This window comes from Saccopteryx bilineata, chromosome 7 (assembly GCF_036850765.1).
Source record: "Saccopteryx bilineata isolate mSacBil1 chromosome 7, mSacBil1_pri_phased_curated, whole genome shotgun sequence".
In the NCBI taxonomy this organism is placed as follows: domain Eukaryota; kingdom Metazoa; phylum Chordata; class Mammalia; order Chiroptera; family Emballonuridae; genus Saccopteryx; species Saccopteryx bilineata.
In genome coordinates, this window is record NC_089496.1 from 21,271,649 (window position 1) to 21,343,737 (window position 72,089).

At 40.5% G+C, this 72,089-nt stretch overlaps 2 protein-coding genes across 2 annotated transcripts; both read left to right on the plus strand.

The window, feature by feature from the left end:
• The first annotated feature begins 740 nt into the window (after nucleotides 1-740).
• GTPBP10 (GTP binding protein 10) lies at nucleotides 741-36,688 on the plus strand. Its single transcript, XM_066239542.1, has 10 exons — nucleotides 741-832; nucleotides 4,040-4,233; nucleotides 8,899-8,990; nucleotides 9,795-9,939; nucleotides 20,582-20,655; nucleotides 22,422-22,474; nucleotides 26,009-26,116; nucleotides 27,018-27,095; nucleotides 29,460-29,583; nucleotides 33,171-36,688. The coding sequence occupies exons 1-10, from the start codon at nucleotides 800-802 to the stop codon at nucleotides 33,431-33,433; spliced, it is 1,164 nt and encodes a 387-aa protein (XP_066095639.1). The 5' UTR covers nucleotides 741-799; the 3' UTR covers nucleotides 33,434-36,688.
• Nucleotides 36,689-46,761: 10,073 nt separating this feature from the next.
• On the plus strand, nucleotides 46,762-58,559 carry CLDN12 (claudin 12). The gene is made up of 3 exons (XM_066239290.1): nucleotides 46,762-46,893; nucleotides 48,281-48,370; nucleotides 55,237-58,559. Exon 3 carries the CDS (start codon nucleotides 55,269-55,271, stop codon nucleotides 56,001-56,003), a length of 735 nt encoding a protein of 244 aa, XP_066095387.1. The 5' UTR covers nucleotides 46,762-46,893; nucleotides 48,281-48,370; nucleotides 55,237-55,268; the 3' UTR covers nucleotides 56,004-58,559.
• The last annotated feature ends 13,530 nt before the right edge of the window (nucleotides 58,560-72,089 follow it).

Below are 72,089 nucleotides of genomic sequence, written 5' to 3' on the forward strand. Positions count from 1 at the left end.
AGGCGGCGGGCGGATCCCACCAGACCAGGTTAAGGAAAGGTCATCTCTAATTCTCACAAACGTGCGCTTCAAATGAGAGCTGGATAAAGTCCCTGATCTACATGACTCCAAGAAGTAACCTCTGACAAAACAGTGGCAAGTTTCCTTTCCCGCTGAGTACAATTCAGTTCTTACAGATCTCAGATCCTGGCTGTCTCCTGGAATCCTGGAAGTTTAGAGATCACTCAACTAGTCAATGAACTCAGTTTTCTACGACCCTTCTTTCTCAGCTGAATTCCCGTCGCTTTTACGCGTTTGGTTTTATTGTCGGAGTTTTTTTGTTTTGTTTTTTTTTTGTTTTTGTAAAGACTGAGGTACTTTGTGGTTTTCTCAATTGGCATAAAAATTCCTCCAATGCAGCTCAAGTCAAAATGTTCCCAAACTGTTAATTCCTTAGGCACATACTTTACATCAACTGCCCTTTGTAGAGCATCTGAGACCTATAAGAATTGCGTTATACTCAGTGTTTTCTAAGTAGCTTCTTGGAGTCGTGTACATAAGGCTCTTTATCCAACTTTATTCTCGACATTTTACAGTTTCACGATTCTCTCCCATAAACAGTATGCCTTCCACCGTCCCACGCGAACACCACACAGCGCATGCGCCTGTCCCCGGGCCAGTACACTTGAAGGCGCAGGCGGCTCTGCTCTCCGGTGCGTGCGGAGGAAAACAGCGTCTGCGCCGGCGATGACGTCAAAAGGCCGCGCGGTACTTCAGCGCTTACACCGCCTTGGGGCTTGAATCCTGGCTCGTTGCTGTCATGGTTCGCTGCAGTTCCGTGTCATTCAGAAAGGTCCGTGACCCGAGCCGCTCAGTCCGAGGGCTAGGTTCTTCTAGCCCCACCCGGGGTTCTGGTGATCCTTCTCTTCCTCCCCACTTTTTCTACTTGGGGAACTCTTTTCTGCTTTTCTCTATCATAGTCTTCTCTCCGCCTCTCCATACTCAGGTCGGCCTGTGACGGGGTGTCTACGGCATGATTAGGGCGGTTGGTTGGGGACAGGGTGAGAGTCTTCTGGGGAGTTGTGTGCACGTGGGATGAACAGCTGGGGTACCTGCCTGACTTTAGACGTGCAGTACAGTTTACGTGGAGTGTAGGTTTGACTTCTTTTGACTCGAATGGTGTATTTTACTTTTAAGTAATAGCCATAGTCGGTTTACATATGTATTTTTTCTTGAGTGCACTGCTCTTGAGAGCTTTTCTAAAGACGACTTTTCATCAGTACATGGAAATTTGTAATGATAGGCTTGCCTACTTTCAAGCAATTTAGGTTTTTGTGTAATGTCGGTTTTAGAATCATTTCTGCAAATAATTTGAATTGTTGCTTCAAATTTAAAAACCTCTTTAAGAGTCTTCCTAGTGGTGTTTATTGAAACTAGCCCACATCGTAGTTTGGACATTACCTTATTACTAAGGATGAGATTGAGTTACTCCTTTTAAATTTGGGTTCTAAATCTCAGAATCTGATCAATATAGAGCAGTAAAATGCACAAACTACCCCATTTTTGTGTGTGTGGATACATTACTAAAGGCTTTTTGTGTTACCTACTGCCATGAAAAGTCACTTCCAAACAGTCGTTTGCAAGTGGAATCTAGTTCTTCACTTAGATGTGATGCATTTCTAATCTAGCCTTGCAGAACCAGTTCACCCCAGAGAAAAATACTCTGGTTGGCCCTCAAGGTTATCTTTTATATATTCGTCCCACCCTATTCTCATAAAAAACTGTTTCATGAATACATGTGTATACTTAAGGGAATCTCTCCCTTTTTGTTTTTTGCTAGACCCACCCACTGCAGACCTAGACTGCATCAGAATCACCAAGGGAGCTTTTGCTAAATGTGCTGGCTTGACCTATCCTCATTCTCTCCTCCAGAGTATATTGGAATGGTCAGTGGGGTGTGTGTTTTTCAAAAAGTTTTCCAGATGTTTTTTGATACAACTATCCTAAATGACTAGAGATTTGAAGATTATGAATTTAAGAAATTACTCAGTAAGGAATCTTGACAATTTGAGAGGTAAGACATAGGATCTTTATCTGCAAGAGGATCTTGATCTAGGGAAACAGAAGTAAACATTAAATGTAGCAGAAGCTTTTAAGAAGTGTACTAATAGGCCCTGGCCGGTTGGCTCAGTGGTAGAGCGTCGGCCTGGCGTGCGGAAGTCCCAGGTTCGATTCCCGGCCAGGGCACACAGGAGAGGCGCCCATCTGCTTCTCCACCCCTCCCCCTCTCCTTCCTCTCTGTTGCTCTCTTCCCCTCCCGCTGCTGAGGCTCCATTGGAGCAAAAGATGGCCCGGGCACTGGGGATGGCTCCTTGGCCTCTGCCCCAGGTGCTAGAGTGGCTCTGGTTGCAACAGAGCGATGCCCCGGATGGGCAGAGCATCACCCCCTGGTGGGCATGCCGGGTGGATCCCGGTTGGGCACATGCGGGAGTCTGTCTGACTGCCTCCCCGTTTCCAGCTTCAGAAAAATACAAAAAATACAAAAAAAAAAAAAAAATACAAAAAAGAAGTGTACTAATAGAGATATAATCAAATTGCTAAGAGCCCAGCAAAGTTGAGGGTAGATGTTGAATAGAGGAATTAAGAAAGACATCGGCAAATATGACATTCAAGTGGGTTTATGATAGAAAAGAACAAATGACATAAAAGAGCATGAGCAGAGTGGCACGGAGATTGATATAAAATGTAGTACAGAGCAGGAGAGGAAGAGGCATAGGAGGGTTGAACGAATGGAAATGAAACTAAGGGTAGGTTAAGAGCTTTGAATATAGTACTGAGAATTTTAGACTTGACTTCATAAAGTGCAAAACATAACAAATCATGAATGGTTTATGAGTAAGAGAGAAACATGAGTAGAGATCCATTTTCAGAAAAATAGCTCCGGCAGCAAGATGAAGGATGCATTGAGGAAGGAAGGACTAGACAGTGAAAAGCAGGTAGGAGCTAGTGTAGTGGCTTAGATCTAGGGCAGTTTATGCCAGGAAGGAAAGAGAGTTAGGGTTTTGGGAAAAGAAGCAGGTATAGTCAAAGATTCCCATATGTGGTCTCAATGAGTAGTAAAGCGTGGTTCCATTATTAGAAAGAACATTGGAGGAACAGACTTTAAGGAGAATTTTGGCTTTGTCATATTAACATGTATTTGAGGGGACTATTATCCTTTCAATATCCCCAAACAAGTTACATATTTAAGGGGTTTCAAATCTAAGTTAAATACAGATCTTGTTCTCAGTTGTTTTAGACTTAAACTTATACCTTGGTGATGTCCCCACAGATGACAAAGAGAATATCTCACCTAGGTAATAGTTATTGGCACAGGCTGAGATCATCTAGGGGAGATGGTCTCAATTGAAAAGTGGACTAGTCTCTGAGACCTTGAAGATTGATGGGACAGCAATTGATAACTTGGGGGGAAAAACAGATTTTAAGAGTTAAATGGGGGCCCTGGCCGGTTGGCTCAGTGGTAGAGCATCGGCCTGGCATGCAGAAGTCCCGGGTTCGATTCCCAGCCAGGGCACACAGGAGAAGCGCCCATCTGCTTCTCCACCCCTCCCCCTCTCCTTCCTCTCTCTGTCTCTCCCTTCCCCTCCCGCAGTGAGGCTCCATTGGAGCAAAGATGGACCGGTTGCTGGGGATGGCTCCTTGGCCTCTGCCCCAGGCACTAGGGTGTCTCTGGTCGCGACAGAGCGACGCCCCGGAGGGGCAGAGCATCGCCCCCTGGTGGGCAGAGCGTCGCCCCCTGGTGGGCGTGCGAGGTGGATCCCAGTCGGGCGCATGCATGAGTCTGTCTGACTGTCTCTCCCCGTTTCCAGCTTCAGAAAAATACAAAAAAAAAAAAAAGTTAAATGAGATCAGATGGGGGATGAACTGAGAAAAGACTATAAATTTAGCACACAGGAAGTCATTATTTCTGAGGCATTTGGGTGGCAACAAAGAACGAGAAAAGTTCTAAATTGGTAAGCACATTTGGTATACAAATGTTCTCTTTCTCCCTCTTTTTAAGTTTGGAAACTTCATCGATAAACTAAGACTCTTCACCAGGGGAGGAAGTGGTGGAATGGGTTACCCTCGGTTAGGTGGAGAAGGTGGAAAAGGTGGCGACGTCTGGGTTGTAGCCCATAAAAAAATGACTTTAAAACAACTTAAAGACAGATATCCTCAGAAGCGATTTGTGGCTGGAGAAGGAGCAAACAGTCGGTGAGTGTTTGCTGAATGACTTTGATTTTATGAAAGTATCCCTTCTAGAAGAAAAAAAAGGTTAAAAGATAAATATGTAATTAGTAATTTGAAGTAAATTATATTCTGTATTTGTAACAACAAAAGTCTACATTTGTCTCAATTCTAGTATAGATGAAAGCTAGGCACTAGGAAATGTTTTGGAGCTTTCAAACTCTTTATTCTTTTCTTCTTCAATGCAATATTTACACTTCCTCTGTAGAAAAAGAAAATGTTCCAAATTCCCACTGTTTTCTTGAAACATCCTTGCAAATCTTTAGTTCTCGTTTTTTGGTTTGTTTTTTTTTTTTTTACGATTTTTATTTATTTATTTTAGAGAAGGGGAGAGAGTGGGGGGAGAGAGAGAGAGAGAGAGAGAGAGAGAGAGAGAGAAAGAGAGGAGGAGCAGCAAGCATCAACTCCCCTATGTGCCCTGACCAGGCAAGCCAGGGGTTTTGAGCTATTGACCTCAGCTCTTCAGCTCCTTGCTCTATCCACTGTGCCACCACAGGTCATACAGGAAACCTTTTAAACCTCAACCAAGCACTGCCAGCATCTCATAAGCAGTGCTGAAAATTTAGAACCTGTTTCATAGATACTGGTTTTTTTTCGCTCCATAAGATGCACTTTTCTCCCCCCAAAAGTGGAGGGGAAATGCCTGTGTGTCTTATGAAGCGAAAAATACAGTATTTTATTGAATATTTTAACACTCCATTTGGTTCAGAATATTTTTTTTCTTATTTTCCTCCTTAAAACCCTAGGAGTGTCTTATGGTCAGGTACGTCCTGAGCGAAAAGTACGGTGTATCGTCTGTTTTCCCTTTTGCTTCTAATTCATTCTTCTTTCTATGAGAGCAGAACCTTTCCTTTATCACTAATGCGTGTTATTTTCTGTGCAGCATACTGTGTTGGCCTCAAAATATGAGAATTTTTTCTTTTGTTATAAAGAAGATGAAAAAGTTCTTGATTCATTCATCAGTGGAAGGCCATGATTCCTCAGGCTTTGTGTCCCTCTTTTCTTTTTTGTTCCTCTTTTTCCTTTTTGTTCCCAAGTGTTCTGATATATTCACTTGTCACAATACCAGAGGATGGAATGTGGCACTTACTTGGGTGATGGCTATAAACTCAGGATAGAGACTGGGATAGCACTGTAACACAGACACTCACAACAACAAAAACAACAAATTATCCTGTCCAAAATCTGCAGCATCCCTGCTTGTAAGTGCATTCTTCGGGAAACCACTTACATTTCTTCTGAGCATTTTTGTTTTATACATAGTCTGATTGAAACCATTTTATAGGACAAATTTTGAGAGCCTTCTATTTGTTAGAATTCAATAATTGGAAGTTTTGAGTACAGACTGCTATTTATTTAGATGTTACAGATGGAAAATAACACCAGATTACATCCTAAAGTAAAATTTCTTATTTTCTAATTTCTTTTGAAAAGTATGGTTGCTATAATTCTAGCCTTATTCTGTGTTCCGATCAGTGGTATACTAAAGATGGTCTACAATGTTTAAATGTTAGGAAAGTTTTAAATAGAGCATATTTCTTACTGGGATTATGGGTTGCAATTTTTAGAATAGAGGGGCTGAAGTTTACAAGATTAATAGGAGCCAGCGAGTGAAGGGCAGGAGAAAGCATTACAGGAAAGGTAATATGAACAAAGGCCCAGTGATAGAAGGTAAGTGACAGTATTAGACGCTAAAAGAAGGCCAGTGTGGCTGGCATACAGAAAACACAGAATGTAGACAAAGATGAGATGGGAAAGATAGGTACAGACCAGACTTTAATCCAGACCATTATTTCAGAAATACTGCAGTATTCTCTATTTTATCTCCTCTGTCCAGTCTCCGTCATCACCTTCAATCCATTCTTCCTCCAGTTATTCCTAGAGTGATTTTTCTAAAACACCAACTTATTAATGTCTCTTGCCTATATAAAAGTCCTTCAATGTTCTACCTGACCAGTGGTGGTGCAGTGGATAGAGCATCGACCTGGAACACTTAGGTCCCAAGTTCAAAACCCCAAGGTCACTGGCTTGAGCAAGGGATCACTGGCTCAGCTGGAGCCCCCCAGTCAAGGCACGTATGAAAATCAATCAGTGAACAACTAAAGTGCTACAACTACAAGTTGATACTCATCTCTTGCCCTTCCTCTCTGTCTGTCTCTCCCCCTCTTGCTAAAAACAATAAAATAAAAATAAAAACTCCCTAGCCTGACCTGTGGTGGCGCAGTGGATAAAGCATCGACCTGGAAATGCTGAGGTCGCCAGTTCGAAACCCTGGGCTTGCCTGGTCAAGGCACATATGGGAGTTGATGCTTCCAGCTCCTCCCCCCCTTCTCTCTGTCTCTCTTCTTTCTCTCTCTCTCTCTCTCTCTCTCTCTCTATTTCCCTCTCTCTCTCCTCTCTAAAATGAATAAATAAAAATAAATAAAAATTGAAAAAAAAAAGTTTAAGGCATAAAAAATAAAAACTCCTTTAGGGTTTCCCATCACTCTAGGATAATCTTCAAGCTCTAACGTAGCATATCAGAGTTTTCATGATCTGGACTACAGTGTCTTTAGTTCACATGTCACCGCACTTGTACCAGCATTATGTTAACAACCTATTATTTCTCCAAACAGCTTGTTCCCTTCTAATCCAGTGTGTAATAAAGATACACATATAAATATACATATATATTCAGTTTGCAAACACATCCTTTCTTGAGTGCCTGGCAAGGTCCTATTTCCCTTTCAAGACTTGTTTCAAGCACTATTTCTAAAATATAGGAAACTAAGATTTTAATTTCAGTTATCTAATCGTATCTACTAAAATTCAGACTGCTTTTATTCATGATGAAATTGCCTCTTAGTAAATTAGTTTATGCTTGCTGAACTATGAAAATGATCAAATACTATTTCAACTATTTAAAAAACTATCCAGTTTTCTTTGGAAATTTAAGGGTAAATGTTTTTAATAAAATAATATTTTAATAGGAAGTTCACTAGTAGTAACAAATAAGAATGAAAATTAAATCTACATTCTAAAAATTGCAGCACACATCCTTGTAAGAAGTGTTCTATTTAAATCTTTTAGTGAATTTCTAATTCACCCATTTCTATGGATCCAGTTCATTCATTCAGCTAATGTTAATTGAGTATCTACTATATACTGGTCACTGTACTAAATACCTAGGATACAATGATGATCTAAACTAATATGTTCCCTGTCCTTCTGGAAGTTACTGTAATGTAGTTGGAGAGCAGGCATTAATCAAATACATGGAAAAATGGGGAATTATAACTGTGACAAATCATCTGACTGAGGGACTACACATGTGTGAGTCTGGGAATTCTTACCTAATCATGGCAATCAGGAATAGAATTTTTTTTTTTTTTTATTCCTGAGATTAAAGATTTTAGGGGGGGAGAAAGGGGTAGAAGAAGAGAGAGAGAAGTATCAACTCATTTTTCCATCTGGTTGTTCCATCTAGTTGTATACTCATTGATTGTCTCTTGTATGTGCCCTGACCAGGGATTGAACCTGTGACCTCTGTATACTAGGATGACACTATCTTCTGAGCCACCTGGTCAGAGCAGAAATAAAATGATTTTTAAAATGGTCAACCATCTATAATTCCAAAAATAACCACCATTAATCTTTTTTGGAATTTCCTAGACTTTTCTGTGTCTACACAAATGTGATCATGTGTGAATCACCAGATAGATAGATATAGTTTGGGGTTTCAAAAATGAGAGGACAATATTTTGCAACCTCTTCTTTCAATGAACTTTTTTTTCTGTGCAAGGAGATTGTTCAAAATAGCTATATAATATTATAGTATTGGAAATAATATTATTTGTCATTCATCTATTTAGGTAATAACTGATTTTTTTACTGTTGTAATACAGCACACATCCATGTGTATATAGTAGTTTACATGGTTGTTTAATTATGTTCCTTTGGAATAAATGCCCAGAAGTAGACTTACTAGTTAGAAGTTTGTACCAATTTATTCTCTCTTGGGCAGTTTGAGAGTAGCCAAATGAGTCGCCTATAATTAAAATACTCTTCTTGACTGAGATCAGTTTTTTGAAAGCTTTGTTATTCAATTGATTTTTCAGTTTTGTCTGGTTTATTTGTGTTACGATGATCTCATTTCAGGTGTACAATATATTACGATTTGCAGTGACTTTTGGTGGTCAGCTTGGTCACTTAAATTTAGTGGTCTTTAACCTTTTTACACTATTGGGGACCAGTGAGAATAGGAGAATTACTTTGGGGATTACTAAGGCTGAAATCACCCTGAGCATACATGAATTTGACTAAGATCATTAGGTCTATAATCTTCATACCATATCAGGGTAGTTAACTCTTTCACGGACTGGCACAGAATTTCTGGTGGACCTGTCTGCAGACTGGCAGTTAAAAAACACTGACTTAAATAACTACTTAATATTATATTTTAATAATGATATGGTAGTCTAAAATGCAAATAAATAGAGATAATTTTATTTTTCCTCTAATATTTGGCATTTAATATTTACATTAGAAGAGTTGATTGTTAGTCTTATTTAGAGACCATTATATTTGTTTGAAGCATAAGCCATTTAATTTTATGTTTTTTTCTTATTTTAATTTAGCTTTATTTTTTTGTAGGGTTAATGCACTGAAAGGCTCCAGAGGAAAAGACTGTGAAATTCTTGTACCTGTGGGCATTTCAATAACTGATGAAAATGGTAAAATTATAGGTAAGTGTACTACTATAGATTCTAAAGTTGTCAAAATATAGACATTTTTAAATTGGGAGCTGTGGGGAATAGCTTCTCTAGAGTTTCAGAACTTTTTAAAACATTGTTTCAGCTGCTAATTCATAAAAGAACTTTAAAATTTTATATAGAGGTTGTTCAAAAATAACTGCTAGATTTAACTTTACCTTAATGATAGGAATATTTACTTGCTTTAAAAATCATAATTAGCCTGACCAGGTGGTGGCGCAGTGGATAGAGCATCAAACTGGGGCACAGAGGACCCAGGTTTGAAACCCCGAAGTCACCGGCTTGAGCTCAGTCTCATTCAGCTTGAGTGCAGGCTTACCAGCCTGAGTGTAAGGTTGCTGGCTTGAGCATGGGATCATAGACATGACCCCATAGTTGCTGACTTGAGCTCAAAGGTCGCTGACTTAAAGCCTAAGGTCTCTGGCTTGAAGCCCAAGGTCACTGGCTTGAGCAAGGGGTCATTTGTTCTGCTGTAGCCCCCCAGTCAAAGCATATATAAGAACGCAATCGATGAACTACTAAAGGAGCCGTAATGAAAAATTGATGCTTCTCATCTTCCTGTCTGTCCTTATCTGTCCCTCTTTCTGTCTCTCTCTCTGGCTCTGTGACAAAAAATAAAATAAAATAACAAAAAAACATAACTGTTTACAAAAGTGTTTTTTAGGGTCAAGGTTTTAATAGAAACTTCTGATATCTGTTTCTGAAAGAAAAATGTCATTAATAATTAGCTCTACTTAACTAATCTTGGCTTTACGTATCTTTATCTCTCTTTTTAAGGAGAACTCAATGAAGAGAATGACAGAATCTTGGTAGCTGAAGGAGGTCTTGGTGGAAAACTCCTTACAAATTTCTTACCATTGAAAGGCCAGAAGCGAGTAATTCACCTTGATCTAAAACTTATAGCTGATATAGGCCTAGTAGGGTAAGTATCATTCATATCTTTATTTTTTATGTATTGATTTTAGAGAGAGGAAGGAGAAGAGAGATGTAGGAACATCAGTTTGTTTCTGCATGTGCCCCAACCAGGGTTCAAACCGGCAACCTCCATGCATCGGGGTGACGCTCTAACCAGCTGAGCTATCCAGCCAGGGCTTTATCTTTATTTTTAATTTTATATTTCCAGAGAGATAGTTCATAAATAGGAAATAAGTATAAATGGTAATTGGGGCCAGCATTATTTCTAGTTTATGAAATCTGTGCATTGTTTCTATACTTAGAGAATATGCTGTTAAATGTAGTTATTTTCCTTTTTATTTATTTACTTATTTTTAGAGAGGAAAGAGAGGGAGAAGGGAGGAGTAACAGGAAGCATCTGCTCCCATATGTGCCTTTACCAGGCAAGCCTGGGGTTTCGAACCAGTGACCTCAGCATTCCAGGTCGACCCTTGAGCCACACTGTGCCACTACAGATGAGGCTACATGTAGTTATTTTTACAGTGTCAGCTAGAGTTTTATATTTACTGTTCATTTGTCAAAGATCAAACAATTGAGTAGGCCAGTGAAATGTTAGAAAATGAATAAAGAAAAAGATCAATTAAAGACAGTAGAATAAGGTAAAAGAATGTTACCAGATATTAGGAACAAAATGAGAAATCTGAACCAACCACATTTTTAAAAGTGTATACAAGGAAATAAAAAGGAATAAAATGACTAATATATTCTTACAAATCTTAATAGAAATATCGATGTATCATTAATCTGATGGTTCAGGGCTGATACAGACAATCTCGGCCATCAGACTGACTGTTGAGCACTAAGTTGGATCTTGCTATCATTGTTTTTCTGTTCTTTATGCTCGGCTTAGGCTCTGTCCATTCTCAGTTCTGTAGGCGGCCTTACAGTGTTGTCTTCTTCACCAGCTTCCATGTTTCCGTCAAACAGTGGTATTTAGCTTTGGGTTTGCAGTGTTGGTGCCCTGGAGAGAGAGAGAGATAGCGAGACAGAGAGTGGATAAAGGAAGGGGAAACTGTATCTTGGCATTTGCCCTTTCCTCTCTTCCTGGTCCCCCTACAGCCTTGCACAGTAGTCAGGTGGAAGGCCTAGGAAAAGGGAGGGGAATCTGCTGCCGTATTGAGTACCATTTCACTCCTGCCTTCCCCTCTCAGTGCTGCTTTACCAGACTCTGTCTGAGCCCCTCCCCGCTCCGGGCCTGTCTCAGTCTTAGCAGCAGTGGCGCCGAGGTCACAGAGGCCCCATTCCTGCTGAAGTTGTATCAGGGAAAGATGGGATCCTGGCATTCAAGCTTACCATTTGCATGTAGTTGTTTTTCAATAAAGCATAGATTTAAGATTATGAATCATAGGTTCTATAATAGATATTTTTCAAACATTATTGGTTTAATGGATAGGCTCTTGGTTTATGGATAAGGCTGAGGATTCAGCCATTCACTTTCTCATTTGGTAGGAAAATGAGCTTCAAGTTGCATGGATATACCTTTACAGACTAAGAAGAGCCTTTCAAGGCTCAGTAGTAAAAATGGGGTGGGGTCAGGGGACTCAAATGAGAGAATTTGGGTTAGAATCTCAGGTCCTGGGGAGGTGAGCTGACTGGTCTTGGGTACTTTACACAGTCTCTCATAAGTTTTTGTTTACACATCTTTAATAATGAATGGAGAGTTCTCACCTTTAAAATGTTGGTAAGAGACTGCATTTGCAGCACAACACATGCTTTGGATTTATGAATGCTCAGTGAACAAATGGTAGCTGTTCTCATGATCCTTATACTGCCAACTTCTTAGTCTGCTAGAGTGAGAAGCTAAGCTTTTCAGAAGTGAACTTGAAATTATTGTCGATAATTAATGCATCATAATTTTTTAAAAAGATTTTATTTATTTAGAGAGGGAGAAAAGAGAGAGAGATAAGGGAAGGGAGGAGCAGGAAGCATCAACTTCCATGTGTGCCTCAACCAGGCAAGCCTGGGGTTTCGAACTGGCGATCTCAGTGGTCCAAGTCAACACTTTATCCACTGCACCAACACAGGTCAGGCTCCATCATGACTCTTAAACACAATGTTTAACATGTTTCCTAGTACTTTTAAATTAGGCAACTATTGAAAATTTACTAATGTGAATACCAGCATAAGCAGATGTCCTTTTAACTGGCTTTTGGAATGAACTGAATCTTACTACACTTCAAAACTGATCTTTGCATAGGTTGGATTTTAGCCTCTAAAATTTTCACTGGGTACTTTTTCCTTTTTTTTATTAAGTGAGAAGCAAGGAGGCAGAGAGACAGACTCCTGCATGCACCCCTACTGGGATCCACGCAGCAACCCCTGTCTGGGACTGATGTTCTGCCCATCTGGGGCCACTGCTCCATTGCTTGGCAACTCAGGAGCTATTTTATTTTAGCTTCTGAGTTGAAGCCATGGAGCTATCTTCAGCACCCGGGGCAACCAAGCTCATTCAAGCTATGGCTGCGGAAGGAGAAGAGAGAGAGAAAGGGGAGGGTGAGGAGTGGAAAAGCAGCTGGTTGTTTCTCCTTTGTGCTCTGATCGTAATCAGACCTCGGACTTCCACACGCCAGGCCAGCACTCTACCGCTGAACCAGCTGGCCAGGGCCTTCATTAGGAACTGTTCAAGAAGAGTCTCAAGTTATGTTCTTCAGCCATTAACATCCTTTTTTTTCATACTTTGATCTTTTGAAAGTAGATGTTTGCATTTTCACTGTTATGAAAATAAGATATTGGAAAGAAATCATGATCTATGATAATCATTAATAAAAATGGTTGCAATTTACTTTTCAAATAGTTAAAAAACCTAAGTTTAACAGGATATAGTAAAATACTGTATTTCCAGGAGAAGCAAGTCATTAAGAAATCTCACATAATTTTATTCTAAATTTGTTATAGAAATATTTGTAATGAAAAAAATGGTTAAAGGAGCTCCAATAAGAGCTTATTAATTATTATAGAATTCTAAATTAATATTTGCAAAATATTGTACCATTTTTTTTTCATTTTTTTCTTTTCTGAAGCTTGAAACGGGGAGAGACAGCCGGACAGACTCCCGCATGCGCCTGACCGGGATCTACCCGGCACGCCCACCAGGGGCAACGCTCTGCCCACCAGGGGGCGATGCTCTGCCCCTCTGGGGCGTCGCTCTGCCGAGACCGGAGCCACTCGAACGCCTAGGGCAGAGGCCAAGGAGCCATCCCCAGCACCCGGGCCATCCCTGCTCCAATGGAGCCCCGGCTGCGGGAGGGGAAGAGAGAGACAGAGAGGAAGGGGGGAGGGGATGGAGAAGCAAATGGGCGCCTCCCCATGTGCCCTGGCTGGGAATCGAACCCGGGCCCCCCGCACGCCAGGCCAACGCTCCACCGCTGAGCCAACCGACTAGGACCTGTACCATTATTGAAAATTAAAGTTTGGCAGATTTTTGAAAGAAGAGCTTTCTCTAATTTAAATGACAGCTTTATGAAGGCAGGTACCACATTTTATGAAGGCAGGGATCACATTTGTCTCATTGATTGCTATATTTCTGGTGCTTATGATGTTGCCTGATACAAGTCAATATTCAATACAGTCATCCCTCACCATATCACTGTTCACTTTTCACAGTCTCACTGTGTCGCGGATTTTTAAATTTGAATATTAATTTTGTATGGTGGATTTTTCGCTATATCGCGGGATTTTGTGCTATATAGATATTTATATATATATATATATATAATTTTTTTTTTTTTTGGTATTTTTCTGAAGCTGGAAATGGGGAGAGACAGTCAGACAGACTCCCGCATGCGCCTGACTGGGATCCACCCAGCACGCCCACCAGGGGCAATGCTCTGCCCCTGGGGGGGGGGGTCGCTCTGCCGCGACCAGAGCCACTCTAGCGCCTGGGGCAGAGGCCAAGGAGTCATCCCCAGCGCCCTTATTATTTTAATTATTTTTGCAGTAAAATAAGCATTTTCTAGCCTAAAAAATTAAAAACAATATAAAAATATAAAGAATATTAACTAAAACATTAAAAGAATATCGAATTAAAATAAAAATACATACCACACAGCAGACAAGTAGACAAAGACTCATATGTATGGAAAACGCAGCTACAGCCGCTTTCACGTGATTGAGTTTGCCCACGTGAGACCGTACACAACACACTATTGACTGATGGGTGGGGGGCAGCCAACCAGAGCACTGTGTTCTGTATCCTGGATGCTGATTGGCTCAGCGACTGTAGCATCAGTCTCCTCTGTCTCCTGCGTATAGCATGCGTTCAGCATCTCGCCTTGCCCATTTCACATTGAGGTCTGATCGCTGTGTGTAGTGTTGCTCTGTGGTGTTGTGTTTTTATGAAATTTTCGTAAAAAATTGAATTTATTTTAAGCCCTATGATATCACCCAAATGTTCTGCGCCTTCTAAGTCTTCTGGCACCGAACCCAAGCACCAGAGGGAGATACTTACCATAGCAGGAAAGGTGGAACTCTTTGACACGCTAAAGGAAGGGAGAAGCTACGAGGCTGTAGGCCACCATTACAGGATCAATGAATCTTCAGTTTGTTTCATAAAGAAGAACGAAAAGAATATAAGGACAAAGGCAGCAGTGTCTTAACAAGACTGCGAAGAGGTTGGTAACTTCCCACAATAAGGCCATTGTGAGGATGGAATCTGCATTGGCCTTGTAGATCAGTAACTGCAGGAAGAAGACTATCTTGTTGTATACCAGCATCATCCCCACAAAGGCCAAGAAGCTTTATGAAACTTTTGCTGAAAGCAGTGACGTTCTCGACGGTGACAAGGAGGACAACGATGCAGAAGCAGGACCATCAAGTGCTTCTCCTGCCAGACCAACCCCATTCGGCACCAGCAAAGGCTGGTTTGACAAGTTTCAGAAACTCTTTGGACTTAAGAGTATTTATCTGCGTGGAAAAGCTGCCTCTGCAAATAAAGCCAGAGCCAAGGAGTACATGAACAACACATTCAAAACCATCATCGAGGAAGGGGGTTATAAGCCTGAACAAGTTTTTAATATGGATGAGATGGGCTTATTCTGGAAGCGAATGCCATCTCGCACTTTTATTATGAAGGATGAAGCCAAAGCCTCTGGATTTAAGGCCCGAAAAGATCGTGTAACTTTGATTATGTGTGGTAATGCTGTGGGCTTTATGGTAAAGCCAGGACTTATTTATAAGTCAAAAAACCCAAGGGCCCTGCCCTGGCCAGTTGGCTCAGTGGTAGAGCATCGGCCTGGCGTGCAGAAGTCCCGGGTTCGATTTCCGGCCAGGGCACACAGGAGAAGCGCCCATCTGCTTCTCCACCCCTCCCCCTCTCCTTCCTCTCTGTCTCTCTCTTCCCCTCCCGCAGCGAGGCTCCATTGGAGCAAAGATGGCCCGGGCGCTGGGGATGGCTCCTTGACCTCTGCCCCAGGCGCTAGAGTGGCTCTGGTCGCAACAGAGCAACGCCCCGGATGGGCAGAGCATCGCCCCCTGGTGGGCTTGCCGGGTGGATCCCGGTCGGGCACATGCGGGAATCTGTCTGACTATCTCTCCCCATTTCCAGCTTCAGAAAAATACAACAAACAAAACAAAACAAAAAAGCCCAAGGGCCCTAATAAACAAGAATAAGAATGTGTTGCCTGTGTACTGGATGCACAACCCCAAGGCCTGGATCACGAAACTCCTCACGTTAGATTGCTTCCACCAGTGCTGTATCCCAGAGATCAAGCTTTCTCTGGCAGAGAAAGGCCTCGAGTTCAAAGTGCTTCTGATGATGGACAGTGCTGGACACCACGCTGTCAATCTGTCGAATGATGGCATGCAGATAGAGTTCTTGCTGGCCGAACACCATATCGCTGATTCAGCCCATGGATCAGGATGTTATTCGCGCTTTTAAGGCTCTCTCTACGCGAAACGCCTTGAAAAACCTTGAAGCTATGGATTCAGAGGAAGACTTTTCACAGGTGAACTGGCATGACTACACCATTGCATCATGACTCCTAAATATTCAGAAGGCCATAAAGAAGGTGAAGAGTGAAACTTTAAATGACAGCTGAAACATTTGTGGCCGGAAGTGGTCCGCGATTATAAGGGATTCTCTCCTGATGAAGTCCATCACTCTTCAGTAAATAAGGCTGTCAAAACTATTGGGAGGAGATGGCTTCAATGATATGATTCCTGATGACGTTAATGACCTGATTGATGTCCACTCACAACCATTGACGGACGAAGACCTGACAGAGATGATGAAGTCAGCAAGTGAAGAAGAGGAAGAGGAACAAGAGGAACTAGGGGTTGAAGAAGAGGGGGTTGGCCTAACACTCAAATGCCTCTCAACCATGGTCAGAATGGCCAGAGAACTTCAGCGAGTGGCTCAAGAACGGGACCCCCAGATGCTTTGTTCGTTGCAGTTCTCAAATACAACGGAGGTGGCATGTCAATTTATAAAAACCTTCTTACCCAGAAGAAAAAGCAGCACTAGCAACTCCCCATAACTATATTCCTCACTCGGAAGAAGACACCAGTTAGGCCTATGTCTTTAGGGAAAACTGAACTTAAAGACGAGGACGAAGATACTGCACCACCTGATGAAGCGCCTGATGGGGTGGAGCCTTCAGAAGAGTGTAATGCTCTTCTTGGCTGTGTAGTACATTCATCTCATTGCCATCACCTTCATCTCAGTACTGCACAGCTAATTCATCATCATCTTCATCATTCAAGCTGTAGTATATTCAGTGGTGAGTACCCATATTGAATTTTTTATGTTGTTAAAATTATGTAGGTTTAAGAGCATAAGAATTGTTCATAAGAGTATGGGAAAGGTTAATAACAGTGTGGGAAAGGTTTATAAGAGTGTGGGGAGGGTTTATAAAGCCTTAAAATATATATAAATAAAATCAATATAAGATTGCTACTTTGCACATTTTGCCTATCAGGAGGTTCTGGAACCCAACCCCCATGATAGATGAGGGACCACTGTAGATATTTTTTTGATAAACTTTTTTATTCAGATATAATTGACATATAACATTATATCAGTTTCAGGTGTACAACATGCTGATTCAGTTTTTGTATGTATAACAACATGATCACCACAATAAGTCATCACACAGTTACAATTTTTTTTCTTCTGATGAGAAATTATAACATTTACTGTTAGCAACTTTTAAATATGTATTACAATATTATTATATAGAATTATTTATCATAGTCATTATACTATACATTATATGGCCCATGACTTGTTTATGTTATAACTGAAAGTTTGTATCTTTTGACCTACTTTCCCCATTGTGCCCACTTCTACATCCCCCGCCTCTGGTAACATTAATATGTTCTATCTGTGAGGTCAGTTTTTTTGTTTGTTTTTTTTGGATTCCACATAAAAATGAGATTATATATGTGTTGTTCGTTCCCTGATACGTTACAATTATCACAGTGTCCTCAGGGTCCATCCATGTTGTCACAAATGGCAGTATTTCCTCCTTTCTATAGCAGAATAATATGCCTTCATGTGTGTGTGTGTGTGTGTGTGTGTGTGTGTGTGTGTGTGTGTTTGTATGCCATACACATTCTTTTCCGTTTGTCCATCAGCGGACACTTAGATCGTTTCCATATCTTGGCTACTGTAAGTAATGCTGCAGTACACATAGAGGTATTTGTATCTTTTCAAGTTAGTGTTTTTGTTTTCTTTGGATAACTATCCAGAAGTGGAATTGTTGGACCATCTGGAGTTCTGTTTTTAATTTTTCAAGGAAACTCCATACTGTTTTCCATAATGACTGCACCAATTTACATTTTCATTGTTAGATAAATTTGATGAAAATATCTGAATGAAATTTAGAAATCTTCTCTCTTCTATGAATCTTAGAAACGAACAACCCTCATTTCTAATAGTTTCTTTCATGCATTGTGGGCCTTTCTTGAGGAAAATTTTACGCTGCACCCTTGAAAGGTGTTTACCTTGTATAATTCAGTTGGAAAAGGAAGCCAACCAACTATGGATAGTCTCTCAGAAAAAAACAACAGCTGAACCTGATCAAGGCTTTACATGTAACTACCAATTTATAGACTGTCCAGGGCGAAGAGCATGTTCACTGTTGACCGCTCACGAGTTAACTCGTGTTTGCACTTGCATTAGCTATTTCAGTTTTTGAAACTAAGGGTAACACAGGGTTATTGTACTTGTGACTCTTCACCCTGAGGGTTGAAGTTTGAAAAACAGCACACATTCTATATTCTCGTGCGGACTCCCTTTCTTCCCACCCCTCCAGGCGTGAGACCGCAAAATCGAAAGTACAGGAAACAAAATCACAGTGTCGAGCCGTCTAAACTTGGACTATCATCTAACTGCTCGCAGTTTGAACATACATATCAAGGATATTGTAAAATCTTTGTCGTGTTCAATCCAACTAGAACGTGTAGTGTGTGTTTCAAAAGGAAAGCGCAGCAAAACCAGATATATTTGCACAACATGTTGCGTACCATTACACGTAGGTGATTGCTATACAGTATACCACACCAAAAAAAATTACTAAAATATATAATATGTATAAAACATATATAGCAAATATGTACAAAGTTTCATTTAAATTCACTATATATTAATAAAATATAATGAAGTTTATTTAGATTGTTTCACTTTCATGCTCAATTATGAAAAAATAGCTGGTGACATGAGATAACTTCTGTGTAAAATTGCCGGTAAACAATCTGTTAAAACAGTGGCCCCCAACCTTTGTTGGGCTACGGACCGGTTTAATGTCAGAAAATATTTTCACGGACCGGCCTTTAGGGTGGGACGGATAAATGTATCACGTGACCGAGACAAGCGTCAAGAATGAGTCTTAAACAGATGTAACAGAGGGAATCTGGTCATTTTTAAAAAATTAAACATCGTTCAGACTTAAATATAAATAAAACGGAAATAATGTAAGTTATTTATTCTTTCTCTGCGGACCAGTACCAAATGGCCCACGAACCAGTACTGGTCTGCAGCCCGGGGGTTGGGGACCACTGTGTTAAAATGACCTTATGGGGGTGTCAGAAAAAATCCAGGCTGTGGGAAAGAAACTCTAAGGACAAATGACCCAGTTTTATAAAAAATAAAATTGCAAAGGGAGAAACAAGATGGAGGAAGAACTGTTACCAAAGAAATCTAAAAGACACTATAAACATCAACCAGTTGTAATGTAGGCCTTTTTTGGACCCTATTCAAACAAACCAACCTTTAAAAAAAGTATTAAGAATATATTAATGTTTGTTGAGCTAGGTGATGGCTAAATGGGATTTATTACTCCTCTCTACTTTGGTATAGATTTGAAAATGTCCATATAAAATGTTTTTTTAATTTTTATTAAAACAATTTTATTTATTTATTTATTTATTTGCATTTTTCCGAAGCTGGAAACAGGGAGGCAGTCAGACAGACTCCCGCATGCGACCAGGATCTACCTGGCATGCCCACCCCCAGGGGGCAATGCTCTGCCCCTCTTGGGCGTCGCTCTGTTGCAACCGGAGCCACTCTAGCGCCTGAGGCAGAGGCCACAGAGCCATCCTCAGCGCCCGGGCCATCTTTGCTCCAATGGAGCCTCGGCTGCGGGAGGGGAAGAGAGAGACAGAGAGGAAGGAGAGGGGGAGGGGTGGAGAAGCAGATGAGCGCTTCTCCTGTGTGCCCTGGCCGGGAATCGAACCTGGGACTCCTGCACGCCAGGCCGATGCTCCACCACTGAGCCAACCGGCCAGGGCAAAACAATTTTTTAAAACATTTATTTAGGCCCTGGCTGGTAGGCTCAGTGGTAGAGCATTGGTGAGGCATGTGTATGTCCTGGCTTTGATTTCTGGTCAAGGCACACAGGAGAAATGATCATCTGCTTCTCCATTTCTCCCCCCTCTCCCTTCTCTCTATCTCTCTCACAGCCATGGCTCAGTTGGTTCAAGCACATCGGCCCCAGGCACTGAGGGTGGCTCCTTGGAGCCTCTGCCTTAGGTGCTAAAAATAACTTGGTTGTGACCATGGAGCCAGATGGGCAGAGCATTGGCCCTAGATGGGGGTTGCCAGGTGGATACCAGTCGGAGTGCTTGCAGAAGTCTTTCCCTTGGAAAAAGAAGAAGAAGGGAGAAAAAACACACATTTATTGAATATTTATTGATTTTAGTATGAGAGGAAAGGGGTCAGAGAGAGAGAGACGAACATTGATCAGTTTCTTTATGTGTCCTGACTGGGAATTTGAACTGGCAGCCTCTCCAACCAACTGAGCTATCTGCCCAGGGATAAAATATTTTTTTTTAAACCCACATAACAATATAAGTAATATTTTTCAGTGTTTGGCTAGAGATTGTGGAGCTCAGGTATTTTTATTTTTCTATGTTTTACAAGTTTTTATATAATTTGATTTATTCACAATACTGAAATATTTTCAGTGACCAGCATGAATTTATCTTTACTTATTTCAAAAGTATATTTTGTTCCTCAAGTTTTTAGAAATAAAATTATTTTAAATTTATACTCTGCTTTTAATCCCAGAAATATCCAAGAGGTTTGCTTCTTAAAATGTTAAGAATTCAGAGATAAACAAGTGTTAATAATACTGACATTTGTTGTAATGTATAAATTTATTTTCTCATTTTAGATTCCCAAATGCTGGAAAATCCTCTTTGCTAAGTCAGATTTCTCACGCAAAACCTGAAATTGCAGATTATGCATGTAAGTATAATTGTTTTATATTTTAAGATGTGGTGATGAATTTTTAAAGAGTAATCTTTCTTCTGGAATGAATAAAATAACTCTGAGGGTAGCCTTAGTGTGAAAACTCTTGGCAGAGTATATGCATTTATTTTCCATTAATCTTTGAAAACTGCAGCCTTCAGCAGTGTTTTTAGTACTTGTTACTTTGTTGCATTTACTTTTCTGTTACATAATTTTTTTTTTTGAGAGAGAGGGAGAGAGAGAGAGGGACAAAGACAGATTAAAAGGGAGAGAGATGAGAAGCATCAGTTTTTCCTTGTGGCACCTCAGTTCATGATTGCTTTCTCACATGTGCTTTGATGTGGGGAGGGGCTCCAGACGAGCCAGAGAGCTTCAACTTCAAGCCAGCTAGCAACCTTTGGGCACAAGCCAGCGACCATGGGGTCATGTCTATGATTCCATGCTCAAGGCGGCGACCCTGCGCTCAAGCTGGTGGCCCCGCGCTCAAGCTGGTGGCCCCGCGCTCAAGCTGGTGACCCCAGATTCTAGGTGGATGAGCCTGCGCTGCAGCCTGTGACCTCAGGGTTTTGAACCTGGACCCTCAGCATCCCAGGCTGATGCTCTGTCCACTCATTTATTTGACTTAATTATTTTATGAGCACCTATTCTTTATCAAGAACTGAGGTAAATACTAGAAAGGCAGAGATGAATTCTTTGACTCATTGCTTCACTCATAGGAAGTATATTTTTCTGGGATGTGCAGTAGATTCTAGAATTACGAAGGCTAGTAAGCAAAAACAGATACTATTTTGTCTTTTATTGAGCTTATAGACTAATGGCGGAAGGCACATAGCTGACTGATGAATATAAGGGAATATAATACAGTTCTATGAAAGAGTGTAAATGACTACTTTAGACTTTTTTGTGGAAGTGTGATGTTGGAGCTGAGGTTCAAAGAATAAATAGTAGAGGTGAAGGCTTTTTCAGTCAGAGGAAGTGGCATGTACAGAAAGGCTCTTGGTGGCAGGGAGTGGACTTGTGTCTGAAGAACGTGGTCGGGGAAGGGAATCAGGGAAGGCTGGAGAGAGCGGTAAAGACTGCATCACATCGACCATGTGGGCTCTATTTGATCTTTCTAGCTTAAGAGCAGTTGATGGCCTTTTAAGAAAGGGATAAACTTATTATATTTGCTTTAAAAATATTTCTGCATAAAATCAGAAAATGGATTGGTCTGGGACATAAGTGGATCTGGGAAGAACAATTAGTAGGCTGTTGCAGTAGCAAGATGGTAATGGTAGCTTAAACAAAGAGTAGTGAATGAATGTGATAGGGTATCTGCCATCATTAAACAAAAAAGTGCAGAAGGACATTAGCCTGGAAAATAAAATTAAGCCATTCTAAAATTAGACTCTACTAAAGAAGAGCTTATTTTGGACTAACTGATATAAATTGCATGGCCAGTATTTACTATTTAGTGCAAGGTACTCTGAGAAGGAGAGAGGAAGGAAAGCCAACAGTCAGAGGAAGGAGCCTCGCGCAGGATTGGCGAGGCTTGAGGATAACTGAACGAGACCAGACCAACCCTAGTGACAGACCTGCCCTCTGCCCCGCCCCCGCACACCACACCTCTAGTGACAGAGGAACCTTAAGGCCCACTAATTAGATTAATTGGAATTAAATTGTTCACAGAAAAGAAATATTGTTTATTTTATACATAAAGCTAAGACAGTTGAGAGTACCAGCCTTTATTCTAGCCTTAATTTATTGTTACTTTTTTTGTTTAGTTACAACAATAAAGCCTGAACTTGGAAAGATTATGTATAAAGATTTCAAACAGGTTGGTATTTTTAAAGTAAGACACTTGGTTAGAAGTGAAGGTATTTGCTTTTGGTACTTAGACTTTATATTTAGACTGAATCTGGTGTTAGTGGGGGGAGTTACAAAATTTTTTTTGTAATAAGTGAAATTGTGATCAAATCAATAATGAACTCTATCATAGTAAAATATTGTATAAGAATGTAACTTTTTAAATAAGTATTTCTTTTTAAATATTTTAAAGTTATTGGCATGACATTGGTAAATAAGATATATATGTTTCATGTGTATAATTCTATGATACATCACCTGTTTATTACATTGTGTTCCCATCACCCAGAGTTAAATCTTCTGTCACCGTGTACCCGTATTTCCCCATGTATAAGATGCTCCCATGTGTAAGACACACCTTAATTTCAGGGCCCGAAATTTGAAAAAAATATATTACATAAAGTTATTGAACTCAAGTTTTGTCCATCGTAAATATTTTTTTTTTCTGAAATGAGAAGCTGGGAAGCAGAGAGACAGACTCCCGCATGCGCCTGACCGGGATTCACCCGGCAAGCCCACCAGGGGGCGATGCTCTGCCCATCTGAGACCTTGTTCCATTGCAACTGGAGCCATTCTGGCACCTGAGGCAGAGGCCATGGAGCCATCCTCAGTGCCCAGGCCAACTTTGCTCCACTGGAGGCTTGGCTGCGGGAGGGGAAGAGAGAGACAGAGAGGAAGGAGAGGGGGAGGGGTGGAGAAGCAGATGGGCGCTTCTCCTGTGAACCCAGGACTTCCACACACTGGGCCAATGCTCTACTGCTGAACCAGCCAGCCAGAGCTTCATCATAAAGTTTATACAACTCCTCATCACTGTCAAAACTCCCGTCCATTAGCTTGTCTTCATCTGTGTCTGATGACGAATCACTGTCTTCAACATTGAGCCCAAGAACAAGTGCACAAAAGTGGGAAATGCTGGTAAAAAGGTTTACAGCCACTATATAAGACGCATCCAGTATTTAGACCCCAAATTTTTCCCCAAAAAGTGCATCTTGTACATGGGGAAATACAGTATTTGACCTCCTTTACCCTTTACTACCCCCACCCTCCTTCCTCTGGTAACCACGGTACTGTTGTCTGTGTCTGTGAGTTTCTGTTTGTTTTACTTATTTGTTCATTTGTTGCTTTCAGTTTTATATTCCACATAGATTTCACTCATATGTGAGAATGTAACTTGTTCTTTGAAAGTGTAAGTTCAGTTTGTCATTACAACTTTGATTCTTCTTTATTTCCTTAATCTCTGTTCTCATTTCAAGTCCGTAATTGCTTTTGTATTTGATTTTTTCCATTTTTAAATCATTACTTTTTATATTACAATTGACATACATTTCTATACTTGTTTCAGGTGTACACCCCAGATTAGACACACCATAACTTAATAAGTGATCATCCTGGTAAACCTCACCCATCTGACACCACACATGGTTACTAGAATATTATTCACTATGTTCCCTGTACTTTACATCCCATGACTATTCTGTGACAACCAGTTGGTACTTCTTAATTCTGTCACCTTTTTCTTTTTTTAATTAAAATTTTTTTTAATTTTTTATTATTTTTAATTTTTACGTATTTATTTATTTATTTATTTATTTTTGTATTTATTTATTTTAAGGTAAACCTCTTACCTTTTTCATCCATCCTCTAACCCCTTTCCCTTGGGCAACTGTCAGATAGTTCTCTGTATCTGTGAGTACTTTTCTGTTCTGCATATTTGTTTATTTTGTTTTTTAGATTCAATTGTTGATAGATATGTATTTATTGCTATTTTATTTTTCATGTTTTTCATCCCTTTTTCTTCTTTTTCTTCTTCTTCTTCTTCTTCTTCTTCTTAAAGAAGACCCTTTAACATTTTGTGTAATACTGGTTTGGTGGTGTTGAATTCCTTTAGCTTTTTCTTGTCTGGGAAGCTCTTTATCTGTCCTTCAATTCTAAATGATAGCTTTGCTGGGTAGAGTAACCTTGGTTGTAGGTCCTTACTTTTCATCACTTTGAATATTTCTTGCCAGTCCTTTCAGGCCTGCAAAGTTTCTGTTGAGAAACCAGCTGACAGTCTTATGGGGGCTTCCTTGTCGGTAACTAACTGCTTTTCTCTTGATGCTTTTAAGATTCTCTCTTTGTCTTTTACCTTTTCCTTTTTTATTATGTATCTTGGTGTGGGCCTCCTTGGGTTCATCTTGTTTGGGACTCTGTGCTGCCTGGACTTGTATACCTATTTCCTTCACCAAGTTAGGGAAGTTTTCTGTCATTTTTTCAAATAGGTTTTCAGCCTTGTGCTCTCTTTTTCCTCCTTCTGGCACCTGCATGATGTGAATGCTGACACACTTGAAGTTGTCCAGAAGCTCCTTAGACTATCCTCACTGTTTTTTGGATTGTTTTTCTTTTTGCTCTTCTGATTTGATTTTTTTATTTTTGCTTTCTTATATTTCTAATTGCTGACTAAAATGATAAATACAGAGTAATATTAACATAACAGAAAAAGCTAGAGAAAAAGAGAATATTGTTTGTAATTTTTAAGGGAAATTAGTAAAGAACCTTCAAACAAAATTTCAGGACAAGAGAACTCTATTATACACTGCTTTGTCACATAGCCATATTTCCTTTAAAACACTGAAATCTTTATTCACACGAGTAATACGTGTAGAGCACTGCTTCTTTATCTCTATTGCACATCAGAATTATTTGGGGGCTTAAGAAGAACAATGATGCCCTGGCCAGATAATTTGGTTGGTTAGAGCATCATCCTGAGGTGCATAAGTTGCCAGTTCAATCGCTGGTCCGGGCACACACAGGAACATCGATGTTCCTGTCTCTCCCTCTCTCCCTTCCTCTCTCTCTAAAATCAATAAAATAAACATAAAAAATAACAATGATAAATGAACCCTGTGCCCCAGAGATTTGAAAGCAAATTCCTTAGGGGTAGGGCCTGGGCATCTGCAATTTATAAAACTAATTAGGATGCACAGTGAGGTTTGAAACCATGAGTGTAGAATAATGGATAATAACCCTTATCATCTTCAAAGGAATACAGAAACTCTATATTCTGTACATTTTAAAAATAGTCACTAGTCCTCGTAGAATATGAACAGAAAAGGAACACTTAACTACGTATAGAATTTAAAACTACCGAGTTGTACTAAGTAAATGTCAGCTTAATATCCTTGAATACTTAAGAATTCAGAAGTTGAAATTCTATGGATAGGTCATATTAAACAATGTAATTTATGGCACTCAATAGAATTCTATGATTCGTAATGCTTAAACTAATCCCTAAAGTTCTAGATTGTTAGAATGATAATTAAAAGTGGGACTATAATTTCTGATAACAGCGAATTTGGTTCTTAATACATTTCTTTTATTGTGACTATATCTTGGCTTTGTAAAGATGCAGTGGTAATCAAAAATCAGAAACTGTTTATGTTTGAAAAACTGAAAAATTTTGGATGCAATTGTACTCATGGTTTTCATGTATTTTTCTTTTTTTTTATCAAACCTTCTAACTTATTAGATCTCAGTAGCTGACCTTCCTGGTTTAATAGAAGGAGCACATATGAACAAAGGAATGGGCCACAGGTTCCTCAAGCACATAGAAAGAACTAAACAACTACTTTTTGTTGTAAGTCATATGTATATCAATACACTATTGAAGAGAATGTGAAAAATCAATGAATTCAGTTTTCCTAGAAGTTTTTATTATTAAATTTGAAGATAAAGTGGTGGCATATGTGATTTTACTAAGTCTGTTTAAATTGGGGTCAAAAACAAAGATTAGGTAGATAATCTTTGTTTATAATATTGGGATGGAATTGGCACTATACTATATCAGGCCTAAGTTTGGCCACACTTAATGAAGTTTTAATTCCTTATGATTTTCAACATAGTACTATATCATATACTGGTTTTTTCCTACTTTATTAGTGGTGCTAGAGTTATATTGATCTTAAACAACATGATTTTGAACTGTGTGGTTCCACTTATACGTGGATTTTTTTCCATAAATGCCTGTAGTGTTTTTGATCAGTAGTGTTGGGAGTCTGCCAGTGTAGAAAGCTGACTATATGCATGATCTACACTACACCACTTTATATATGGGATTGAGCATCCACAGATTTTGGTATTCTTGCAGGGGTCCTCGAACTATTTAATACCCCACATATACCAAGGGGCTGTAGTTAAGTTATGGGGGAGGCAAAAATTATATACAGATTTCAACTGTGCGGGTTGGGGTAGATATTGGTTGCCCTAACACCCCTGTTGTTCAAGAGTCATCTGTTTATGAGCGTGCCCATATTAGTATAAACTGTCTTATCTGTACTAGTTTTTCATTTTATAATGGAGGTGATTTTATCAGAGTAATTACAGTTACCTTGACACTTTGATTTCTTTATTTTGAATTTCTAAATTACCAGTAGACTATAGATTGAGATACTATTTTTAGCTTGAGAGAATAAAACATTTTAAACCAAATGTATAGCTAATCTTATAATAAAAGCTGTTTCTTTCCCTCTTTTTTTTAGGTCGATATTTCTGGATTTCAGCTTTCTTATAAAACTCAATACAGATCTGCCTTTGAAACCATAATACTGCTAACAAAAGTAGGTTCTCTGTTTCTCTTTTACTGCTCTTTGCATCTGATCTAATGAATAGGCACATAAGACTGTATGAAATAACAAAAAATAATTACAATAAATATATAATGTATTCCATCTCTACTTTTTAAAGCTTTGATGCTAAAGAATTTTATAAACTTGCTGTTTCCAGTTCTTCAGTATTAACCTGCTTCTCAAACTATTGCAAGCAATAAAACCCTCCTTGTTACATACTTCTCAAACTTTATCTTGCTTGTGAACTTTTAGTCCTACTTCTTAAATTATTTCTCAGTCTACTTTTTATGCTCTTTCCTGTTTATTCTTTAATTAACACTCGGTTTTGTTAAATAGACTGATGACTGCCGAATCTGTATCTGAGACCAGGGTCTTTTGGAGAGGCTGCCTCTAGGACGTCTTTGATTGGATAGCCCATTAACTTCTCAAATGTAATTTGTATAAAACTGAACTTATTTTTTCTTCTAATTCTCCAGCGTCTTTCAGAACTTGACTGAATATGAAAACTGGAAACCTGGGTGGTGGTCTTGATTATATCTTTCTCACCACTTGTATCAAGTCCTGTCAGTCTTATATCCTAATTCTCACTGAAATCCATTTCCTTGTCTTCCTCCATACTGTTACAACCATCAACCCTCTAATTAGAATGCTGTAAGTCCCTCCTTCCTGGTCTTACCTGCAGTCTTGTTTCTCTGCAGTCTATTTATATGTGGTAGCTAGAGTGAGCTTTGTAAAAACCAAGCTGAAGTTTGTTCCCTACATAAAACACTTTGATGATGCCCATTGCTGTTAGGTTAACGTCTAATCTAAACATGGTTTATGAGGTCTGGTAAGGTTGGGCTCCTACCTAGCAGTCTGTCTCTTTTTCCCTTCTGCCCCTCTTACATTCTGTATCTAGCCCTGTGATTTCTCTCTAACACTTCATGATGTTTCTTTCCTCCAAGACTTGTTATATTTTGTTTCCTTTGCCACATTTTGTCTATTGTGAATAATACTGCTGTGAACATTTGTGTTCAGGTTTTTGTATGGAAATGTTTGCATTTTTCTTTTTCTTTTTTTTATGACTGAGACAGAAAGAGGGACAAATAGTGACAGACAGACAGGAAGGAGATGAGAAGCATCAATTCTTCATTGTGGCTCCTTGGTCGCCTTAGTTGTTCATTGATTGCTCTCATATGTGCCTTCATTGGGGGGGGGGGGGCTGCAGCAGCACGAGTGACCCCTTGCTTAAGCCAACGGCCTTGGACTTCAAGCCAGTGACCTTTGGGCTCAAGCCAGCGACCATGGCGTCATGTCAATGATCCCACGCTCAAGCCAGCAACCCCACGCTCAAGCTGGAGAGCCTCTGCTCAAGCCGGATGAGCCCACGCTCAAGCCTGTGACCTCAGGGTTTCAAACCTTGGTCCTCCGCATCCTAGTCCAATGCTCTATCCACTACGCCACTGTCTAGTCAAGCTGTTTGCATTTTTCTTAAGTATATACCTCAGAGTGGAATTACTAGATAATATACTAACTTAACCAGAGGAACTGCTGAACTGTTTTCCAAAGTGGCTGCACCATTTCATAATTTTATTCACAATGTATGAGGGTTCCAATTTTTCCACATTAATGGCAACGCTTGTTATTGTCTGTCTTTTATTTTAGCCTCCCTAGTAGGAATGAAGTGGCATTTCATTATGGTTTTGATTTGTAGTTCTCTAGTGATTGATGATGTTGATTGTCTTTTCACATTTGTATTAGCTATATGTTGTCTTTGGAGAAATGCCTATTCAGATTCTTTGCCCGTTTTTTAAATTGGGATATTTGCCTTTTTATTACTGAGTTGTAAGAAGTTGCTATATATTGAATACAAGTCTCTCATTACATGCATGATTTGCAAGTATTTTCTCCTTTTCTGCAGCTGTCTTTTCACTTTCTTTATATTTTGAAGCATGGAATTTTAAATTTTATTGAAGTTTCAATTTATCTATTTTTTCTGTTGCTTATGCTTCTGGGTGTCATAGCTAAAAAATTATTGCTTAATCCACAGTCATGAAGATTTGCTTCTGTTCACTTTTGAATTTTATCTTTGTGCTTAACAGAAGTCCAGATATTTGTATTTGGCTCACGGCGCAGATCACAGCTGTCTTTAGGATGTTATGTGAGCTAAAATATTTTAACACATGACCTAACTATTAAACATTTTCTGAGTTTTCTTTGTTAATTAATTTTGTGGTTGTTAAGATTTATTGCATTTCAGAGATGTGACTGGGCTATAGGTTAACCAGGCCTTCAATTAAAGAAAGATATTACCAAATAGGTAATCTACATAGATATTTTAATAAAATTATTTTGTTTTTCTGTTTTGATTTAAAGGAGTTGGAGTTGTACAAAGAGGAACTTCAGACAAAACCTGCACTCCTGGCAGTAAATAAAATGGACTTGCCTGATGCCCAGAATAAATTCCATGTTCTGATGAACCAGCTCGAGAACCCAAAGGGTAAAGCCCATTCATTCACTCAAAGCCAATTCAATGGCTCTCTCATATGTGCAGAGTACACTAAGTGATACAGTCATTGGAAAAGAAAACTAACAGTTACTACTATTAAAAAATGTGTTTTTGGCCCTGGCTGGTTGGCTTAGTGGTAGAGCATCGGTCTGACGTGTAGATGTCCTGAGTTCAATTCCCAGTCGGGGCACACAGGAGAAGCACCCATCTGCTTCTCCTCCCCTCCACGCTCACTTCTCTCTCTCTCTCTCCCCCTCCTGCAGCCATGGCTCTGTTGGAACGAGTTGGCCCTAGGTGCGGAGGATGACTCCATAGCTCTGCCTCGGTGGCTAAGAAGAGCTTGGTTACTGAGCAACAGAGCCACGCCCCAGATGGGCAGGGCATCGGCCCCTAGTGGGCTTGCCAGGTGGATCCCTGTTGGGGTGCATTCAGGAGTCTGTCTCTGCCTCCCCTCCTCTCATTGAATAAAAAACAAAACAAAACATGTTTTTAAAGAAAGAACCTATACCATATGAAACATTTTAAACAATATAATGTAATATATACCAAGTTTCAGAATGTGTGATATAGGTGGTAAGTGAGAGGAGACAAAGAAGAAAAAGATAATTTGAGCTGAAAAGGTCAGGCGTTATGAAGAAGTGAAATTGAAAATGGGCCCTTAATGCCTGACTAGGCGGTGGTGCAGTGGATAATGCGTTGGACTGGGATGTGGAGGTCCCAGGTTCAAAACCTCAAGGTCACAGGTTTGACTTTGGGCTCACCAGCTTGGGTGCGGGGTTGCTGGCTTGAGTGGGATTATAGATATGACCCCATGATCCCCAAGGTCGCTGGCTTGAGCAAGGGGTCACTCGCTCTTCTGTAGCCTCCCAGTCAAGGTCCATATGAGAAAGCAATCAGTGAACAACTAAGGAGCTGCAACAAAGAGTTGATGCTTCTCATCTTTCTCTTTTCCTTTCTGTCCCTCTCTCTGTCTCTGTCAAAAAAAGAAGAAAGAAAATGGACCTTTAACAAGTTAATGGGACTTGCATCAGAAGAGGAAAGGCATAAAGTCTTTTTACTTTTAACATATTTCACAGATTGTAGAACTTCATTCTCCTTGTACACCATAAATTTAAAAACAGCTGACAGTTCTAAGAGGCCTGTGTCTTTGTAATGTCAGCTCTGTGGATCTTGGAAGAGAACTAATCTAAAAGGAACTTGAGTACACGTACCTATGTATGTGTAACAGAAAAATAGATGCTATTACTTCAAAAGGATTTATTTGTTTGAAATTTGTTCCTAAATGGACCACTTTGTATAAAGGAACTTAAAGAGACTCTCCACTGCCTTGAGTAGAGAACTTCGCAGAACTCTCTGTACTGTAGTGGTGATGCTTGCATTTTCCTGAGTCTAGAGGAGGACCTTTTCACAGACGAGGAAAGTACGATGGGTGACAGGTGAGAAACAGGTTATTTATTTCTTTATTTATTTATTTTGTGACAGAGAGTCAGAGGGAGGGACAGATAGCGACAGGCAGGCAGACAGACAGACAGGAACAGAGAGATGAGAAGCATCAATCATTAGTTTTTCATTGCGCATTGCAACACCTTAGTTGTTCATTGATTGCTTTCTCATATGTGCCTTGACCACGGGCCTTCAGCAGACCGAGTAACCCCTTGCTGGAGCCAGCGACCTTGGGTTCAAGCTGGTGAGCTTTTGCTCAAACCAGATGAGCCCACGCTCTAGCTGGCGACCTTGGGGTCTCAAACCTGGGTCCTCTGCATCCCAGTCCGATGCTCTATCCACTGCGCCATCGTCTGGTCAGGCTAACATGTTTTTAAATAGTACTAAATTTCTCTGTTTTATCCTAAGGATAAAAATTGGGGGAAATAAATTATTATTAGGACTAGCAGACAGTACCAGAAATTTCTTTCTCCCTTCAATAATATTTCTCCAGTGTAATTTACATGTTGGAGCTGTCCTTGAGTTAATAAGTTGCTTTTGGGATATAAATACCTGCTGGAATTAGTGAATAGTCTTTATTCTTTAATGTCATTTACTTTATGGGGTCATTTGATCTGTTTGCTAGTTGGTCTTGCAGGAAAGGGCATTTTCAGAGGCAGTACCAGAGGAGAGGTTACCTTAAGAGTTTGTGGGTATTTTGGACCATCATAAGACAAAATATAGTCCCCTCATGGATAATTCCTGAATTAACCTCTCTGGACTTGTTGGGGGTACTGAATCTTAGAAACCAAGCTCCATGTTGGCTTGTCCATTGTCTTCAGTCCAGCCTTCCTGGTTCATGTCAGTATTAACCCGTCTCATCAGTCTGCATCCCTCCTCCACTGCCTGATGGTGGGAGAGAAAAACAGTGATGTAACAGCCCTCCCCCTGTGAGGGGATAGAGTAGGCTCATCTGAAGTGATCTTCCCTTGAACTACTCCCACACCTTTTTCATTTTTAGTTTGGCTTCTTATACCAGGGATGATGAGCCAGTACTTTAGGGCAGTTAAAAGCCACCTGTATAGGCGCTGGCAGGGTGGCTTAGTGGATAGAATGTCATCCTGGCAAGCCCAGGTTGCACGTTTGATCCCCAGACAGGGTATATATGAAAAGCAATCAATGAGAGCACAACAAAAAATGAAACAACTTAGTAGAACAACAAGTTGATGCGTGCCCTCCCTCTCTTTTTTTAAAAAAAGATTCTAGACAAGCCTGACCAGGCGGTGGCGCAGTGGATAGAGCGTCAGACTGGGATGTGGAAGGACCCAGGTTCGAGACCCCTAGGTCGCCAGCTTGAGAGTGGGCTCATCTGGCTTGAGCAAAAAAGCTCACCAGCTTGGACCCAAGGTCGCTGGCTCCAGCAAGGGGTTACTCGGTCTGCTGAAGGCCTGCGGTCAGGGCACATATGAGAAAACAATCAATGAGCAACTAAGGTGTTGCAACGCGCAACAAAAAACTAATGATTGATGCTTCTCATCTCTCTCCGTTCCTGTCTGTCTGTCCCTGTCTATCTCTGCCTCTGTAAAAAAACAAACAAACAAAAAAAACCCAAGACTCTAGACAAGCTAGAGTCTCCTACATCACAAATTATTATTTTTTTTAATTTACTGATTTTAGAGAGGATGAGAGAAAGACAGAAACATCAGTCTGCTCCTATATGTGTCCTAACCAGGGATTGAACCCACATCTTTGGAGTATTGGGATGATGCTCTAACCAGCTGAGCTCTCTGGCCAGGGCACAAATGATGTTATTTTTATAGAAAGATTCTTTTGGAGAAATCTATGTTGCCTCACTTTGTTGAAACATCCCCAACCCTCAAAAGCAACTTGCTTCTAAATCGTTTTCTGTCATTCTTTTATTTATACTTAATTTGGTTTAAAATATCTTTATCCACACATATTTACTAAGCATCTATCATGTGCTAAGAACCTTACCATTATCACCAGTAAAAACCAAGCATTCTGAGAGCTTATTAGAGAAGGATAAAAATGAATTAAAAATGCTAAATTTTTAGTTCCTTGGTTCACTTTAACATAGTTTTGACTTACTTTCAAAGACATTGAAAATCAGCATAGTTTTATGCTTTTTGTTTCAGATTTCCTGCATTTATTTGAAAAAAGCATGATTCCAGAGAGAACTATGGAGTTTCAACATATCATCCCCATCTCTGCAGTTACTGGAGAAGGAATTGATGAATTAAAGAACCGTATAAGAAAATCTCTGGATGACTGTGCTGACCAGGAAAATGATGCATATCATAAAAAACAGTTGCTTAAATTACAGATTTCTAATACAATAACTTACAGTGAGCCACTATCAAATAATGCTGTTACTAGTTCCAGAATGGATATAATTTAAATCTATTAAAAATGAAATTGGAATTGTGTTCATTTGAAAGCTTTTCCACAGACATGTACATTTTAGAATGTAGTCCTAACCTTCTGATATATATGCCATCATTTGAGAACCATATCTTTTTAAGTTGTTTTATAGTTAAGTGTATCAACAGTACTTGAGCTAAAATGACAGTTTTATCATTTTATGGCCAACCCGCCTATAGTGAAATCCTCTGATATTCCTGTACTTATGTCTCTGGAGAGGTCTTTTTTTTTTTAATATAAAAGGTTTTCTACAATATTATGAGAATGAGCAACTAGGTAACTAGGTTTGGTTTTTGTTTTTGAGTCTATCGTGTACCTGGTTTAGCTATTATATTATATAACACTTCTCAATTTTAGAAAATCTAAGACCCCTAAATTTGAATGTGTGTTTGGTGATAACAAAGATCACTTATAATATTTTACAGCAGTCAGCAAATAGATGCGTGTGATTCCATCTTCTGGAAAACTTTCTTAAGTATAACCTGCTTTGGACAGAGCAGTGTGTGGCACATCTTCTCGTGTCCTGGTCCGTGTCGATGTCTGTTTTCATATTTTAGTAAAGAGAGGGTAGGAAGTGCAAATTTTAAAACATACCAGTCATCAGTATATTCTTGAGATTGTAATTTCTACCTGAGTTTTAAACATATTTACGAATTAAGACACTTTCTCTTAATAGTTTTATTATAAAATATACATATTCATTGTAAAATATTAAATTTAAACAGTAAGAAAGTCTATAAAGTAAGAAAAGTTCCCACCTTTCTGCATTAGGTCCTCCAGGCCTGTCCCAGACAAGACCACTGTTAGTTTCCTATGGTCTTGCAGAATACTTTTATTTCTATATCTTTTTATCCAAATGAGTTTATATTATATAAACTTTTTACAAGTTTATTTTTTTACAAAATGGTAGCAAGTTAATGAACTTTTAATAATTACTCTTCAGTGCTGCTTTTAAAATATTAGGAATTGTTTTACAATTTAAGGCTTAATGAAGCCTTTACTAAGGCTATAAGTATTAAATAAAAATGATCTAAGGATTTTTGTACTTCCAGGTTCTGATGAGGTGATGGGAGGGACTTTTTACAAGCAGTATTTCACTTTCATTAGTTCTGTTTTCTGTACCACCTCTGACACCCATCCCTAGATCACTGGCTTTTCTTGTATTGTTTCTTCATTGCGCAGGTCTGTGTTTATTGTCTCCCTGTAGCAGGCGCTGTGCAGGGCGTCACAGGTACAGTGTTGAGGAGAACAGATAGGACCTGCTGCCCACGTGCATCTCACATGCGACAGCAGAAACTGCAGGGGATAAGAACAGTGTGATTCCACTCTATAACAAAGGAATGAGTGAGGAAGGATTTGGAATTTGTACATTTGTACTGATCCTAATGACTTTGTTTTATATTGAGTATGAAACACTTATGACTTCATTGTCATTTTTTTCTCCTCGTCTTTACTTCCATTATTTCCTAAATATAAATAAGTAGCAATGTGAGGACAGTTATACCAGGTGAGTTTCAGATGCTCTGACACCATAATCTTATTCTCTGCTGTGGCAATAGATAGTGGATGTGTATTAAGGATGAAGAGGAATTATATCTTACTTGCTTTATCAGAAAGTTAATGAAAATTTTACATTTTTTTCTCGCCAAAAATGAACAAATGTATAGAGTATTTTCCTTTTTTTTTCTTTTTTGACAGAGTCAGAGAGAGGGACAGACAGAAGGGAGAGAGATGAGAAGCATCAGTTCTTCATTGCAGCTCCGTTGTTGTTCAGAAATTGCTTTCTCATATGTGCCTTGACTGAGGAACTATAGCGAGTGACCACCTTGCTCAAGCCAGCGACCTTGGGCTTCAAGCCAGCGATTTTTGGGCTCAAGCCAGCAACCATGGGGTCATTTCTATAATCCCACGCTCAAGCCATTGAACCCTTGCTCAAGCTGGTGAGCCCACGCTCAAGCCGACAACCTTGGGGTTTTGAACCTGGGTCCTTTCTATCCCAGTTTGTCACTCTATCCACTGCACCACCACCTGGTCAGGCCACATGGAGTATTTTCTAAGCTGTTTCACACAAGGTTTGCGAAGTTCAGGTTAAAAACTCAAGAAAGCAAAGATGAGTTCTGTCTTGAAATTTTTAATATCATTAACATACATTTAAAATAATGTTTCAAAGCAAGAGCATATATGGAATTACAAAATGTAGCTTAAAAAATGAAATGAAAATTAGCAATAATATAGATTGCAAACTTTATACAAATGACACCTTATTCCAAATATATGGCAACATTTTGTTTGAAGACGAAATTGTGAATTGAATGTACTGGATATTTTTGAATCATTAAGACTATCCTAAATTTAGTTTATACCTGTCTCTCCTTATGGAATAGACATGAAACAAAACCAAAAAATTTATTTGAGTACATGGTTTGTGCTGATAATCATAAAATCTAACATGGTAATGTTTTCAGACTGGGCACTGGTGAATGCTTCCCATATGTTACCTCTTTCAAATACTACACTGTATTGCTTCCTGGTCATTGATTAATTTGAAATAGGGTGTAGGGTATATGATTGTTTTGGGGTTTTTGAAAACCTTTTTGAAAGTCTAAAATATTTAATAATAAAAAAATGCCTTTTCCTTACAAAAATTTATACCTTGAGAATTAAGCCATTTAGATACTCAAAGTTGACAAGCGTTGACAAGCAACATACTATAGTTTTCAATTCAAAGTTAAACAATATGGAGAAATAAACATCTCGTCTTTTTTCGTTAAAGATGTATTTCACAGAAGCATTTTGTTTCCTATTTTGTGATTGGAGCTTGGTGAGTAGATGAAAAGTATCAGAGGAATCTTTTTAGCTTTGAGTAGGTGTTACATGTCAGCTGAAAGAAAGGCAAAATCAAATAGGTAAAGAAATGAGAAAAGGGGAGAAAGAAGAGAGTGTATGTTGGAAAGTTTTAGTATTTCCCTGTATATGATTCAGAAAAAACAGGTGGGGTTATTGCCTCAGTTGACTATTATATGGATGCAAAAGCCAGGGACAGTTTCATCTACCATTTCTGATCATAACCTATCTTTAATTATAGACAGTTCTAATTTTTGTTTTCTGTTTCTCATTAAATGACAGTTGCTCAATAGTTGTTGGGTACTTGAAAGACTTCAGAGGAAGTAATCACCTCTGTATATATTATGAATGTGTTCATCATAGAAATTAAAGTCCTTTGGGATGCCCAGATACCAAGCTATATGAAATGTTGCTATTATCTGAGTCATGTCCTTTGAAATACTTGGAATTCGATGAACAGGATATTCAGTTTATATTATAACTAATTTTAGAGCAGTATGTGGCAAGGGTTTTTTTAATTTATTCTGTAAAATCTGAGTACATTAGAAGCAGAAAGTGAAGGACAGAATCATTTTTGTTTGTGGCACATATTTCAGTCTTTTGAAATTGACAATATCCTCTGATTAGTGCCTTCATTTTTTTATTTGTTACTAAGCACTATTATTGGTATTATTTCTATGTGTAAGGCAGAGGCAGATTAAGGTTGGTTGAGGCCCAGAAGAAAATATTGGGCCCCTTAAAGAAAAGAGAGAGGGAAAATAAAAATACACATTAACCATATTTTTTAATAAATTAAAAAATATTTTGTACTATTGTTAAAATTGCACGAATGAAACCAAAGTTGGTGTCATTAGAAAAAAAGTGTAAATTTGGGCTTTTGCGGGGCCCTTCAGAATTTGAGGCCCAGGGTGTGCGCTCAGTGCACCTGCCATTAAACCCACCTCTGGTGAAAGGCTTTAAGAAGGCCATTGTGGGGAGGGGCGGCAAGATGGCGCTGGAGTAGGCGGATGTACCAACTTCCACCTCCCAGAACCAAAGTGGATTACAACTTAATTTTAAGGACAATTATCTGGAACAACCAACTTTGGACTAAACTAAGAGGACTCTTTAACCAAGGATCACTGGAGAAGCCACACAGACTGGTAGGAAGAGCAGAAGCGCGGAGAGGGTGGCCCAGCTCCTGCGCAACAGTGTTTAATCCTGAGAGCTGCAGAGAGAATGTTTCATGTCACTCACCTAGATCTGGTGCTTGCCGACAGTCTTTGGAGTTCCTGGGCTTTTAGAAGCATCACCTCAATTTCTGTCTTTAACTTCTCATGTGGCATTCTCCCTGTGTATGATTGTCTCCAAATTTCCCTTTTTATAAGGAAACCAATTATGGAATATGCATCACCCTAATGACACCCTTTTAACTTGATTACCTCTGAAAAGATGCTATCTCCAAATAATGTCACATCCTAAGCTATGTTACTGAGGGAGTTAGGATTTTTTTTTCTTTTTTTTTTTTTTTCAGTGAGAGAGAGACAGGGACAGAAGACAGGAAAAGAGAGATGAGAAGCATCAATTCTTCACTGCGGCACTGTCCATTGATAGCCTTCTCATATGAGCTTTGACTTGGGAGCGGGGGGCTCCAGCCAAGCCATTGACCCCTTGCTCAAGCCATCAATCTGCGGCTTCAGTCCAGTGACCATGGGCTCATGTCCATGATTCCGTGCTCAAGCCAGTGAGCCCATGCTCAAGCCTGTGAGCTCAGGGTTTCAAACCTGGGTCCTCCATGTCCCAGGCCAGCACTCTGTCCACTCTGTCCACTGCACCACTGCCTGGTCAGGCAAGGGAGTTAGGATTTTGACATGAATTTTTGATGGACACATTTAACCCACACCATTTCCTTTTCTCTCTGCACTTTCTACTACACTTCCCAACTTCCCAATCAATAGATGATTTATTATTTTTTATTTGATAGCTTCCTCTAAAAAATAAGCTTATGGGAGATTTTTATTTGTATTTGCTGAATTTCAGGTACAGACTTGGAAATACTGTGGTGAAATATGGCTGTGGATGAAAAAGGGGCCACATACTAAACCTGACAAGTTCAGGGAGGCCCACCTGGCAGGCCATACAAACTCAGAGACCTAAAGTAACCACAGAGGATGGTCTGAGATGAAACTGCCTCACTGAAGGCACGTCACGGTGGTAGTCATCTCTTAGGCCAGTATCTCCCCCGACAAAGGCCAATTATTGACTGAGCTGTCTACTTTCTTTTTGAATTTACTTTTGGAGTGACAGAGTAAACCTTTTTTTCCAGACCTCAGGGCACAATCTCCCACCAAAACAGAAGACCACAGAGCCCCTTATTGTCGTCTTCTCCCAAATATGTCTTTACGTGTGATAAGCGCCAATGTAAAAGAGGTCATGTGTCTGTTCCTCTTACTTTCTATCCAGTCTCGGGATTTTCCTCGTGTTGCTTTCCCCGGCCTCCCTATCCATCTCCAACAGATTTCACGTAGCCCCTTACATCTTCCCCTATGATCGGAAGGCATAAAATAAGTGGTTAAATTGCCATTTTCTTGAGCATTTTTTTAGTCTGTTGAGTTCTTGCTTCCCTGCAATTGTCAGTTTTGCTCAAATAAACTCAAACATTCCTTATAGGTCTGGACTTTTCTTACGGTGACACAGGCCATTCCAAGTTCAGTAGTAGTATGAAGGAGCACTTAGGGTAAGTAATGTTATTAGAGGCTGAAATCCAAAATAAAGGAACTGTCCTGAGTCTGCACTGTTCTACATGGTGACATCAGCCTTTTAGGAACATCTACCACTTATTACTTTCTTCATTAATTTTTAGAGAGAAGAGGGAGAAGTGGGGAGCATCAACTCGTAGTAGTTGCTTCCTGGATGTGCCTGGACCAGGCAAGCCCAGGGTTTTGAACTGGTGACTTCAGTGTTCCAGGTCAACGCTTTCTTTATGCTCTGTGCCACCACAGGTCAGGCTATTACTTCTTGACTATGAGTAAATTAACCTCTCTGCATCTCAATTTCCTTCTCACTAATATGGAGTTATTGTGATTATATAATGTAATCCATGAAAAAGTGCTTGATAGATAATAAATAGACAATGTTATCTATATACATAGTAAATGTTACCTACATTTTTTTTTTTTGTATTTTTCCGAAGTTGGAAATGGGGAGGCAGTCAGACAGACTCCCACATGCGCCCGACCGGGATCCACCCGGCATGCCCACCAGGGGGCAATGCTCTGCCCATCTGAGGCATTGCTCTGTTGCAACCATAGCCATTCTAGCGCCTGAGGTAGAGGCCATAGAGCCATCCTTAGCGCCCGGGCCAACTTTGCTCCAATGGAGCCTTGGCTGCAGGAGGGGAAGAGAGAGACAGAGAGGAAGAAGAGGCGGAGGGGTGGAGAAGCAGATTGGCGCTTCTCCTGTGCACCCTGGCCGGGAATCGAACCCGGGACTCCTGTACGCCAGGCCGATGCTCTGCCACTGAGCCAACTGGCCAGGGCCTGTTACCTACATTTTTAAATTAACAATATATATGTAAGGAAATTGTTGCATGTGTCTTAATGTGAAGAGGTCAATTTTTGGTATTTGTAACAAAGTGAAATGCTAGGTCTCTGTGACTCTGTCTTATTTCAGCCTGCATTGTTCCCAGGTCTTTAGGCTAATAGCTCCTGCTTTTGACATTCTAATCATTAGAGGAATTCAGGTTGGAGCCTGAGTTTTTACAAAAACAACCCCTCCCATTTCCTCTTCCCTTGACATAAAAGAAGCCTGAACTCTACTTTTATTTTTTTTTAAGATAGATTTAGGAAACTGCTAATGCTCCCATCTTTTCAGTAGGCACCTTCTCAATCAACAAATTGTCCTCACTCCAAACTGACATTTTGAGTTTTGGCCTTGTAAAGCCAGCAGCCAGGGCCAGGGTTGCCATCACAGCCGCCCAGCTCATGCAGGTTCGCATTGGATTCGGACAGTTGGTAAAGAAACAATGGAGCCAAAAACTGGTGGGCCGTAGTCTTTAATCCTAGCTTGCACCCGGCAGGCAAGTAAAAACACACACTGGGCTCCAAAACCCACTCACATTCAGTGCTCACAAAGCCACTGACTTATCCGAGTTTCCTAGAATCAAAGGTTTCTAGCTCACCAGCCTTATTCTCCTCAGTTCCCCATTTCCTTCCTTATCCCAGATACAAACTCTGCACAAACTGGCATCTCACTCAGCACTCCTCCATCTTGGCTGCTTCTCCTGGCCACATGGCCTCTTTCTTCTCTCTGCTCTGCTCCCTCTGCTCTCTCATGCTAATCATCCCAGGAACCAAGAGAGCAAGCTCCCGCTCCGTCCCCATTTTATATTGTAGCTTCACAACCTCTAATCCAATATACAAAATAGGGAAGTCTCTAATACAAAGTCACTTCTCTGAGGCATGATTGGATTGTACCACCCCACATCAAAAAGGGTGGGAAAGGCTTAATCCCAAAACCAAGCCCCAGGCTACAACGATCCTGCCTGCCCCCAACACACATTAATATCACCTGGGCAACGGCCTCCACGTGGGCAGCATTATCTTTAACAAAGTGAGCAGAATACATTTTATCTGCCCAACAATCCACCCCATGCTCACTTTACTACCCACAATCTATACCACCGGCATCCCTGTGCAAGGAAATTAGCACATTACACAAGTTACAACAGCACAAATCATACAGTTTCAACAATCACAAAGGTACACTTCACCAGTCTCTGAGCACTTTGCCCAAAGCGCAAAATGTCCTCAGCCTTCTTTCTAGCCATGGGAAAAGCTTCCTGGGGCAGAGGAGTGCTTCCAGCAAAGCCACCCCCCACCCCCATCAGGGTATTTCACATTGTCCAAAATTCGTAATCTGTAAATCCATCCAACAAAGGAGTCAGTGCCCACTCCGGTCGTAGTCCAGGAAATCAGTCCACGTACATGGGGCGTCAGCCACCCCCCTAATTCCTGCCATCCTGGCAGGTCTTACACTGTCCCAAAGAGGAGCACGTGGCAATGGCAGTCAGCATTTCCATCTCTGCTCCAGAGAGCATGTTCAGCCCTATATCCCCAAATCACAGACCTACCAGGGCCATAGTAGGTGCTCCTTCCAGCTGGGCTCTCATCTTATGGAGACTGCGGATTGCAACTCCAGCCTGATTCTCCTCATCCTCCAAAGAGGAACTGGAAACATCAGCTCCTGCTGCCGGGCTTGAACCCCAGGCCGCTGCCGCCTTCTGCTCCGCAGACCTTGCAGCTCTGGACCCGGCCTCGGCCTCAGCTTCAGCCTCAGCCCTGACCTCCTGCCACTGCTGGCTCTCCACAACGTCCAGGGCAATCTGCAACTCATGAACCTGTGAATCCTCCTCCAGCAGCTGCTCCATTTCCAGGCGAATCTCGCAAACCTGGTTGGCCTCCTCCTCCAGTGCTTTCTCCAGCTCCAGGGTCAGCATCTGTTTCTCCCACATTTGCTCCAGCTCCTTCCGCTGCTCGGTTTGCAGGTCCCAGGCAGCCTCTTCCACAGAGCTCTCAGTTTCCTCATGCATGGCTGTAAAAGTCAGCCAGCCTATGATCTGCAAAAGGACAGCCATGGGGAACCATAACACTAGCCAGTCCTCTATTCCACCACTCAAAGATGGCAGCTCCATACCCATCTCCGAATCCTGCCGACTACGCCAAATGTAAAGCCAGCAGCTAGGGCCAGGGCTGCCATCACAGCCGCCCAGCCCGTGCAGGTTCGCATTGGATTCGGACAGTCGGTAAAGAAACAACGGAGCCAGCAAAATGGTGGGATCTTGATAACATGATACGAAGCAAAATAAGTAAATCAGAAAAAACCAGGAATTGCATTATTCCATACGTAGGTGGGACATAAAAGTGAAACTAAGAGACATTGATAAGAGTGTGGTGGTTACGGGGGGGGGGGGAGGAAGGGGGAGGGGGAGGGGCACAAAGAAAACTAGATAGAAGGCGACAGAGGACAATCTGACTCTGGGTGATGGGTATGCAACATAATTGAACGACAAGATAACCTGGACTTGTTATCTTTGAATATATGTATCCTGATTTATTGATGTCGCCCCATTAAAAAATAAAATGAAAAAAAAATAAAGAAACAACGGAGCCAAAAACTGGTGGGCCATAGTCTTTAATTCTAGCTTGCACCTGGCGGGCAAGTAAAAACACACACTGGGCTCCAAAACCCACTCACATTCAGTGCTCACAAAGCCACTGACTTATCCGAGTTTCCTAGAATCAAAGGTTTCTAGCTCACCAGCCTTATTCTCCTCAGTTCCCCATCTCCTTCCTTATCCCAGATGGATATCCCAGATATCCATCTCCTTCCTTATCCCAGATACAAACACTACACAAACTGGCATCTCACTCAGCACTCCTCCATCTTGGCTGCTTCTCCTGGCCACATGGCCTCTTTCTGCTCTCTGCTCTGCTCTTTCTGCTCTCTCATGCTAATCATCCCAGGAACCAAGAGAGCAAGCTCCCGTTCTGCCCCTATTTTATACTGTAGCTATCCAAACCCTTAATCCAATATACAAAATAGAGAAGTCTCTAATACAAAGTCACTTCTCTGAGGCATGATTGGATTGTACCACCCCACATCAAAAAGGGTGGGAAAGGCTTAATCCCAAAACCAAGCCCCAGGCTACGAGGATTCTCAACACATATTAATATCATCTGGGCGACGGCCTCACGTGGGCAGCGCTATTTTTAACAAAGTGAGTATAATATATTTTATCTGCCCAACATTGTTGTTTTCACATCCAATAAAGAATAGTTTGGGGGGGAGAGTAATTTAGAATTGTGCAGTGTGGATCTGGATGGGTGGAAGAGAATTAGGACCCAAAAGAGGCCTGTGGATTCAACCAGAAAGAGGTTAGTGGTTGTGGAAGGCAGAATTATCGTCCTCTAAGACATCTCCATCTTCATTTTCAGAATCTGAATATATCTGTACATGACCAGTGGGAATTAAGGTTGCTAGTCAGTTGACCATAAAATAGAGAACTTAACCTGGGTGGTTTGGATGGGTCAAATGTAATCACAAAGATTCTTAAAAGATGGATGAGGGAGGCAGAAGAATATCAGAGTGATATAATTTACATGGAGAAAGACTCAACCAGCTGTTGCATAGTTTGAAGATTGAAGGGAGCCACAAGCCAAGGAAAGCTGGTGCCCTCAGGAAGTTGGAGAAGACAAGGAAACTGATCCTCCTCTGGAGCCACCAGTAGAAATGCAACCATGCTGATACCTTGACTTTTAGCCCAGTGAGACCCATGTCAGACTTCTGACCTCCAAACTGTAAGGTAATAAATTTGTGATGTTTTAAGCCACTGAGTTTGTGCTAGTTTGTTACAGTAGCAATAAGAAACTAATATAGTAACCAAATGGGAATCTTTGTAGAATTTTAGAGATGGTATAGTACAGTGAGTTTGTTTTGCCTTATTCCTTAAAGAGTCTCTGCTGAGAAAAACTGGAAAGCCAGGATTGTTGATTGGTATCTAAATTCTTACCTAAAGTACTTTTAAAAGGGATATTTTAATATTTTTGTCCCACTAGGGCATGTATTTCCATCTATGCTGTAATGAAGGCAGGCTAATCATATGTTGGTCAAATAAGTTTGTAAATATGATGGATATGTTTGCTCGCTTATAGTTTGCATTGGGTGTGGGGGACAGGCTGAAAGCAGGTAGAATCCTTATAGCCTAAGGCTTAGTTTCAAAACTAAGCTTTTCCCCCACACCATTGACTGTTGCATGATAAGGGGTGGTACACTCTCATAAGGAATCCCATTATGCCTCAGATAAGTGACTTTGTATTGGAGACTTTCTTATTTGTATATTGGATTAAAGGTTTGGATTTCTACACTATAAAGGAGAGCACAGAAAGGGCATGTGGAGGAGAGGAGAAGCAACCAAGATGGCGGAGTGCTGAAGGAGAAGCCAGTTTGTGCAGAGAGAAGAAGATGGGGAACAGAGGTGAATAAGGCTGGTGAGGTAGATACTTTTGATTCTAGGAAACTTGGATAAGTCAGTGGCTTTGGGAGTCCTGAATGGAAAGAAGTGTTTTCCCACTGTGTGTATTTCTTGCCCACTGGGTGCAAGCTAGGATTAAAGCTAATGGCCCACCAGTTCTTGGCTCCATTGTTTCATTACCGTCTGTCTGAATCTAATGTGAACCTGCACAGGCCAGGCGGCTGTGATGGTGGCCGCGGCTACTGGCCATACACCATACACCTGAACTTGATTAGAAAGTCTAGAAAAAAATTTTTTTTTTAATTTAAAAATTAATTTTAATGGGGTGACACTGATCAATACAAGTAGTTCGGTTTCAGGTGAATGTCTCTATAGCATTTGGACTATTGATTGCATTGTGTGTCCATCACCCAAAGTCAGATAATTTTCTGTCACCATATATTATTGGTCCTTCTTTACTTCCCTCTTCCAACCCCCCCCCCAGAAATAAGGCTTTTACCCCTTTTTTGGAGCTGTTATTTTTAAAATTGTAATCAATTATCTATACATCTCAGCTACAGTCTGCTAACAAGGTAATATTTATCATTGATTGGCAAATATATTATAAAATGATTTTGTACACAAGTATTTGATTAAATTCAGTATTATAAATAAGAAAACTGGAATTCAAAGAAGTGAGTTATACTGTGTTACATTGCCATCATCCATCTGTTATTTCTAGAGCTGGCCTGGAGCCCAGAGCCTATCTGTGCCCAAATCCTTTTACTTTTCTTTCTCATTATTACACTTCTAGGTCTGGCTTTGGGATTGTGTGCTTCTGCCCTTAGATAAATTTATCCAGCCTCTGAAGCAGTGTGGCAGGTGAGAAGGTGGTAGCAGCGGACAGATAGTAGTCTTTCCCCCTTTTCCATCACTAACAAATAGTCTCATTGTTACCAGAGCAAAACAAAATGGAAAATGGTAATAGCAAACATATACAGTTCTTATTTTGTGTCATCACTGTTGTAAACTTCTGTATGTATCGTAATTTCTTTCATTCTCACCATTTTTTAAAACACACACACACACAGATTATTATTTCAAATGAGATCCTGAGGAACAAAGTGTTCCCTTAACTTGCCCAAGGCCATACAGGAGGAGCAGAGTGGGATAGGGATGGACACCATCCTTTTGTTTAAAGCTATGATGGTTTTTCTCAAACTTTTTATTTTGAAAAATTTCAAAGGTACAGAGAATTTGAGTAGAACAACAAACACCTATATACATAATTCTCTAGATTCAACACATAGTAGCATCTGCCCTGTTTACCTTGTCTCCATTTTTGTGTGTGTGAGTGTGTGTATGTGGTTATTTGAAAGCAGTGGGCATCACTACTTCAGCATCCTTTATTTTTAAAGAAATCAGATCAGTCTTATGTGAAACTTTTGACTCCTTTATATTAATTCAGATATTCACTAATACAGGACTTCACATTTAGGAGAAACCATAAACGGAGGGGGGGAAGGACAGTTGAAATTGTGCAGGAGAGTCAAGTTAGTTCTAATATCTAGTAGCGAGTTCTGTGCTGGCACTTTGCCTAGGCTCATAATTTTCAAGACAACCCTATAATGTAGATGTTATCCCCATTTTACAGATAATCTCAGACAGAAAAAAGTTGCCTAAGGCCACCCAACTAATATGCAGCAGAGCCCCATATAAACTTAAGCAGTTAAATATATATTTTAAACATTTTAAAGGACGCTGACGTGCCATGATGAATACCTCCTACTTTCAAATGATTACACACAATAAACGGATAAATATGGCAAATGTTAATAATTGTTGAATATAGGAAGTAAGTATATGGGTGTTGATTCAAATTCTCTGTACCTTTGAACAGTTTCAAAGTAACAGTGTTTGAGCTCTTTTCGCTTAGTGCAGCGGTTCTCAACCTGTGGGTCACGACCCCAGCGGGGTCGCCTAAAGCCATCGGAAAATACATAATGCATATCATGTATTTTCATTCCGAATCATAACTGTAGCAAAATTACAGTTATGAAGTAGCCACCATAATTATTTTTTGGTTTGGGGTCACCGCAACATGAGGAACTGTATTGCGGGGTCACAGCATTAGAAAGGTTGAGAACCACTGGCTTAGTGCCTTGGTAAGTACTTTGAGGGGGCAGGGAAGTATTTAAGAATTATCTTGCTAACAAAACCTTACAAATCACATTTAGTCGGAAACATTTACGTGGGTACCCAACTCAAAACCATGCTTAGATTTTTTTTTTTTAACTTTTTTTTTTTAACCTACAATACAAACCTGGACGGAACTGAAGGCAGGAGAGAAATGGGGGAAGGTGGGAGATCCCCAAAGTAGGTGAACGCAGGATATTGCCGTGGCTGGTGGCCTGGTGGCTTCTGGGAATTGTAGTCTCCCAATTATCAAGTCTATTCCCATCTAGGGCCTCGGGGGAACCGGAATCGGCTCCCAGAAGCCCCCGGGGCGGTTCGCTGGGAACGCACTTCCTGGGACGCTGAGAGGGCGGCTCGGAGAGACTGCTCGGGGTGGGCGAGCAAAATGCCTGGGATGTGAGGCACAGGTAGGTGTAGTGAAGACCGGTCCGGTTTCTGGGTCTTTTGCATAAGTGGGCGAGGATCTTGGGTAAAGCAGGTAACTGGAGGGGAAGCGGGGACACTGAGGACTGACCCCACTGGCGGGGCCGGATGAGTGAGGCGATGTTTGGCGGAGCCGGTCCGTGCCCTGTGCGGAGGCGTGGGAAACGCGGCGGCTCTGCAGCTGCAGGGAGCTCTTTCTAATCCCAGCTGCGGCGCTGGTGTAAGGATGGCCCTCTCGCGGTGGAGACCCACTCGCCGGTGCGGGGCAGGGCTTGTGCCCAGAGCGGTGACTGCACTGGCCCCACGAAGGAGCCTTTCTCCTAAAGCCGCAGCTCGGGGGGCGGGAGAGGGGCCGGGGGCCGGGGTGCTTTCCTGAAGCCAGCTCGGGGACAGGCCGGACGTGTGGCCTTACTACACGGGCATGGCTCAGGGAGCCGGGGTGAGTTTGTTTGGTTGTTGTACACATTGAGTTTAATTCACAATGAGAGAGTAACTGCCACTATCTACTTATTTCAATTACAAGGCAGGCAGAATGGGGTGTGTTTTTAATTGTAAAATGACTTTGCTTAGCTTTGGCGTGAGAGCAGTTATGCTGGATACCAACTCAAGAAACATACATTTAGAAAATAAAAATAATTTAATTGAAGTCCCTTCTGTGCAGACTGCGTCGGGCAGCATTCTATGTAATGATTACAAATGGGGCTCGCGATACACGCCCTAACCCAGGAAGTTGTCAGGCGTGCCCAAGTTTTCACTCTAGTCATACCTATTGAGATAAAGAGTAGTTGAAGAGGAAGTTGCTGATGCATTAAGATAGATGGAGACATACCAAAGGGCAGGTTGAACCATTGGTGGAACTCAAATAAGCATTCTATCAATAGTTGCAAATTTTAGTATGCACAGTGCAGATCAGCTTTGCCTAGTTTTGTCAGTATCCATTAAAAAGGCATAAAAGAAACATAGTAATGGCTTCTTGGCCTTTTGGCGAAGATCAAATGAAGAAACATAATTTCTTTTACTTTCCAGACAACTAACTGCCCAGTGTTTCCTCAGCTCTCTTTATTCTTTCACTATAGTTATAAAAATGATCTAAAAATTCATCAGACATTGATAATTTATCACCATGACAGTGATTTTTTTACTACTTATTTCTATCTTAAATCATAAAATGAAAGTTAATTTTTGTTCTGTATGTTACATATGTTTGAATTTAAGAATAAAGTGCCTTTAAAAGAAACTTGCTTCCCTTTTTTGATATAACATTTTATTGGCTTTAGATGATTGCTAATTATTTTTCCTAATTCCATGTGAATCCAAATTGAGTTTTAAAGAAGTAGGGTATTAATTGGGGCATTTCTCCTATTTCTTTAGGCCCAGACCATTCCTACTCTTTGTTCAGATGTACAGATATTTCTTCAAAGTTGATTAAAGTTGTTTTAGAACTATCAAGTACCTCGCAGAGTAAGTACATCCTTTGATTATATCTCTTCTTTTTACTGCCATTAATGAGATGACACGTTTTTCTCTTGTTCAACAAAATAGTTATAGGACAGACCGCCCTTGTGAGTGCAATGATTGATGATGTACAAGTTTCAGGTATAACCCAAATTACAGGTATAAAGGACTGCAACTGTAACCAACCAAGAACTAATATAGCTGCTGTTACATATGTTCTCATATAGCAATTCCTTAGAGTTGTTCTGAAAAAATACATAGTAATGGTTTGTGAATTTCTAAGGCTCTTAGCCACTATTCCTGCTCCAGACTTCCTGGAGCTCTGTTCAAAACCACAGAACAGATACTCTTTTGAAAATGTTTTTATTTGAAATTATATCTTTGATAACCTTTCATTGTATACCAAATTGTATCCATCTACTTCTCTGAAAGTCACTGTGGAACAGATAATTGAATGACAGAATATAAAGTGGTTGTTTTTGAAACAATCCTTGTTTGATTTGGTTAGTAACTACTCCAAAGAGAATACTCTGTCATTATTGTCATATGACTATAATCATCTGTGGTTGTTTGCTGATAGTTCAGAGAAAAGTATGTTCCAAGCTAAAGAAAGTAAGTAATTCTACTAATAATCATTACAGACTTAAATTTCTGACCATATGGTGTTTTTCAAAGGGCTTTACTAGGTCGTGATCTTACAGTTCCCTTTGGGGACACTTTACAGAGAAGTTTTTGACTTTCAGAGGACTTGGATATCTTCTCTAGTTTGTAAGTGGTAGGCTGAGATTGGCATTTGGATCTCTGATTTCCTGGGTACAGTGCCCAGCTGCCTCTCAGGTGGAAACAAGCCCATGTCTATATACATATATAACCCAGCGCAAGGCCGTCTCCCAGCTAGTGTTCATGAGTGCTCCGCAGGTTTGTTGAAGTGTGTTCTTTGCTTATTTTCCACAGTCCCTAATAAGGGGGGTTTCATATGGCAAAAAAGATGTTTATTTTTTCCCCATTGCTATTTTGAAAAGAAAATATAAATACAAATATATATGTTTTGTAGCTTTCATAAATCTTAATTTGATATATTAACCACTCTTAATGAAGAGGGATGTAATCAATGCATAACATTACATTGAAAACAAAATAAAAGAAAGAAAACATAAACAACATGTAATTGATTGACTTCCCAACCACTCTGTGACTTAATCAGTGTTACCAAATTTAGACATTTTTAGACGTATAGTTTGTGTGTAAATAGCTGGCAATGGTCCCATTCTTGGGAAGTTTCTAGAGGAAGAAAATGAACTTTTGTTTTAAAAAGTGGGAGAGACTGCCCATGAGGAGTGGGAAGCAGGGGCCCAGTCTAGACACCGCTGGGGGCTTCAGAACTCAGGAGATGAATGAGTGGGTCTGTGTCAATAGAGGAAATTTACAACTTTCTTTCTGCATCCTGACCATACTCATATGGACCTTTTACTTTTCAGTTTGCTTACTCATTTACAGTAGTTGAGCGCCTTCTATATGCCAGTGTTGGACACAGTGGATAAAACAAAAGGCTCTCTGTCCTCCTGGAATTCACAGTCTGGTGGGAAAGAGAAATACTGACAAGGAATTAATAAGCACAATCGCTGCTTCCAAAGAAAAAAGACAAAGGTGCTGCTAGAGCATATAACCGGGGCAAAAGGAGATTAAAGGGAAGGAAGGGAGGCCAGGAAACTAGAAACTGGAAAGATGAATACGTGTTAGCTGTGCAAAGAATAGGATGGACAGGATTAAGAAAGTGCTAGGAGGAAGAATAGCATGAGGAAGAGCCCTTAGCCAAGTTAAAGTGGGAAATCTGAGAAGTTAAAAGAAAAGTAGTATAGCTGTGTAGACTATTAATGTGTAAGGTGGATGAGTGACACGTAAGGAGATTGAGAATTTAGCAGGAACCAGGTGGTGGGATTTGAAACTTTAAAAATTTTATCCTGAGGGAAATAGGAAGTCACTGAATGGTGAGAAATTTAGTGAAATGGTAAGATTTGCATCTGAAAAAAAATCATTCTTGACTCAAAATCAGTTGGTGCATAGCACAAGAGTAGAGGTCTTTTTACTTTGTTAGTACAAACAGATCCAAACCTGAGAGTCACATTTCTTTTAGTTTTAAATCACTAAACATACTCCTCCCAGCTGTCCCTATAAAGTGTTACTTCGTCCTTCTAGTGGGATATATGACTTATCAAATCATATGTGTATGGAATTAACAGTTCAAAAAGAAAAGCAGCCAAAGAAAGATACAAAGAGCAAGGACATTAATTCCAGCACTGAGACTGAAATTTAGTTAACAAATTGAGGTTAATAGTATTTCCCTTCTGAAAAATCCTTGTTGGCTTTGTAAATAGGCCTTGTAGGCAATCTCTGTAATCTGAGCCCGGAGTGCTTCAGCAAAAGCAAGTTCAGGGGACTGGTGCATCCCTTGTATTGATCTGATGCAGGATAAATTTGAGCACATGCTGTCAGAAGTATTGATCCATCACTGTTCATCACTGTCATTTGATAGTCTGTAGGCTGATAAATACAGGAATTTATTAATAATAACGTCATTCATCCTGATCTTGTTTCCCATTCCATTTTGAATTGGAACCAGTGGTACAGGGCAGTTTGTTTGGAGAAGTCTCAGTTATGTTGATACGCCAAGTATCTGAACCCTACCTTTGAAAGCAAGAAGAAGTTGTGATTGGGGTAGGACTCTGAATAGGTAATCTGAGGGCGTTCTGAGGGCTAGGACTCTGAATAGGTGATCTGAGGGCGTTCTGAGGGCTAGGACTCTGAATAGGTGATCTGAGGGAGTTCTGAAGCTTTGAGAGACACAGAGGGATCCTTTTTATTGTCTTTACAACTTTGATCAAGTCATCATTGTTGTTCACTGTTTAGTCTTTTTCTAACCTGTATGACACATTTTTTATAAACCAGTACAGTGGTACCTTAATACACAGTTTAATTCATTTCATGGCCAAGATCATGACTCAATTTGCTCGTGTGTCAAATCGAATTTCCTCATTTAAATTAATGGGAATGCAATTAATTCGTTCTGGACACCCAAAACCACACGAATTTTTTGTTTTATATGCTTTTAAATAAGAAAATGTACTTTATAAATATCATATACATAATAAGAGAATGTACAGAAATAAACTGGTTTATGAAGTGTATTTACCTTCAAGGTCAGGGAAGATGCTGGTGGAGGGGGAGGAGACTGGCAGAGGAGGTTTTCATTTTGTGCGCTATCACTTAACAGAACTTATTCTCTGTACACTTACTGCTACATTTCATTGCAAATTTTAACTTACACACTACAGAGGATATGTAACTTGATCGTTAAACTTAATTGCTGTTTTATTACTTTGCTTACTCATCATTTTCTTCACTGACTTTGGCTTTTTCTCCATACTTTCCTCGCTTTCACTTAGAGGCCGTTTCAACAAAAACCTTTCCGTGGAAGCTTGTTTCTTCCTCCCTTTCAGGACATTTGGCAGGCCATCTAGTGGAGAGTGGCGGAAGCTCATGATTCAAATATCTGCTCGTGACTTAAAGCAAAAATCCTGCAAGTGACTGCTCGTCTTTCAAATTGCTCGTGATTTAAAGTGCTCGTGTGTCAAGGCACCACTTTATATTATTGGTTCACTTTGGTTAATACCAAACAGTAGTCACTTGAAATGTAGTAAATCGTACAACTGATTCACTAGTAGTATTTTGAATTCTTATAAAACAGCATATAATTTCCCTCAGTCTGATGGTTAACATACTGAGGCAAGGTCCAAAATCTTGGTGGCCTCAGGTTTCTTCCAGGACCTAACAATGTTTTGCACGTGCTAGATAGTCAGTGAATACCTGTTGAATGAATGATCGTTAGCATCAGCTACTTGTCCAGTTCTTCATTATCAATAGCCTCCTTTGTGAGTACTGTAGTCTTGTTACAGGGCCCAATACTAATTTATTCAAATATTCCTTGAATGCCTTGTGTGCCAGGCACTATGCAAGTTGCTTACAGTGTATGGGGAGACAGATGAATGAGCAGAAGTTAACAGGAAGCTGAATTCTGGAGCTTTACATCATTAGTGTTCTGGAACAGAAAGGAAAGTTTGTCTACCCAGTGCTAGCAGAGCCAGACTCTAGACACGGAGCATTGCAGTGGAGAAATGTTGGCTATTTTATTAGAAATGGCACCTCCCAGGAGGACTGGGATTTAACTCAAACCTGAACTCCCTGAGAGTGTGTAGGTGTGGTTAGGGGTGCTGGGAGCTGAAGGTTGGAAGTGAGATAGGGTAGTAAATCATTTCCTGAGGTCTTGAGGAAGGTTCTGAGGTTTGTTCCGGTGTCTCTATTTGGTTCACGGGGAAGTAGCCAGGGGTCCTGTCACTTTAGGGCTTAGAAGCTGAAACATAACTTAGGGGGAGATGTTATCTTTAGCCCACTAGAGCACTAGAGGCCCAGGCCCTGGGTCCAGGATACTGTCTTCTGCTTCGGGAGTTGCTGGTGATCCAGGGAAAGGGCTAGGTCTCTGGGTAAAAAAAAAAAAAAAAAATATAAATATATATATATATATATAATATATATATATATATGGAGAAAAGGAATATGATTTCTAGAGGTAGGATTTAAACCTAAATTTAATCAAAGTCATAGGAGCCTTGGTTTCGTTAGCTGCCTTTTCCAGTGTAAATACTCCCAAAACTGCACTAGTTTCCTTTGCTGGACCGAGGGGGTGGCTGCTAAATTTAGCAAGGCAGCACCCCTCCGCCTTCCAGGTTTGCACAAAAAAATAAGAACGATAAGATCTTTGTTTTGTTCTTTATCCATAACATTTTCTTAAACAATTGTTACTGCTGGTAATAGTGACCGAAAACAACATGATAAACAAATAGTAAACTAATATTAATGGAGAAACTTAGAACTAATTATGCTTAATTGAAGGACTTTAAAAAATGGCCTCTTGTGCTTAAACTCTGATTTTATATTGTACACATATATGTATATATATGTATAGCTAGGTGTGTCCACATACCTATATTTTCTGCTGCTAAAATTATTCCTAGGGTATATGACTAGATTAAATATACAAATGCATTGTTTTCTAAAAAACATTGTGCCTTCCCATTTGAATACATTTAGTCAAGCCCTAACCCAGTTTCATAGCATTTTTGGTCATGTTCTTCTTCCTGACTCCTGAACTCTCAGTAGATATTTGACTCTGTAAAGGATGATGGATTCTCTAAACCTATGCTGTATCCAGAAGTAAGACTATTTTCCACCTTGCCACTTTGTCATGATCAAACTGAAAGAAGTAAATGTGTGACCTGACCTGTGGTGGCGCAGTGGATAAAACATTCACCTGGAATGCTGAGGTTGCCAGTTCGAAACCCTGGGCTTGCCTGGTCAAGGCACATATGGGAGTTGATGCTTCCTGCTCCTCCCCCTTTTCTCTCTCTGTCTCTCTTTCTGTCTCTCTCTCATCCTCTCTCCCTTTATCCTCTCCCTCCCTCCCCTCTCTAAAACAAACAAATAAATAAAAGAGAACTAAACGTGCTACCTTATTAAAGCAGTCTGTTCTGTGCCTCATAGTGGGCATGATAGAAGTCAGAAAATGTATTTGAGTGGGTATTTGGAGAGTGAGTTTCAAATTTTTGAAGAAATTAAAGCTGATTAAGATACTGGTTTTGATAGTTTGTCATATATAGAAAAAGAGTAAGAGCCTTTTAATTCAGGATGAGAGAAAGGGCTGGCTACTACTGTTCTGTTCCTTAAAATAGCATTAATAGAGGTAGATTATAATTACTTCAGAAATCTTAGCATTCATCTTATATGAGCAGTAATAGTATAATAACCAGTGGTGTAACAATCTTCAAAGCACGCAAGTCATCTTGAAGCAGCCAAGAAATAGCTGAGCAGAATAATTTCAGGGACCTTTTTCTTGTCTTTTCATTTGACTGACTCAGTGGAGAAGAGTCCATTTGTGTTTTGTAATTTTCCAGTGTGTGTAAAAGAATGAGATGTATGCTTTTTCTCCTTTACTATTTATTCAACAAATGTTTTTTGAACTGCTCCAGTATGCTAAGCATCATGGAGAAGCAATTAACATTTGCCTTGCACTTAAAACGTGCCAGGCAGGTTTTAAGCACTTGACATTATATTAACTCATTAAACACTTGGAACTGTTCTGTGAGGTAGGTAGGCGCTGTTACTTTTCACATTTTACAGATGAGAGAAATGAGGCACAGAGAAGTTTGTAGCTGACCCAAGGTCAGTAAGTGAGGAGGCAGGGGTTAGAGCCCAAGCAGTCTGCTTCAGCCTCTGCCCCCAACCACGTGGCTGTCCTATTGTGCCTTCTCCCTACACCTTTGTCTCCTACCAGCCTCTTCTCCTCCGCCGTGTACGAGTCTCATTTCACATCTGTGTGAGCATTTGAGGCTGAACTTGCGGTTTGTGGTTGATAGTTGTTGAGTGCCCTGACCCTATATATTTGGGTGTCTGACACATAAAAGTACTTAATATATGTATGTTGAATGATTATTGACAACCAAGAGAATTTCTGATGTGATGTTATGAGAATTTGAAATTATTTTGGTTGTATCTCTGATTCTCTGTGAAGACAAATACTTCTAAAGACTTCAGTTGCTACATGACCCAGTAAGCGGTAACCAAGCAAATGTGTGTGCACCTGTGCCCCGAGGTATCACACACAGTATGTATAAACATTTTAGTTACACCCATAGAGGCTACGAGGACAGGATTTCCTCTTCTCAGAGATGTCATTGGTTATGTTGCCAGTGAGTGCCACCTTTTCTGCTCTGCTCCCCTGTTGTCCCCTCATGCCATGTCCTCTTGTGTGTCCCCCCCAGCCCGACCGACAGTGCTGCACAGCCTGCCCGCCATGGGCTGTCGAGAGGTCCACGCGGCCACGGTGCTCTCCTTCCTGTGCGGGATCGCCTCGGTAGCAGGCCTCTTTGCGGGGACTCTGCTTCCCAACTGGAGGAAATTGCGACTAATCACATTCAACCGAAATGAGAAGAACCTGACAGTTTACATAGGTCTGTGGGTGAAGTGTGCCCGATACGACGGGAGCAGCGACTGCCTGATGTATGACACAACGTGGTACTCCTCCGTTGACCAGCTGGACCTGCGGGTCCTCCAGTTCACCCTGCCTCTCAGCATCCTGATCGCAGTGGGCGCCCTGCTGCTCTGCCTGATTGGAATGTGCAACACAGCCCTCAGGTCCTCAGTGCCCAACATCAAGCTGGCCAAGTGTCTGGTCAACAGTGCAGGCTGCCACCTGGTGGCTGGGCTGCTGTTTCTCCTGGCAGGGACTGTGAGCTTGTCCCCATCCATCTGGGTCTTCTTTTACAATGTCCATCTGAACAGGAAGTTCGAGCCGGTCTTTACATTTGACTATGCAGTGTACGTCACGATCGCCAGTGCTGGGGGCCTGTTTATGACGGCCCTCCTGCTGTTTATTTGGTATTGTGCGTGCAGGTCTTTGCCTTCTCCTTTCTGGCAGCCCCTGTACTCCCACCCTCCCAGTGTGCATACTTACTCGCAGCCCTATTCTGCCCGCTCCCGCCTCTCTGCCATTGAAATCGACATTCCTGTGGTGTCACACACCACCTAATGGAGGGAGAGTTGTTAAAGAAACCTGACAGCCTCGCATTTATTTCCCTTGTACAAGGAGCTGTTTTGGACCAATGTACATTTTCCGTGTTTGTGACCAGTCTATGAAAGCCAAATTTGTATCTTCTAGTAGAATGAAGTGCTGCTAGTTTTATGAAAAGGACATTATTTTAACGGTGAGTCATTCCTTTTATCTTGCTTCTTATGCTAGGAGGGTTTTTAACCTCCATATTGATATCTGATCAGTAATTCAAGTGGAAATGACCGGTTTCTCAACTGAGGTGATGAGAGGAACATGGTAGTGTAAACAGTGATGAGTAAGATAAGCTGTTGTGGATGATCCGGATGTTTCAGAATGGGTATTTTCCTTTTTCTATAATCCTTTAACCCAGTACAATTAAAAAGGGCAATTGCAGATGTAAGAAATTTCTTTCAGGTAAGGGTAATACATATCTTTATAGCAGTCAGGCTACCAGTATAAAGCTGTGACTTTTCTTAGGGCTAATTGTATTGGATAGAGTTCAGTATTTTGAAGATGACTTTCTTTTATGAGTTCCTTATCTTCTACCTCGTGTCAGTGTTTAAAAATGCATTTAAGTGATATCAGAGAAAATAAGCCTAACATTTTAACTGTATGGATAACTTTTAATAATTTGAAGAGTTAGTGGTTCTGTAAATTGTATTCTTGGAGTTAAAGTGTGCCATGATATGGATTGGTGCTTCCTCTGAGGCAGAAAAACACTTTTTACAGATCTCATCCACCAAGTGGTACTCACGCCCGTGTATAATATCTTAGTGACTAAGAGGAAAAAACCAAGAGACCCAATTGGTTCTGTAGACAGTGGCAGGGGACAAGCATCTGGTACTCAGAGGTTCCCTCTTGTGACTGCCTTTTGAGTGGTGGGTAAGGTAAGGTGTGCATCACCGGGACCACACTCACTCTGGACTCAGTTCCTGACCTCATCACTGAGGATTTCCTTGAGCATAAATCTCTGCCTAATACTTTAGTAGGTGCCATAGAGGATACATGAAAAGTATGAGATTTGTCCCACTCACTTAAGAATTTTTTATAGAAACTATTATTTTTTAAAATATTTATTTATTTTTAGAGAGACGAAGGAGAGAGAAAGAGAAGAACATTAATTTGTTGTTCCACTTATGCATTCATGGGTTGATTCTTGTATGTGCCCTGACCGGGGATTGAACCTGTAACTTTCGCCTATCTGGATGATGCTCTAACCAATTGAGCCATTCTTCCAGGGGTCATTCATTAAAAAATTTTAATAGAGAAGGTCAAACTATTTGGCAGTTAGGGAACAGTCTGACTTCATTGGTAGCTGGGCTTGACTCCTCAATCATTGATCCAGGAATATATTCAGCCAGAGACACGGTTTCTGGCAGACAAGCTTATTGAACAATGCTGCCAGTATTCTGGAACCTAGGAACTCAGTTCATTGGCTTCTTCAGAGCAGTGGTTTTCAACCTTTTACACTTGAAGACCGGTGAAAATAGAATTACTTCAGGGACTGCTGAGGCAGAAATCACCTTGAGCTTAAGTGAGTTAGACTAAGATCATTAGGTCTATAATCTTCATACCACATCAGAGTGGTTACCTCTTTTGCAGACTGGCAAAAAATTTCTGACTGGCGGATCTGTGGACCGGTGGTTGAAAAACACTGCTTCAGAGCACCTACTTTAGCCTAGACACTGTAATAACACTATATGATTGAGGAGAATGGGCAAAGCGGTAAAGAAATTGCATGTTTACTTTCACCTGTGAAAAGGTGATGTTTTGAAGGGGGAAGAGTATTTAAAATTTCTTCAAATGGGCTAACATTTTGATGAAACCATTGTTAACACTGATATGAATGCTTAGAAATTCAGGGATACTGGGTCTTTACCCTTATGAATTTGAGCTGCTTACTTAATTGGTGTAATTTGCTACACATCAGTAGTGTGTTTGTAAGGGTTTTGTTCTATTAACCATTAATCATTACTGGACTGTTTTAACATTCCATAAAAATTTAGTTGCATGGTAAACCGACTCTTACGCCTTTTTGTAAATCTGATTATGAATCTGGTACTTCTGTGGGTGTTAGTGTTACTTTTGTTTCTAATTCTGACACTAGTTTCTGTATATAGCGAGTAAACCCAGTCTCTAATTTCTGGATGCCGTCAGAAAGCATGCTCTGTGAGTTTTAGTTCCAGCGACTCATTCCTTCAGTTCTATTCCTTTTAACTCTTCTCAGTTTGAGCCAAATTTTGATCATTCCAAGACTGGCAGGTAGAATTTGAAGATTAATATTGATTTCCCCCTTTGCTAGTTAATTTCAGTCTCCTTTCTCACTGACTGTCCAGAAGTGTCAAGAATCCCGCCATCTCCCTGTTCTTTGTATAAACAATGTTAAAGAAATGACTCAAACCATTCATCTATCAGTTTTTAATGGGATCTTAAATATAAATGTTAACTTTTTCCTACAAGAATCTCTTAGATTCTTTTCCTAATCTGTAGCCTTACATCAGTATTTATTGTAGACTCACTAGACAGAAGAAACAGCTGTTTCTCTTTTTGTATTTACTGTTTCAGATTTGCTATCAGTACCTATTCTTCAAAGCCATCAGGGGAAAGCAAGTACTTACCATTCTTTTTGTCATTTTTTTTTTTTTTTTTGCATTTTCTTTTGCATTTTTCTGAAGCTGGAAACAGGGAGAGACAGTCAGACAGACTCCCGCATGCGCCCGACCGGGATCCACCCGGCACGCCCACCATGGGGCGATGCTCTGCTCACCAGGGGACGATGCGACGCCCATCTTGGGTGTTGCCATGTTGCGACCAGAGCCACTCTAGCGCCTGAGGCAGAGGCCACAGAGCCATCCCCAGCGCCCAGGCCATTTTTGCTCCAATGGAGCCTTGGCTGCGAGAGGGGAACAGAGAGAGAGGAAGGTGCGGCGGAGGGGTGGAGAAGCAAATGGGCGCTTCTCCTGTGTGCCCTGGCCGGGAATCGAACCCGGGTCCTCAGCACGCTAGGCCGACGCTCTACCGCTGAGCCAACCGGCCAGGGCCCTTTTTTGTCATTTTTGAACACTCATCAGGCTCTCATTGTGATGGGGGAATCTTTGTTTGTTGTTACAAGCTATTAACATTAAGGGCCTTTTTTATAGAAGCCATCTTGAAAAGCAACCGTAAATGTGGTATGACGCACCAGATTTGGTTTCTCCGGGCATGGGAGGAAAGAACCCTACGTTTACCTGTAAATATTCACTGTCATCGATAATATGTTGTAAGCTGCAATGTACAACCTTGATAAAACTGTACTGTACTTCTTGATGTTATTAAAGATGTATTTTTACAAGTTTCTGTTTCCTCATTTTCTTCAATGCTTTAAAGGTAAAATATTGTATTTTGAGAGTGCTTTTCAAATATACACAAATTGAAAAAGAAACAGCCCCATTTAGAACTGTGTAGAATAACAATTGGAAAAGAATTTGAAAACTGGATTTATTATTTCAGAAGCATCAAGACCCTTTATCCATTCTTAAGAGTGGTTCCGGGAATTACCAGATTGTAACATTCCACGAAAAAGCAGTAGTGAAATCTGTGTGCCAGGTTCGCCTCATCATGGCATTCCCTAATGGTCTGATTCTGAGACCGGCAGCTTCCGAATGCTCAGATAGGAGGGCCTTTCCTGACTGCAGAACCTGAGATCCCCAGAAGTGGCCCTGAAAGGTAAGTCACCTTAAAATTTCTGAAACCTGGGAAGAGCTTTCAGATTTTTGGATTCCGGCTTCCTGGGGATAGTTCTCACAGATGCTCCTCACTGCGCCCACGGTACCTTAGACAGCAGAGCAGTGTGTTGCACTGGCTTCAGGCTGGGTCGCCCCAGCAGCTTCTGCTAAGACCCCACAGGGCAAAGACCACCCCTCAGCTGGGCAGGCTCACTGAGGGTGACTAAATGCTAGAGAATCCTTTCGTGCTAACTGAAGTCACAAGAGACTGATTTATCAACCAGAAATGAGAAACATTTGCAACCACTATCCAAGACTACTTTTTAAAAATACACCCTATACAGAGCCCCCTGGAGAAAAGACTATTTCTAATCCTGGGCAAGGAATGTACAAGATGAGTCCAAAACATCTTCTTCCAGAAAGTAAGAAAATAGTCAAAGAATAATGGGGGCTTATCAAGTTACATAGGAGCCAGTCTGAAGAAATCCTCACGGGCCAAATCTGGGGCTCCTGAGCAGCAAGGTAAGTGGCAGTAATGGTTATAACCCATGGAGGAAAGCACAAATCCTTACACGTAAGTGGAGAAGAAAGAAAAGCTGTTCACTGCAGCTGCATCGTGCCCTGCAGCCGGGTTCAGTGTCAGCCCACAGCCTGCTGGAGTTCTCAGTGCGCGGCTGCGGGACTCCGTTCTGGCAGGAAAAGCCCAGCGGGAGCTGCCTAGGATTCACACCCAGACCTGCTGTTCACGGGGCAGCTGGGCTCGTTTGTTGTATTTTGTTTGGAGATATGCCAACATTCCAGATGGTCCTACAAAGCAAATTCTTCAGCAGGTTTTGAGGAAGAAAGTGATGGGGGATGGAAAGGAGAGAGTCCTCTGTATTGTGCATGAAAAGCCCAGTGTGACCAAGTTCTGTTAGCAGGGGGCTAGTAATCATGATTTGGAGTATGGTAAATTAGTATACTGTAGCGAGACAGTGTATATTCCTGTCTCCAGGGTTTTGCTTCATAGGAAAAGGAAGCAGCTTTTCATTAAGAGAAAAGACATTATCAATACTTGAACTGCATTATATTTAGTGGCTTTACTCCGAGAATCACACATCGGTCTTTTTGTTTTTCTCTGACAGATGGAGATAGGGACAGACAGGAAGGGAGAGAAATGAGAAGCATCAGTTCTTTGTTGTGGCACCTTAGTTGTTCATTGATTGCTTTCTCATATGTGCCTTGACCGGGGGGCTACAGCAGACCGAGTGACCCCTTGCTCGAGCCAGCAACCTTTGGGCTTAAGCCAGCAACCATGGGGTTTCAAACCTGAGTCCTCTGCGTCCCAGTCCGACGCTCTTTTCCACTGCACCACCGCCTGGTCAGGCACACACGCTCATCAGTTTGAAAGGATACTTCTAGTAAGTCAAGGTAATTCAGTTATTTTAAAATATGTTTTACTCTACCTCCATGTTCCTTTTCTTGCCTCCACTCTCAGTCTAAGCCTGTGGTCGGGAAGGTCCACATGGGGATTTTCATACCAGGGACTGCAAAGCGCTAGGTCCTGGCCGCCCACTCTGGGGTGAGCAGTGCCTAGGAAGCCCGTCTTCCCCCTCGCTGGCCATGTGAACGGGGCTGTGGCTCAACTGGTCCCTTGTGTTTCCAACCTGCTAGCCTGCTCCTGGCTACTGGAAACAGGTGGTACTGGCCTGTTGCACATATCTCTTCCCAACTTCCTGTGCAGTGCCATTGGTAGCTTGAAATTAGCCATGTCACAGAAATTGATAAATGCTACAAGTTAGAATGTTTATTTTCTTCCTTTCTCCCTCCCTCCCATTCTCCCTCCCTCCCGTTCTCCCTCCCTCCCTCCCTCCCTTCCTTCCTTCCTTCCTTCCTTCCTTCCTTCCTTCCTTCCTTCCTTCCTTCCTTCCTTTCCTCCCTCCCTCATTCTCTCCCCCCCTTCTTTACTTTGAGAGCTGTTAAACATTTACTAGCACACACTATTGCTCAGGCACGATTAATTTGCTGAGCTTCAGGTTAGTTGATGAGGAAATTAGGAATCATATCAAGTGCTGAGAGCTGTAAAACTTTGTGCTAATGTGACTGCAGTGTTGTTCTATCTGCCTGCCACCAGTCCATCTTGTAAACAGTTCATCCTGTAAACCTAATAGAGTAGAAACGTGATCTCTCCCCTACTCAAAACAATTCAGCAACCACCTGTCAGAACAGAGTCTAAGCTCTTTAAGTACACACAGGAGTACATCAAAGACTACAGAGCCAGGAAAAGCAAACTGCGTGGCAAAGCAGAGTGGCACGAGAGTTCTGTAGAAGAAGGTTTTTCTCATTGCCCGTATCTAGTAAGACTTAGCTATTATTATTGACACTAACAATATCTCTCAGGAATATGTAATCCAGAATGCAAATGTAATAAGAGGGAATGTCCCTTTTCAGGGACCATTAGATCAGTCATATTCCTTAGTCAAGGAATTTCTATTTCCTTTATGATGGGAAGAGTGACAGGACGAATGTGATAACTAGCCTTTACGATGCCCCAGTTACCATTGCCTCCTGGTATTCAGACCTTGTATTGATATCCCGCACTGAGCAGGGCTGACTTATGTTACAATAAGATTTTGCAGAAGTGGTCATGTGTGACTTCTGTGTCTATTGGTCATAAAAGACACTATCTTCTGCCTTGCTTGGATCACTTGCTTTGGCGGAAGCCAGCTGCCATGTTGTGAGACAGGCAGAGCCCTATGGTTATGGGGGGAACCGAGGCTTCCTGCCGACAACCAATATCAGTTTGCCAGCTGTGCACGTAAGAGCCAAGGTAGAAGCAGATGTCCTCAGCCCCAGCAAGCCTTCAGGTGTCTGCAGACATGGCAACACCCTGACTGCAGCCTGATTTAGAGGCCCCAAGCCAAAATCACCCAGTGAAGCCCTCCCCAACTTTCTGACCTACACAAACCAGGTGAAATACTACTTGTTGTTTGAAGATGCTAAGTTTTGGGGTGATTTGTTATGCAGCAATAGATGACTAATACAAGGAGCTAAAAGCAAGTGCAGGGGGTCAATTTTGAGGAGTATTTGGTTTTATGCTATGAAGAGCTGTTGTGAGCTTTCTATGCTCTGTATCATAAAAAAGACATCTCACAATCCCAGAACCCCTTGGCAAGTGCTGAATATCTATTGCTGATGTGATGAAACAGCCTATTCGGAAGCGTGTATGTTGGCAGTGGGAGATGAGAAAGATCTGAGCTTAGGCTGGGAACGGATTTGGGTTAGGTTGGGAGTGACTGCTGGTGTTAACAGGGAAATAAACTGAAAGACAAACATACATGGAGTTTGGGATAGAAGTTAAATACTTTTACAGTCAAACAAATCTGATAGAGTAGTTATTACATGGTTACCAAGAACAAACAAGATGTACTATAAAAAATACATCATTTATTTTTATCCATCTGATTATTTCTGGGGTCAGCCCTTCAGGAAAGAAATAAAACTGATAAGTTTCCGAGGGAGGAGAGGAAATAGCTGAATCTAAGACTCATTAGGCTGTTGAATTGACGAGCAATACCTCCCTCTACCAGAACAAAGGTTTGGGACCAGGAAGCTGAACTGTATTGACATTTCAGTACAGTGACTGTAACCTGATTGTTTTGCTAACACTTGGCCTGAGAAGGGGCCAAACCAGGTGGTGTAGGGCTCCCAGAGTAGAAAGGCCTAAGGCCACTGAGCTGCTCGGTTGGAGAATAAAGGAGATTCATAGCAGAAGATGTGACCCAAGTGGGAAATGGCACAACAACGGGAAGCACCAAGCGCCGACTTTTCCTGCTCCTTTTAGGCCCCTCTCTCTGTACCCAGCCTGTGCAGCCACTGGGCACTGGGGTGGAGAAAGCCATATGCTAGAGTAGGAAGAGACTAGTGAGCTGCCTCAAGTAAAACCACAATGCCCAGGCATGAATCCTGCTTCAACAGGGGACAGAGCAGGAGACAAGGAGGTTCTAACACCTCATGGTAAAAAACGTGTCTGGGCCTGACCTGTGGTGGTGCAGTGGATAAAGTGTCGACCTGGAATGCTGAGGTCGCCGGTTCAAAACCCTGGGCTTGCCCGGTCAAGGCACATATGGGAGTTGATGCTTCCTGCTCCTCCCCCCTTTTCTTTCTCTCCTCTCTCTAAAAGGAATAAATAAAAAATCTTTAAAATTAAAAAAAGATGTGTTTGAGTTCAGTTGAAGTCGTGAAGTCCTGTGTCTTTAGAAGCAATATTGTGAAAGAATGATGGACAAAAGTTCACTTTATTAAGAGAACAAAAGTTTGTGTTAAGGAAGTAAAGGAGTCAGACTTTCAAGATGTTGAAATTAGAGAAAAATGGCAAAGAAAAAAATTGTCTCACTCTTATATTTTACTTAAAAATCCTGCTGTTGTCAGTCAGATTCAGAATGTCTGGCAGCCCATCTTTCTGTGTTTATATATTTGTTTTGATTCTCCTGATGCCTTTGAATTCTCTGTTGGAAGCAGAGTCGCACAGACTACCAAGAGAGCCAGCAGTGCTTCCACCGTAGCGGCGGCAGGTTTGAGCTGGACCTCCCCTCCCCCAGTTCCCACGGACCTGAGCTTATTGAAGGAGCTGTGACATCAGGGCAGGGCTGGCTCCATGAGCACGAGACCTGCACCGGCATTCAGGGCCCTGCACTCAGCAGGGTCCCGTTCCTAGTTTAACATTCCTGCTGTCACTGTCTTGAAATTCTTAATTTTTGAACAGGGAGCCTTGCATTTTCATTTGGTGCTAAACTCTACCAAATGAGGCAGCTGGTCTTACATGAGGGCACTCAGCAGAAGGAGGTATGCCAGCTTTGAAGGCATGCTGAGTTGTGACTTCATCCAAACAGCCTCTTACTTGCTATGCACGGCGAAAGTGACTTACATTCCATATGCAGCAAGAACACTGCCGTCTATGCCTGGGGTTATTACTGTGACAACGGGATATTTTGATAAAGAAAGGCAGATAAAGCACCTAGGACTCACTATGATTATTAATATTCACAAAGCCAGACCTCAGATCCCAAATGATATGACTGCTGGTCATAAATATAAGTATCTATATCTAAACAGATCTCTATTGTCACTTTACATTTTATACATATGCATTTGAATTGCGACCGCTATCACTTTTGCCAGGATCCTCATAAATTATTAATTCTGGCCTGATCTGTGGTGGCACAGTGGATAGAGTGTTGACCTGGAATGCTGAGGTCGCTGGTTCAAAACCCTGGGCTTGCCTGGTCAAGGCACATATGGGAGTTGATGCTTTCTGCTCCCCCCCCCCCACTTCTCTCTCTCTCCTCTATAAAGTGAATAAATAAAAGTCTTTAAAAAGTTATTAATTCAACAAGACAGGTAATAGCAAATGTTGGAGAGGCTGTGGAGAAAAAGGAACCCTCATTCACTGTTGGTGGGACTGTAAGTAGTACAACCATTATGGAAGAAAGTATGATGTTCCTCAAAAAACTGAAAATAGAACTACCTTATGACCCAGCTATCCCTCTACTGGGTATATACCCCCAAAACTCAGAAACATTGATATGTAAAGACACATGTAGCCCCATGTTCATTACAGCATTGTTCACAGTGGCCAAGAAATGAAAACAACCAAAAAGCCCTTCAATAGAAGACTGGATAAAAAAGATGTGACACATATACACTATGGAATACTACTCAGCCATAGAAATGATGACATTAGATCATTTACAACAGAATGGTGGAATCTTGATAACATTATACGGAGTGAAATAAGTAAATCAGAAAAAACCAAGAACTACATGATTCCATACATTGGTGGGACATAAAAATGAGACTAAGAGACATGGACAAGAGTGTGGTGGTTACCGGGGTAGGGGGGAGAGGGAGGCACAGGAGGGAAGGAGGGAGAGGGGAAGGAGGAGGGGGAGGGGCACAAAGAAAACTAGATAGAAGGTGACGGAGGACAATCTGACTTTGGTGATGGGTATGCAACATAATTGAATGACAAGATAACCTGGATGTGTTTTCTTTGAATATATGTACCCTGATTTATTGATGTCACCCCATTAACATTAATAAAAATTTATTTATAAAAAAAGTTATTAATTCTGTTGGAACCAATAGGAGAAACTAAAAAAATTAGCAATTCTCTTAAATATTAGCTACTTCATGTATAGTAGCTCTGTTTTTTTGTTTTGTTTTTTTAATTATAGAGAGAGGAAGAGGTTGGAGAGAGAAACATTGCTTTGCTTTGTTATAATTATTTATGCATTCACAGATTATTATACAGTGTGTCTGTAAAGTCATGGTGCACTTTTGACCGGTCACAGGAAAACAACAAAAGACAATAGAAATGTGAAATCTGCACCAAATAAAAGGAAAACTCGAGGAGTGACGTCACGGAAATGGCGCCGTGAGAAGCGCGTCCGACAGCTCTCCCCTAAATCACAACAAATTTATCAACTAGAAACAGAAAAATTTATCCTCGGAGCATTCCGGAGTTCCACACAAACTGAAAGCAAAAGGACTGTTATCACTTGAATCTGAGAGACGAGGGTGTGGAGGAAGCTACCGCAGCGACGCTCATTCAAGCCGCGAGGGAGTGCGCCTGCGTGCTCTCAATAAGACCACCCTCAGATGCCGATAAGAAAGAGGAAATCGAATATTATGGATACAAAAGAAAGAGAGGTAACACAAATAGATGTGGAAAAATCTATGGAGAAAAGACTTAACATATTGGAAGCCTTGGAGCTAAATGACAGAGAATTTAAAATAGAAATCTTAAAAATACTCAGAGATATACAAGAAAACACAGAAAGGCAATATAGGGAGATCAGAAAACAACTCAATGAACACAAAGAATATATTACCAAGGAAATTGAAACTATAAAAACAAATCAAACAGAAATGAAAAACTCAATTCACGAGCTGAAAAACGAGGTAACAAGCTTAGCTAACAGAACAGCCCAGATTGAAGATAGGATTAGTGAAATAGAAGACAAACAACTTGAGGCACAACAGAGAGAAGAAGAAAGAGACTCAAAAATAATAAAAAATGAGAAAGCCCTACAGGAATTGTCTGACTCCATCAGAAAGAATAACATAAGAATAATAGGTATATCAGAGGGAGAAGAGAAAGAAAATGGAATGGAGAATATACTCAAACAAATAATAGACGAGAACTTCCCAAGCCTGTGGAAGGAACTAAAGCCTCAAATTCAAGAAGCAAACAGACACCAAGTTTTCTTAACCCCAACAAACCCACTCCAAGGCACATCATAATAAAGATGACACAAACCAATGACAAAGAAAAAATTCTCAAGGCAGCCAGGGAAAAGAAGAGTACAACATATAAAGGAAGGCCTATTAGATTATCATCAGATTTCTCAGCAGAAACTCTACAAGCTAGAAGAGAGTGGACCCCAATATTTAAAGCCCTGAAAGAGAGGAACTTTCAGCCAAGAATACTATACCCATCAAAGCTATCCTTCAAGTATGAAGGAGATATAAAAACATTCACAAATACAGAAAAGATGAGAGAATTTATCAACAGAAAGCCCCCACTCCAGGAAATACTAAGGGGGGTTTTCCAACCAGATTCAAAGAACAAAAGAAAACAACACCACAAGTAACAGCTCCACCAAGAACACAATAAAACCAAACTTAAACTGTGACAACAAAGGAAAAAAAGGGGGGAGAGGATGGAGATTAACAGTAGCAAAGGATGATGAAGTGCAGAAATACTTATAAGATAGGGTACTACAATGAATATGGTAGGTACCCTTTTCATTACTTAATGGTAACCACCCTTAAAAAAACCACCACAAAAACACTTGACTTAAAAAAGGTAGCAACAGAGGAAAGAAGTATGGAACACAAACAAACAAAAACAAATGATAGAAAAACAAAAGAGAAGAATCAAACTAGATACAATACTAACAGAAAGCAATTTATAAAATGGCAGTAGGGAACCCACAAGTGTCAATAATTACACTAAATGTAAATGGATTAAACTTACCAATAAAAAGACACAGAGTAGCAGAATGGATTAAAAAAGAAAATCCAACTATATGCTGCCTACAAGAAACACATCTAAGCAACAAGGATAAAAACAAATTCAAAGTGAAAGGCTGGAAAACAATACTCCAAGCAAACAACACCCAAAAAAAAGCAGGTGTAGCAATACTCATATCTAATAATGCTGACTACAAGACAGAAAAAGTACTCAGAGACAAAAATGGTCATTTCATAATGATTAAGGGGAAGTTGAATCAAGAAGACATAACAATCCTTAATATATATGCACCAAACCAAGGAGCACCAAAATATATAAGACAGCTACTTATTGACCTTAAAACAAAAACTAACAAAAATACAATCATACTTGGAGACCTCAATACACCGCTGATGGCTCTAGATTGGTCATCCAAACAGAGAATCAATAAAGATATAGTGGCCTTAAACGAAATACTAGAACACCTGGATATGATAGACATCTACAGGACACTTCATCCCAAAGCGACAGAGTATACATTTTTCTCTAGTGTACATGGAACATTCTCAAGAATTGACCATATGTTGGGCCACAAAGACAATATCAGCAAATTTAGAAAAATTGAAATTGTACCAAGCATATTTTCTGATCATAAAGCCTTGAAACTAGAATTCAACTGCAAAAAAGAGCGGGAAAAACCCACAAAAATGTGGAAACTAAACAACATACTTCTAAAAAATGAATGGGTCAAAGAAGAAATAAGCGCAGAAATCAAAAGATATATACAGAAAAATGAAAATGAAAATACGACATATCAGAATCTCTGGGATGCAGCAAAAGCAGTAATAAGAGGAAAGTTCATATCACTTCAAGCCTATATGAACAAACAAGAGAGAGCCGAAGTAAACCACTTAACTTCACACCTTAAGGAACTAGAAAAAGAAGAACAAAGACAACCCAAAACCAGCCGAAGAAAGGAGATAATAAAAATCAGAGCAGAAATAAATGAAATAGAGAACAGAAAAACTATAGAAAAAATCAATAAAACAAGGAGCTGGTTCTTTGAAAAGATCAACAAAATTGACAAACCCTTGGCAAGACTCACCAAGGAAAAAAGACACAGGACTCAAATAAATAAAATCCAAAATGAAAGAGGAGAGATCACCACAGACATCATAGAAATACAAAGAATTATTGTAGAATACTATGAAAAATTATATGCCACCAAATACAACAATCTAGAAGAAATGGATAAATTCCTAAAACAATACAACCTTCCTAGACTGAGTCATGAAGAAGCAGAAAGCCTAAACAGACCAATCAGCAGGGAGGAAATAGAAAAAACTATTAAAAATCTCCCCAAAAATAAAAGTCCAGGCCCAGACGGTTATACTAGTGAATTCTATCAAACATTCAAAGAAGACTTGGTTCCTATTCTACTCAAAGTCTTCCAAAAAATTGAAGAAGAAGCAATACTTCCAAACACATTTTATGAGGCCAACATAACCCTCATACCAAAACCTGGCAAGGATGGCACAAAGAAAGAAAACTACAGACCAATATCTCTAATGAATACAGATGCTAAAATACTAAACAAAATACTGGCAAACCGAATACGACAACGTATTAAAAAAATAATACATCATGATCAAGTGGGATTCATCCCAGAATCTCAGGGATGGTTCAACATATGCAAAACGGTTAACGTAATACACCATATCAACAAAACAAAGAACAAAAACCACATGATCTTATCAATAGATGCAGAAAAGGCTTTTGATAAAATACAACACAATTTTATGTTTAAGACTCTCAACAAAATGGGTATAGAAGGAAAATATCTCAACATGATAAAGGCCATATATGATAAACCATCAGCCAACATCCTATTAAACGGCATAAAACTGAGGACTTTCTACCTTAAATCAGGAACAAGACAGGGTTGTCCACTCTCTCCACTCTTATTCAACGTGGTGCTAGAAGTTCTGGCCAGAGCAATCAGACAAGACAAAGAAATAAAAGGCATCCATATCGGAAAAGAAGAAGTAAAGCTATCACTTTTTGCTGATGATATGATCCTATACATCGAAAACCCGAAGGACTCCACAAAAAGATTATTAGAAACAATAAACCAATACAGTAAGGTCGCAGGATACAAAATTAACATACAAAAGTCCATAGCCTTTCTATATGCCAACAATGAAATATTAGAAAACGAACTCAAAAAAATAATCCCCTTCACGATTGCAACAAAAAAAATAAAATACCTAGGAATAAACATAAAGAACGTAAAGGACCTATATAATGAAAATTACAAAGCATTGTTAAGGGAAATCGAAAAAGATACAATGAGATGGAAAAATATTCCTTGTTCTTGGATAGGAAGAATAAATATAATCAAAATGGCCATATTACCCAAAGCAATATACAAATTTAATGCAATTCCCATCAAAATCCCTATGAGATTTTTTAAAGAAACGGAACAAAAAATCATCAGATTTATATGGAACTATAAAAAACCCCGAATAGCCAAAACAATCCTAAGGAAAAAGAATGAAGCTGGGGGCATTACAATACCTGACTTTAAACTATATTATAGGGCCACGATAATCAAAACAGCATGGTATTGGCAAAAAAATAGACACTCAGACCAATGGAACAGAATAGAAAGCCCAGAAATAAAACCACATATATATGGTCAAATAATCTTTGATAAAGGGGCCAACAACACACAATGGAGAAAAGAAAGCCTCTTCAACAAATGGTGTTGGGAAAACTGGAAAGCCACATGCAAAAGAATGAAACTCGACTACAGCCTGTCCCCGTGTACTAAAATTAATTCAAAATGGATCAAAGACCTAAATATAAGACCTGAAACAATAAAGTACATAGAAGAAGACATAGGTACTAAAATCATGGACCTGGGTTTTAAAGAACATTTTATGAACTTGACTCCAATGGCAAGAGAAGTGAAGGCAAAGATAAATGAATGGGACTACATCAGAATTAAAAGTTTTTGCTCAGCAAGAGAAACTGATATCAAAATAAACAGACAGCCAACTATATGGGAACTGATATTTTCAAACGACAGCTCAGATAAGGGCCTAATATCCAAAATTTACAAAGAACTCATAAAACTCAACAACAAACAAACAATCCAATAAAAAAATGGGAAGAGGACATGAACAGACACTTCTCCCAGGAAGAGATACAAATGGCCAACAGATATATGAAAAGATGCTCAGCTTCATTAGTTATTAGAGAAATGCAAATCAAAACTACAATGAGATACCACCTCACTCCTGTTAGATTAGCTATTATCAACAAGACAGGTAATAGCAAATGTTGGAGAGGCTGTGGAGAAAAAGGAACCCTCATTCACTGTTGGTGGGACTGTAAAGTAGTACAACCATTATGGAGGAAAGTATGGTGGTTCCTCAAAAAACTGCAAATAGAACTACCTTATGACCCAGCAATCCCTCTACTGGGTATATACCCCAAAACCTCAGAAACATTGATACGTGAAGACACATGTAGCCCCATGTTCATTGCAGCACTGTTCACAGTGGCCAAGACATGGAAACAACCAAAAAGCCCTTCAATAGAAGACTGGATAAAGAAGATGTGGCACATATACACTATGGAATACTACTCAGCCATAAGAAATGATGACATCAGATCATTTACAGCAAAATGGTGGGATCTTGATAACATTATAAGGAGTGAAATAAGTAAATCAGAAAAAAACAAGAACTACATGATTCCATACATTGGTGGAACATAAAAATGAGACTAAGAGACATGGACAAGAGTGTGGTGGTTACCAAGGGTGGGGGGGGAGGGAGGACATGGGAGGGAGGGAGGGAGAGAGTTAGGGGGAGGGGGAGGGGCACAGAGAACTAGATAGAAGGTGACAGAGGACAATCTGACTTTGGGCGAGGGGTTTGCAACATAATTTGATGACAAAATAACCTAGACATGTTTTTTTTGAATATATGTACCCTGATTTATTAATGTCATCCCATTACTATTAATAAAAATTTATTAAAAATAAAAAAAAAAAAAAAAAAAGGAAAACTCTCCCAGTTTTATACCTATTCAGTGCAGTTCGATGTGGGTTCATGCACAGATTTTTTAGGGCTCCTTAGGTAGCTATCCCGTATAGCCTCTACAGACTCGTCACTGACTGATGACCTACCAGAACAGGGTTTCTCCACCAAACTGCCGGTTTCCTTCAACTGCTTATCCCACCAAGTAATGTTATTCCTATGTGGTGGCGCTTCGTTATAAACGCGCCAACATTCACGTTGCACTTTGGTCACGGATTCGAATTTAGCGAGCCACAGAACACACTGAACTTTCCTT

What these genes read in the sequence shown, in the direction of transcription:
- CLDN12 (XM_066239290.1), top strand. Translation starts at nt 55,269, where the DNA reads ATGGGCTGTCGAGAGGTCCACGCGGCCACGGTGCTCTCCTTCCTGTGC.
- GTPBP10 (XM_066239542.1), top strand. Translation starts at nt 800, where the DNA reads ATGGTTCGCTGCAGTTCCGTGTCATTCAGAAAG. An exon ending in GGAGAAGGAGCAAACAGTCG is followed by an intron (nt 4,234 to 8,898) that starts GTGAGTGTTTGC and finishes ATTTTTTTGTAG; the next exon opens with GGTTAATGCACTGAAAGGCT. An exon ending in GCTGATATAGGCCTAGTAGG is followed by an intron (nt 9,940 to 20,581) that starts GTAAGTATCATT and finishes TTCTCATTTTAG; the next exon opens with ATTCCCAAATGCTGGAAAAT.